The 72,089-nt window shown below is 36.3% G+C and overlaps 1 protein-coding gene and 1 non-coding gene across 2 annotated transcripts; one reads left to right on the top strand and one right to left on the bottom strand.

Moving 5' to 3' along the window:
* Positions 1-7,046: 7,046 nt before the first annotated feature.
* LOC108462144 (uncharacterized) lies at positions 7,047-11,682 on the top strand. The gene is made up of 4 exons (XM_017762128.1): positions 7,047-7,116; positions 7,391-7,452; positions 10,813-11,176; positions 11,297-11,682. Exons 1-4 carry the CDS (start codon positions 7,047-7,049, stop codon positions 11,680-11,682), a joined length of 882 nt encoding a protein of 293 aa, XP_017617617.1.
* Positions 11,683-30,743: 19,061 nt separating this feature from the next.
* On the bottom strand, positions 30,744-30,850 carry LOC128282183 (small nucleolar RNA R71). Its single transcript, XR_008272414.1, has one exon. It is a non-coding gene; the product is annotated as a small nucleolar RNA R71 (small nucleolar RNA).
* Between the last annotated feature and the right edge of the window lie 41,239 nt (positions 30,851-72,089).

A 72,089-nucleotide genomic window follows, 5' to 3' on the forward strand; every position in this document is an offset into this window, starting at 1 on the left:
AAAATACATACCTGACCAACTTAACGCATTGAATGTATTTATTACCAATTGTTACTGTGAAGTCGTATAATCTTACGCTTTACTTGAATCTTCAAAAAACCTTTAGTTCGGGCTTACGGACAAAATCTCCACACGTAGTCATCGGGTCTTTAGAGCTCGGATATAGTACGAGCACGAAGCCTACGGACATTAATCAGTGATAATATTCTCGTATAAAGCCTACGGGGTTTTAACCCGGATATAGTACTGACACAAATGCCTTTCGGGACTTATCACATTTATACACTTTCACATCCATCACGTTGGCCACTCAGCCCTATCACATATATACACTTTCACATTCATCACATCGGCCATTAGGTCGTATCACATATATACACTTTCACATTCATCACATCGGCCATTAGGCCTTATCACATATATATACACTTTCACATTCATCACATCGGCCATTAGGCCTTATCACATGTATATACACTTTCACATTCATCACATCGGCCATTAGGCCTTATCACATATATATACACTTTCACATTCATCACATCGGCCATTAGGCCTTATCATATGTATATACACTTTCACATTCATCACATCGGCCATTAGGCCTTATCACATATACTATCATGTACAGACTTGGTCTTGGCCGAATCTACATCAATCATTTTCCAATGAATAATTCAATTTCACGCCATACTATCATTTCATATTCTAATACTCATAAACTTACAATTTCACAAATTTTAATATCAAAGATCCATCTAACACTCATATATCATTTTACAATATCACGATTTAGAATTCAAGTATGGGTTTAATCAATAGCTTATGAGCAACTAAAACAAGTTTTATCCATGTTTACAACAAAATCACATATTCACTACGAGCTGTTTTCCTGAGCAATGGTCACTAAATTATTTATAACCGGAGCTAAAATACTCCAAATCACTTGCCGTTAATTTTCTCTGAATATAGACTCATATATGTTCCATCCATAAAATTTTCAGAATTTTTGGTTAGGCCAATCAATACCAGATTTCTCTTAAAGTCTCCCCTGTTTCACTGTTTGACTAATCTGACCACTCCTCACTACGAATCAAATTTTTAATTGTACAGAATTCATAATGTGTTCTATTTGATTTCATTTGAAACTAGACTCATTAAGGAGTCTAAGCATATAAATATTATCTTATAACCATTTTTGTACAAATTATAATGATTTTCCAAATACAGAACAGGGGATTTCGGAGTCATTCTGACACTGTCCCACCAAACTGTAAATATCTCTTTATAGGAAATTTCTTTGCTTCCACGGTCTCTTTTATAAGAAACTAGACTAACTAAGCTTTGATTACATATTTTATTCAGCCTATACTTCTATACCAACAATTTATAGTGATTTTCTAAAATCACGTTACTGCTGCTGTCCAAAGCAAATTATTACAATTTGCTCTTAAATTTCCAAGTCCAAACACTTATGAACTTACCATTTGAGTTTAAGACATATCATGGCCACATCATATCTTATTAAATCAACTCATTATGTCCTATTATGATTGAATTTACTCAACGTTTAATCACTTAAAACTTACCTCGGATGTGGTCGAACGATTTCGGCGGCTATTCGATCACTTTTTCCCTTCCCTTATCCAACTTTGGTCCTCTGAGCTCTTGAGCTAATTCAAACAAATTTAACTTATTAAAGTCTCATTATGCTAGCTTATGGCCGAATATGACAAGGAGTTTGATAGGTCATATGGCCACCTTTAGCTCAAACACAAAATGGTCATACGCATTTTTAATCACATTGAGCAATTTAATACAGTTAATCTAACATTTCCTCATGTGCACCTTTATGACCGAATACATGCAACACCAAGCTATCTATTCATTCATGTGTGCATCTTATTTAAGCATGTATATCTACAATCGAATTCATCATATAAATATCTATGATTTCACTCAAATAATCTCATTACAACACATGGTGCTCCAACCATTATTTAAATTCAAAGCTCGGCTAGTACACATATATACACTAGCAATCAATTACTAACATTTGCACTTCATCTTAATAGCTAGCTTAGCAAACCTTAATTTAACACATAATTCATACATATCACATTCCAAGCATTTACTCAATTCTACCACTTAAAACACACACATTACTCAATAACTTCATAGTTCAAATTCGGCAACTACACCACTAATATTCAAAATCATATTCGGCCTTTGTACTCCCTTGTTAGCCGATTTTTTTTTCTTCATTTAGCAACTAAAATAATAAACCATAACATTTAAATTCATCTCATTCTTCTCCCATTTGACCGAATGAACATTTATCAAATGAAAATTCAACTAAACAACATCTTTCTTTCTAAAATGTATATACACCACACCATCAATTGAAGGTTAATTCATGGTAACATTAGTATTGAAAGGTTGCGTTGTGGGCAGCCTAAGAGGACTCGCAACACTTGGCTTAATTGCTGTAACATATCACATTCGGAGGCTGATTCGGACAGCATCAATAATACAATAGTTAGACAGTTTAAACAGGGCAGCAATTAACAATACCAACAAGGTAAAATTCGGACAGCAATTTGACAGTTTCAACAATTTTCAAATAAAAGTTCAAGGAAAACTCACCAAGGTTCCCAACACCGATTCTACCTATTCAATTTGCTCCTCCCCTTTTTAGCCTTCTACTTGAAAATTTCAACTTATAAGCAAACAAATTTCATGGTTTTCCACTACATGCAGCCGGCCTCTCCTCTCTAGCTTCATTTGAAAGAGACAAGGAAGCAAGATAGAAAAATAAAAGTTGAAGTCTTTCTTTCTTCCATTCACGGCAATGGAGGGGGGGCAACCACACACATTTTTTTGTCATCATTTACCTTCCCATTATTATTTTATCCTTTCTCACATAAACCATTAGCACAACATGTTTTATGACATGTTTTGCCCATCACCCTTTGTCATGGCCGGCCACTAGTAATTAAATGGGGGAAATTGACATGCAAGTCCACCCCTTTGATTACATGCACTAATAGATCCTTATAGATTAACCTATCACATTTCAAAAGTGTCACACATAAGTCCTATTGACTAAATTCACATGCAATTTACTAAATCGAAGCTTAAAACTTTCACACATTCATAATCACATATTTTAGACAATAAATATCATATTCAAATAATTTGGTGACTCGGTTTAGCGGTCCCGAAACCGCTTTCTGACTAGGGTCACTTTAGGGCTGTCACATAGGGACTAAAATTTAATTTATAAAAATTATTTTTTTAATGTTCAAATATATTAGTGATTAGCCAAAATCACATTGGCACCAAATGTAATATTCCTATATCAGGTTCCTTGGGTCGAACAGGGTATAGGGGTGTTAAATACAATATTGGAATCATATATAATAAATATTAAGCCCAAAACCTGAACCCAATATGATTTATACTCGAATTAAAAGTCCAAAACTCGTAATTCCCATCATAATCCCGTCCAGAAATTCTACTCGCACAGTCAAAATAATTATAACTTAACCTCTTGACTTCAAAATGGAGTGATTCAAAGTGCGTTTCGAAACTAAGACATAGATCTTTTAATGACATGAGACATCTCAACCCAGAAATGACTGGATCCCATCCAAAAAAATCATCGCAATTTTATTGATTTCCTAAACTCAAAAATTGACAGCTTCAGTGAATGGAATTTAATAAATTTCACCCCATTTGTGCATGTATGAACTAATTATCTATCTTAAAAATGAGAAGTGAAATTATGTACAAGAATTGGTTTTGACATTTTTTTACGGAAATGATGCCCGAGTGAACTTAGTAAAATGTTAGGATACGTATGACATGGTATGCCATTAGGGTTATACGAGCGATTAATCAGAGATTTTACATGTTATTACGAGATTTAACATTTTTTATTCTCGAATTATATGTATCGCAAGTTTTAGTGACCACCGCTACATGTGCGAATGTCTGGAATGGAAATATTGCAGCAAAATAAATAAATAATTAAACAATGGTGTCTGCAAGGATACAGGTCAAATTATAATATAAAAGAATGTTACAACGAAACACTCCAGGAAGTATTCTGAGGATCGTACCCAAGGGAGGTTGATTTAAATCGATATTAATTCTCTACATTAATAAGTCTAAATAGTAATGATTTAAAATTATATTACAAAAAATCAAATAAACATTAATTAATCTAATTTACCTAAAAATTATTTAAACTAAAAACCAACCATTTTAACAATCGAAAATAAAGGCCAAGCAAATCAAACCAAGATTTGATCAAAGGCAATATGTGAGAATGAATCTTTTTGAGAAAACGAGGAATGATACATTCACCAAAGCTGCCAGTTTTTAAGTTCGGGGAATCAGCAAACTTGTGATGACTTTTTGGATGAGATCTAGACTTTTTTTGGTTAAGATGCATTCGTGACGTTGGAATATATATCTCTTAGCTTCGAAACACACTATGAATCACTCAATTTTGAGTTCGGGAACTCAGGTTATGACAATTTTAGTGAAGACTACGCGAGCAAAATTTCTGGATGGGATTATGATAGGACTTACAATTTTTGGGCTTTTAATTTGAGTTTAAATCATATTGGGTTCAGGTGTTAGGCTTAATTTTTATTTTATATGAGCCCAATATTGTATTTATCAGTTATTATTTTATTATTTTTATTCTAAATTTTTATAATTATTAAGTATTTTAAGTTATTTAGGAGTTTTATGTCAACAAGAAAGTTTAGTTTTGAACTACTTCTTGTTTAGGTTATTTAGAATTCTAGTATACTTAATATTTTTATTTAGATTTATTTAGCTAGCCTATATAAAGTCCTTTACATTGTACACAAAGCAAATTGATTATTATTCAACAACTTTTTTTTTGAGTCAATTAATTCTCTTTGAGTTTTTTTTTAAGAATTTCTCTTCAGTTTTCTTTTAGAAGAGTTTTAACAATCTTTTCATATTGTGGGGATCATCTTTAAACTTTTTCTAGCTAAGTTTTCTTTCTTTAAGGGGAAATTAGAGCCGTTTGAAAGGGGTTGTGGATTCTTCTTGTTTCCAAGGCTTCTTAAGACTTTTACACGTGACGTTCTATCTTTTCCATCTATCTTCTTTATTTTCTTATTTATTGTTCTAATATTTGATTTATTGTAATATTTTATTTATCTTAGTTATTTATTTTAATTGTTTATCTAACTTGGATTCGATCGCATTTCAAGTTGTTTCGAAATCTAAGTTTCTTTTCGAACGTCTAGAGCTCTAAGTCAAATCTGCGAGTTGGACAAAATTTACGATCTTGTTTTCACCATCATTCGTATCAGTAAGTATAAAATAAGTATTCGCCAAAAGTATAATACATCTGGTTTGTATGGAATTTTGTGATAGCTAGACTTTAAGTAACTTGGTTAGAAACCAACTGTATAGCTTAGCCTGAAAAGTATGATGACATAAACTTATTTATAATTTTCTCGAAAATTGTAGGCTAATAAGAAGGCAAGTTCTGATATATATGACACTTGTTAAATTCCACTAAGCAAGTTAAGTTAAATATATATGTGAGAGTGTGTTCTGAAAGGGATTCTTCTTTCTTCTTCCTCTTCTTCCTCTTCCTTAAGTGGTATTTACTGATACCTTCCTTAAGTCTAGATGTATATCTATATCGATAATCTAGATGCTATGTTTATGTTATGATTCATTCAAGGGTAAGTACTACTATTCTGCATGCTAAATTCTTAATGGTGTTTTTATGTTTTGAAAGTATTGGTTGCTACTAGTTCAAGATGGATATCCAAATTTGGAGTTTTGAATTTTTGTTAGTAGGAATCAAGTGAGTCTTTACTCTAACTCTTGCATGTATATTGTTCATACTAAAGTATATCTATATGAAAGTGAGCAATCTGAAATATGGAAATCATGGATAGTATAGTATGAAAATCATACTTATACAATTATAGGAGTAAAGTTATGATTAGATTAAGATATAAGTCAGTCTACTTGAAAATACATTTTATGGGATGTATTAAGAGTGCCATGAACTTATGAAATCTTAGGTCTGGGATGTATCTGGTTCGTAAAGGTTGTAAGGTGAGTCGAGTCACCGTGATGGTAAATAAGGAAGTCTGTTGGGACTGTAAATACGAACTCTATTATGGAACTCTGAAGGAAAAAGTCAATGGCCATAGCATACTTTGAAATAGAACTGATGAATTACAATTTATCTAATGGGGTTCTCTATGTGTCCTAGGGTGATGATGGGAAAACCTCACTCAATATGAGTTCAGGCAAATCCATATTACAAACACGATAGTTTTGGGATGCCTATATGGCATTCTGACAATGTTTGTGAAGTACTTTGATGAATTGCCTTTGCGGCATACTCTGTATTTATATAGCCTTTGTGACGTACACTGGATGGTTCGCCTTTGTGCTATATTCTGTAATAATGACTTATTGCATGTATGATATATTGTTTGTTTGCCTCCGATGTGCTACGTGAAGTCCGCTGGGATAGTAAAAACGAGGCTCTATGTGATTGCTTGTATGTCGTGTTCTATTAGGCCTATGTGGTGTGAATTGTTAGCACTGTCTTGTAAGATATGGATCTAAACATCTATCTCTATTATAAGATATGATGAAATTCTCTTAGTTTTGTATTAAGTAAGGCTAAGACGAGGCATAGATATGTTTTACGTTAAGAGTGAATAAATCTTTAGGGTTTCCTCGAAAAAGAGATGTGTATCTGTATGTTAAGAAGGGTATTTGTTATGAGGATCTGAGAATATGAAAAGTGAGGGTATTGTATCTTCTTCTAGCTGAATCTGAGTTAATATTGTCTTAAATTATGGGATTCTGATATAACACAACTTGGAATACCTCAGAGTGGTCTATGCAGTGATTTATCCGTAGGTATATGTGTGGTACCAAATCAGGGTATGTCTAAGTATGAATTAATGGTATTATATTCTGCGTAAGTATTCGCCAAACATATATGTATCCGCCTGTGATAAATGTCAATGAGCAACTGTTTGAGACAAGAGTATGAGTTAAGGCAAGGATTATCAGAAGTGGTTTCTGAAGGTATGTATTGTTAAGAGATTATTATGAGAGAAGAGATTTATGAAACATTTGGAAGGATTCTTTAGTTAGTTAGATAAGGAAGATAGAGTATGACAAGAGTAAGATAGCTGGTGCTTAAGAGTATGGTAAACTGTGGTGGTATCTGCCGAAATAAATAATGTAGAATTAATTGGCTTTCAGTGGTTCACACGAGATTGTAAACTATCCATCAAGGTACTGCTATAATGAGCTACTAAGTACTTTTGTACTTATAAGGTTTGTTATTGCTTTTCAGGTATCTGTGAGGAGACTTCGCCTGGAGGGATGAGGCCAGAAGTACGTCAAGTTCGTGGTGAGGTAGGCTATTATGTATATAGTAGAGTTGTAGCGTAGTCTAGGAATACACCCTTAGAATCTATCTTAAATGAACTCCTACCTTATTAAGATATGTACCTAGAAAATGTAATCAAATATATTTTAAATATTTCACTTGTTTTCTTGTAATAAGAATTTAAAGAAAATGCCACAGAATATGTTTAAAGAAATAGGTAATTGTAAATTGTTTTTATTAATGATTGAGTTTTGTGTAGTAACATTTGAATCTGGACCCATGAATTGGGTTGGGTTTGGGCGTTACACAAGGTTCTCCTATAATTTACCTTAGCTTCGATGATGGTTGGTCTCGAGACAGGTTTCTTTGAAGCATTTTTAGCTTCGATGTTGGTTTATGTAATGCCCTAAAAAAATGTATTTATGTTTCTGTAAATATTCAACACAAATATCTATCTGCTTCAGTGGTGAAGTGTTATGGGAGTGTTTGAGAGGTCTTGGGTTCAAGCCTAACCTTTACCAAAATTTGTTATTTTGGGATCTAAGACTTATCTTTGGTCAGTGGGCTGATATTGATTTTTATGCTAATCCATATCAGAATGAGCCTACTAGTTCGAGTGGTAAGGGAGTTAGTGTGGTGGAGGTCTTGTGTTCGAATCCTTGCTCTAGCGTAGGCATTAATTTTTACTTAGTTGCTTGAGAGAGTTTCGGTATAGATGATATTCTGAGTAGTGGTTATTAGTGGGATAGTGGGGAGGAATTTGGGTGATTTTGATAATATCTGTTTATTTTTCTTTTTTCTTTTTCGAATTTTCATCTCTCTTCCAAAATTCCCAAAATTATTGACGTAAAATTTCTCTCCTTTCTGCTCTCTACCGTTTGCCTTCTCTGTCTTGTCGTCAACTTAATTTTTGATTTGCTATTTTCTATCGAATCTCTGCGTCTCCTTATTTTGGTGCTTTTCATGCGATATCGGTAAGTTTGATGGGTACGATTTTTGTTTTGGCTAATAAATCATTGGTTAATGCAGTTCGTTTCATGTCTAGGGGAAGGTGGCGAGGCAGGAAATCGCGGTTCAATGATTTAATTCGAGTTGGGGATCATTTTCATTAGTGGTAAGTCAGTTTTGTATGTTTGGGTATCGTTTTGTCTCTTGGTATGGTTATTAATAGGTCGGAGTACGCTGTTGTTAGGTTATGGAGGGCTTGTGTTTGCAGTAGTATCAAAATGATACCAGGTGTGTAGCCGAAATGCAGGAAACGAGGCTTTGACAAAAGTTGAAAAATTGCACTGTCGACACCACATTGACGTGTGGTTGCCCGTATGGATGGCAGTGTGCGAGACACGACCGTGTGAACTACGTATTCATGGCCGTGCACAAGACATGGCCGTGTGGTGGCTCGATTGTGGCAGTGGGGGCTATATAGGCATGTGAATTTTAGGCTAGGCCATGTGGGCCATACGGGCAAGGCTAATTTGGGCGTGTGGTCCACACGGGCGTGTGGGCCCGTAATTCTGAAACCATCCCTAAGGTCTCACGGGTCACTCCGATTTCCTACTGTAGGGTCTGTAAGGGCTATTTAAACCCTATTTTGGATGTTATGATATTATGATAGAATGATTTAAGTAGGATACTAAATGTATGCTTGACTGTACTACCACATGTATATCTGTTATTTGTTTAAAAGCATGACGATCATGTTTAATATAATAATTCTGTATCTGATTTGGGATGGGATTTGTATTTGAGGAGGAAGTATTCTGATCGGTGTTAATCACCTATACTCTGGCATCATGGTTGCATATAATCTGATACGTGTCTTAGTGGCACAAGTTGGTATGTAGGGATAGGTGGGTGTTTTTAGCCCCACATGGTGTGATGGGATGGTCGGAGATGGTGTGTAGAGGATGGGGGTAGGATTTATCCATGTTTGCTTCTTGATCTGATTCTGAATCTGAAATTGTATCTGCTATTGACTGTGTTTTTAAATCTGTGTGTTTGCATGCTTAATTCTGTTGGGTTACACACTGAGTTTACGTAGACTCACTTCTGTTTGTCTGTTTTGTCAGGTAATCCACAGACTTAGGTGGATTGGTGCAGTAGAGACTCAACGGTGACCACTCTTCCGTAAAATCACTTAAAGTTATTATTTATGGTTTTTATTGACAACTTTAGCTTTATTTGGAGAGTTTGTAAATTTTGGGACTTTCTGGACTTTATGATTTTTGACTATTGGTTTTTGGTTTGTTAATATTTTGATGCCATGATACACTATTTTATGAAATCGACTTTTTTTTACGCAAATCAAAGTTTTCTGAAAATATGAACCGAGTTTTTGAAGTTAAATGGTTTTCGCAAGCTTTCACTGCAAATCACGTTTTAAGGCAAATTAACTAAGTAAATAACATTTTAACAATAGATATAAGCAAATTGAGATTGAAAATTAAAAAGGCTTGGTCGTGATATTACGTTTCAAAACCCATTCCTTGTGACACCTACGAATTCAGCCATAACGTCAAGGTGGGATTTGGGGTGTTACATTTAGTGGCATCAGAGCCAGGTTGCAAAACTCGGCTATGAATTTTGGGTTCCAAAATTTTATTTTAAAAAGTATTGGATTTAAAATTATTTGAATAATTGAGAAGGTATGTGGTTTACTGAGTCTTCGGCGCCGATCTTTTAAGTATCTTTGTACTTAGATAGTTTACTGAAACTGTACTAAAATAGTTAGAAACTGAAACTCCTGAAAATAATTTTGAACTTCTGATAATTATGCATAAAATATCTGTTAATAAATAACTGGAACTGATGCATAAAACTTTTTAATGTAGATAAAATTCAAATTACACTATGAGCGCTCGTGGAACTCGCGGACGTGGTATTAGAGGTCGTAGTAGAGGCCATAGGGGACTCGAGCTGAGTCTTCCTTCCTAGGCAGTATGTCGAATTTGGGTACAAGTGAGACACTAGTATTGCCTGTTGCTAAGACTAGGTCTCAAAGTCACGCTGTCCCAAGCCATGCTGAGGATCTTGGAGAGGGTCACTGACCCCATTCTAGAGCTGTGGCCGAGGGTCGGTAACTGAATGAATCTAGTCTAATGGTGTTGAGTTGTTTAGAAGCGTCACGGGAGTCGCCCCTAATGTGGCCGAATATTGGTTGGAAGCCACTGAGAGATCATGAATAATCTAGACTGCAGCCCTGAACAGAAATTGAAAGGTGCAGTCTCTTTGCTTCGTATGAGGCTTATCAGTTATGGTTGAAAGTTGAGGAGGGTACCCAGCCTGACCGTCTGAGTTGGGATTTCTTTAAGACTACCTTTTAGAGCAAGTATGTTGGTGCTAGTTATGTGGATGCTCGTAGGCGTGAGTTCATGAATCTCACGTAGGGCTATAGATCTGTGGTCGAGTATGATGCTGATTTTTTAAGGTTGAGCCACTACACTCGAGGTATGGTGGCGACAGAGCATGGGAGGTGCATCCACTTTGAGGATGGTTTGAGGGATAACCTGAGAGTTCTGAGTACTCTACAGAGGGAGCAAAAGTTCACGGATTTGGTTGAGAATGTGAAGATTACCGAGGATGTTAAGCATGTGGGGTGCCAAAATAGGGATCGAGAGAGGGGTAAGAATAAGAGGGATTTAAAGCCTTCAAGTTCAGTACAGAGGCCTAAGAAAAAGGCTAAGTCTGAAGGACTAGTTAGAGTAGGGGCCCCTGTTGCTCTTATTGGGTTGCAGTCGTGCAGTGATTGTGGTAAGCGCCATCCGGACGAGTGTTAGAGGAGGATTGGGGCTTGTCTGAGGTGTGGGTCTCTGGAGCACTGTATTAGGGAGTGTCCATAGAGGGCTGATCATATGCAAGCTTCGGTACCAGGTTCTACGAAGCCTCAGAGGGTTGTTCAGCAGCCACCTAGGGGCTGTGGACAAGCTAGAGGTGGTAATGGTATGGGCCATAGGCAGAGAGCATCGGGTAGAAGTGTTGGTCAGATTGAGGCGAGGCAGCCTGCACTAGTTTATGCTGTACGATGTCGAGAGGATAGGGATGCTCATGATGTCATCACGGGTACGTTCCTTATATTTGATGTACCTTATACTGCTCTGATAGACATAGGTTTCATACACTCCTACGTAGCTAGTACTATATCTGAAACTTTGAGGATTTCTGTTGAGAGCACCTCTAGTAAGGCTACTGTACTGAGCCCGTTGGGGCAGTCTGTTCGGGTTAGTAAACTTTATAGGGATATTCCTCTAATGGCGTAAGGCGCTATTTTTCTGGAAAACCTGATAGAGCTTCAGTTTGGGAAGTTTGATTTAATTTTGGGTATGGACTGGTTGGTTGAGCACCGAGTCAGCTTGGACTGCGCATCTAAGAGGGTTGTTTTGAGGACTAAGGACGATATGGAGGTGGTTGTGATTGGGGAACGCCGAAATTACTTGTCTAATATGATCTTTGCTCTTGTGGCTGAGAAATTGGTTCGGAAAGGATGTGAAGTGTACTTGGTTTACGTTATGTTTCTGATTCTGAGGGTTTTTCTGTTGGGGATATTAGAATAGTGAGGGACTTTCCAAATGTCTTTCTTGAGGAGTTACCGGGTTTACCTCTGAATTGGGAAGTCAAGTTCGAAATTTAGCTTTTAAGGGTATAGCTCCGGTGTCTATTGCCCCATACCGTATGGCACTGGAGGAGCTTACTAAGCTTACGGCTTAACTACAAGAGCTCCTGGATCTTGGTTTCATCTGTCCTAGTGTGTCTCTGTGGGGAGCACCAGTTCTATTTGTTAAGAAGAAGAATGAGACCATGAGGGGTAGATGAACAAGTTAACTGTGAAGAATAAATATCCACTTCTAAGGATCAATGACTTGTTTGATAAGTTTCGGGGAGCTTTAGTGTTCTCTAAGATAGATATTCGTTTCGGGTATCATCAATTGAGGGTTAAGGAAGCTGATTTTCATAAGACTGCATTTAGGACTCGTTATGGACATTATGAGCTCCTAATTATGCCGTTTGGTCTGACGAATGCTCTGGCTACATTCATGGATTTGATGAATCGAGTCTTTCAGCATTATCTGGATCAATTTTTCGTGGTCTTTATCGACGACATTCTGTTTTACTCTAAGAGTGAGGATGAACACGATGAGCATATTAGAGTGGTACTTTATATTCTTCGTGAAAAGTAGCTCTACGCTAAGTTGAGTAAGTGTGAGTTCTGGTTACGAGAGGTAACTTTCTTGGGGCATATGGAGTTTGCTAAAGGGATTCGTGTAGATCCGAGAAAGATTGAGGCTATACTGAATTGGAAACAACCTAAGAATGTGTCTGAGATCTGCAATTTTTTGGGTTTGGTGGGTTATTATCAGCGGCTTGTTGAGGGATTCTCTCTAATTGCAGCTCCCTTAACTAAGCTTTTATGAAAGGGTGTTCTATTTGTCTGGACTGATGCGCAACAATCGAGCTTTGAAAAGCTCAAGTCTGTTCTGACTTAGGCTCCTATTCTGATACAGCCTGAATTTGGAAAAGAGTTTGTGGTATACAGTGATGTGTTGTACATTGGTTTGGGTTGCATTCTGATGTAAGATGGTAAGGTTGTGGCTTATGTGTCCCATAAGCTTAAGACACACGAAAGGAATTATCCGACGCATGATCTTGAGTTGGCTGCTGTGGTCTTTGCGTTGAAAATCTGGAGGCATTATCTGTATGGTGAGAGGTGTATAATCTACACTGACCATAAGAGCCTCAAGTACCTCCTTACTCAAAAGGAGTTGTATCTTAGGCAATGTTGATGGATTGAATTGCGCAAGGCTTATGACTGTACGATAGAGTATCATCCCGGTAAGGCTAATATGGTGGCTGATGCTTTAAATCGTAGAGCGATGACTGATTTGATGGCGATGTTTGCTTGCCTTAGTTTGTTTGATGATGGGAGTCTATTAGCCGAGTTGCAAGTTAAGCCAACTTGAATTGATCGAATTTGAGATAAATAGATGGGGGATGAGTCTCTAGGTTTGCAGTTTCGTCAGGTTGAGAGTGGCAACACTTTGGATTTTGGGTTGAATAATGATGGTGTTCTATGTTTCTGAGGACGGATTTGTGTACTGAATGATTCAGATTTGAGACAGTCGATTCTGAGGGAGGCACATTGTAGCCCTTATGCTATGCATGCTGGTGGTAATAAGATGTACTGCGATCTCCGTGAGTTGTACTGGTGGCCGGGTTTAAAGCGTGAGGTTACGAATTTTGTAACAGCCCGTTTTTAGTCGAATCAGAATAGTGGTTTCAGAACCACAAATCTGAAGTCAAAATATTTATTTTATTATTTTATTAAAGTTTACAACATGATAGAATTATTTTGTGAAAGTTTCGTAAAGAAATTTTAGTGTTTGAATGCTTAATTCGGTAAAAAGGACTAAATCACTTAAAGCGCAAAACTTGAGTTCTAATAGCTACATGTGTCAAATAGCTTTATTTTTTAAATATAGTGGCCTTAAATGGTAATTAAACCATTTGAAAGGTGAGTGGACAATTTTGGACAACCATTAAATGATTTTTAAGTTATATAATTAAGGTTAAAAATGTAATTTACTAAAGAAAGGTTATTATAATAAAACAAAGTCAAAAATTTGTTTCATCTTTATGCTTGCTGCCGATTTTAAAGAAGAAAAGAAGCTAAATTTTTGGGGTTTAATATTCGGTCACTTTGAAGGCTAGATTAAGGTATGATTTTAGCTCGATTTTTAATGATTTTTATGTTTTTGAGATCGTTACTTTGTATTCTAGCAAGCCCATACCTTAAATTTTGAAAATGTTAAAGATTTATCATGTTGCCATTGTTGAATGCTTAAGTAATTTGATGTTGATGATATATTATGAAAGTTTATTGATAGATTTACTAGTTTTGTAAAGTGATTTTTGACAAAAATGTCAAAAAGGGATTAATTTGTGAAATTGTAAAATTATATGGGTAAAAGTGTGAATAAATAAAAGATATTGGCTGTTATGGACTCCATTAAAATTCGGCTAAGCATGGGTTTGTACTAAATTGTATGAATTTGCAATTTTATGTAATAAGGACTAAATTGTAACAGTGTGAAACATTAGGGGAAAATGTGTAAAATTTGCCAAAATATGAATTAATGGTTAAATTGAATAGACCGAATATTGAATGTGTTAATTTTGATCATATATAGATCAAGATAAGCTGAGATCGGGATTAGATCGGGGAAAAGGAAAAGTGGACGAATAGTCGATAATTTTCATTCGAGCAACTCGAGGTAAGTTCGTATAATTAGAATCGAACTTTTAAATGCTTGTAATTATTTGAAATAAATGTATGTAATTGAGTAAATGATCTACTTGAAATTCAAATGCCTTATTGATATGGTTTGATGGTTACCGAGCCCCGTTTGAACCATAAGAATTCGTAGGATACGAGTGACATGTCACTAGGGTTACCATTTAGGTTGAGATCCTGCATGTGTTACGGACTCACCGCAGCTCGTATGAGCTTACTGATATATCAGCTCATAAAAGCTTACTGTTTTTAGCTCGTTAGAGCTTACCGTTTCAGCTCAATAGAGCTTACTGTCCATCAGCTCATGAGGAGATTACTAATCATAGCTCGAAAGAGAAAAAATGATAATGAATTGACAGATTACTGATTTATATGTTATGTATATCACCTGAATATCCCTTGATGTTTTAATAGGTTCAACGGGCGTAAATACTGTTATTGGTTATGTGAAAAAGCTTACTTGTGTGTTCTTTTCTTTTTTATAGATTATCGAAGCTAGCTCGGACATCGGGATCATCAGGAACATCGTCACACTATCGATCAACTTGTTGGTACTTTTGGTGCTTTGTAAATATGGTATATGGCTTGTATAGGTTAGTGTTAAGATGATATGTTTTGAGATAAGATATAGCCATGTGATTTGGCTTGTTTTTTATGTAAATGTTGGTGTGCATTTGGCCATTTAAGTTGGCTTATGTTATAAGTTAATATATGATATGTGATGTATTATGATGCCTTATGTTTTAGTAGGCATGATATAGTCATTTTGATGGGTTGATGGATAAGTATTTAGCAAATAGTTAATGATGTGTTATGGTTTAAGAAATGGTAAGATTTGGTATATTGATGATGAAATGGTATGTTATAAGGCATAAATAGTTAGTACGATGGTGAGAAAATGCATATAGAAGTTAAGGTTATGACTTGTTGTTTTGGCATATGAAATCAATATGATTGGAGTAGTAAATGTGTATTGAATTGGCTAGTGTTATTATGGTATGAATGTGCATGAGTTGATGATGTTTTGGATGCCTATAAATGTATTGAAATGGTATAAAATGTCTTGTTGTAGGAAGGCATGAGGAGGGTGAGAAATGTGGCTTGAACCAAGCCTATTTTCACTCCACATGGCTGAGCACACGGGTGTGTGGCTTGACCGTGTGTTTGACACATGGCCTTGGTACACGGCCGGTGTCCCCTGAGGTACCCTTTCAAATTAAGTCAGTATACCCTATAGGTTTGGCATGGCTTAGACACATGGGTGTGTCTACTGGCCGTGTGTGGCACACGTGCTGGCACATGGGAGTGTGACCAGCTGTGTGACCCAAGTCAGTAACCCCTCTAGTTTTCCCACAGCCATGGCACACGGGCGTGTCTCTAGCCATGTGGTGCAAGTCAGTATGTATGCCCTATTTTCATACGGCCTGTGACACAGGCATGTCTGGTGGCTGTGTGAGGCACACGGCCTGTTCACACGGGCGTGTGACCCTTGAAAGTTTCAAATTTTTATGTGTTTCCTAAAGTTTACAAATGTTATTGGTTTAGTCCCGAACCTCTTCCAAGCATGTTTTAAGGTCTCGTAGAGCCTTATAAGGGATATTGTGATTATATTTGATTGATGTTTATGTGAAAATGTATGATTTATGTTGTAATTGATCGGTAATGCCTCATAACCCTATTCCGGCTATGGATAGGGGTTAGGGGTGTTACAGAAAAGGCCTGTATCAATTATTATGATTTTACATATGGACAATTCCTCAATATCTTGTTCATTCACAACAACATATTTTCTTTGTGCAGTGGTAAAAAAAATGCTTTTTTAGGGAGGGATACTATTTCACCTTCACCAATCGAGTCGTAGGTATCTAACATATTCATATCTAATGATTTTACACAAAGTGGTGACGAAAGGTATAACTTGTACAAATATTTCCAGTTTGCAATTCGATCTAATCCATTAGTTCGTAGAGCTATTTACTCGATTGCAGACATTTCTGGAACACCTATAGCAGAGCAACAACTAGTCAATTTTGAAAGAACTTATTATCAACCTCTTTCAAATATGAATCCATCTAATTCAGAAGAGAAGAACTTGCATTAGCATCTCAATTTCAATTCAAACATGGGTTTGATTCACACTCCTGTTTTGAGAAATATTTACCATCCGAAAAATGGAAAAAATAAAGTATTTTCCTAAAGAAATGCGTTGAGAAAGATAGATGTATAGAATGATTGGGCCATAATTTGATAAGTTTGTTCTTGAATTTTAAACTTGGGCCTTAGTCCATTTCATGTGTAATTAAAAAGAAAGAAAAAGGTGGAAAACCCTCATTTTATTTCCCTTGATCGGCAAAAGCAATAGAGGAGGAAGAATGTAACACCTGTAACACCCATAACCCAATTTTGTCTTCGGATTTAAGGTTACAGCGTATTACCGTACTTTACAGAACAATAAAAAATAGATAGCATCAAGTTGTCAAATTAATTAACAGAACTTCATAATAATTCAAATCGAAGAAATACATATATTTACAACACTAAATAGAGCTTATGAGGCCTTAAAATTGATTTAGAAACAATTAGGGACCAATTTAAAACAAATTAGAATGTTCAGGGAAAAATTAAAAATTTTCAAAACAGGGATCACACGGTCATGTGTTAGACCGTGTATCTTACGAAAAAAATCCACATGGCCATGTGCTAGCTCGTGTAGCAATCGAAATACCTTCACACAGCCGTGTCGTAGACCGTGTGTCAGGCCTTGTGAAAATTGCACCTAACACATTTAGGGAACACACCCGTGTGTGACACACGGCTGTGTGATAGCCCGTGTCCCAGGCCGTGTGTACCATAAAATGATCCAAAACATACTTAATTCACATCCAAATGCTTAGGTACCTAAACCAATTCTCAACACATAATTTTAAGACTTTTAAATACATTTCAATGACACCTAAAACATGCCAAAACAATCATCCTAAAGTCTAACAAATGTGTCATCAATGACACCACATTTCAAGTACTTACACAATTTATTTTCTTAACTAAGTTTACAAGCTACAAGCACATTCAAAAAACTTATTTTCTATCCCAAAATGCTATGCTGAAATTCAAGCCAAACTTGCTATCTCATGCCTAACCTTTTATGCTTTACCATAGAATTAAGTATGCACATCTCACTTAATTACTTATATCACATCATCATATGCATATTAACAACAACACCAGCAAGTACTTATGAATCTTTACAAACATAATCAATTTCTCCTATTACATGCCATAGAAGCCAAATAGAAACCAAAATCTACCAAAAGATCCCCTGATAATGTGATTCTTCAAGTTTATCCGATCGTTCGATTATCCACAAGACGTTATCTACAAGGAAGTAAGACAAATACACGAGTAAGCTTTTATAAAGCTTAGTAAGTTCGTCGATAAAACGATAAATCATTTCAAATTTAAACACAACAAATCAAACAACAAGATTAAATAGTAGAGTTCCTGTCATAAGGTTAATATCATAATTTTTGTTGATCACAGCTTACAATAGGTGAGTATTGCACAGTACAATAATTCAAATCATATTCCAAGTTATCATTTAGTAAGATCTCCAATCACCAATATCCAGTACAAATTGTTACACCGACCCGAAGCCTACTAGCCACTAAGCCCAATAATCACATCAGGACGAAGCTTGCTAGGCATTAACCCCAATAGATACATCTGCACAAAGTCTGCTAGGCACAAAGCTTTATACATTACAGTACATCAGCATAAAGCCTACTAGGCACAAAGCCCAATACATTACACTCAATACATTTCAATTTCACTATTGACCTCCGTTAAATCAAACATTCAATAATCATGAAACACTACAATTACTAAAGTAAAATAAGTGTTAAGGAAATTATCTGTAACATACTTATATAAACAAACTTACATGATTGATTTGCAGTAACAGTTCAAAGTATCTCAATCAGTAATCGACGTTATATCAATTCATTATTTCAATTTTCAATTACACACATCAATATAATTCAACACTATGCAAATAGGTTCATGTAATACATTTTAAAAAAAATGTACTAAAATTAAACCGAACAAACTTACTTGACTAAACTGCAGCAATGACAAAGGTACATGGACTATTCAATAACTTCTTGATGCCTCGATTTACAACTCATTCTTGATCTAGAATAAAAATTTCATTTTAATAAAATTAAATCTTTTATGTAATTAAGTCCTTTTTGAAAATTTTACAAAATTACCCCCAATATTTTACTTTTTTTCAATTAGTCCCTAAGCCCAAAACATGCAATTTAACAATTTTTACTCAAATCCCAACTTGGCTGAATATTCATGGCCTCATAACAGCCCATAATTGCAATTGTTTTATATCAAGTCCTTGTAATTTTATCACTTTAATATTTTAGTCCTTTAACATTAAAATTTCTAAAATTACTTTACAAAATAGCCTTACTTAATAATCAAGCTTAATAAATTATCATAAAACTTCAAGAATATCCAAAATTCATCAATGTCACAATCCATAATCTTGAAATGTCTTGAAAATAGAGATACGATTTAACTGGACCTCGTTGTAACGATCTTAAAAATATAAAAAATATAAAAAATATAAGAAACTGGTTAAAATCGGCTTACCAAATTGAAGCTTGGCCAAAGGTCAAAACCCCTAACCATGGCTTTTTGGTGCTTCCTCAAGAAGAAAATATGAAAGTGGTGACTCATTCTTTTATTTTATGCTATTATTTACTTAGTATTCACAATTTACTACTTTACCTATTGAAAACAAACGAAAATTCATGAATTTTTAACACTTATACTGTCCACTTAATACATATATGGTATATTTACCATTAAAGTCCTCTCCATTTAATAATTTAGATCTTTTAACCAATTTTAATAAACTTTTACAGCTTTTATGATCTAGTCCTTTTAATTAATTAGGATCTAAATGCAGTTTACCACAACGCAGAGAATTCCACATCATTTCTCTTATTAGGGCATTTTAAGAAGGTCCAATTACACAATTGGTCCTTCAATTATATTGAATTCCAATTAAACAAACTTCATTTCAATTTAACCCGAAACTAATTAGGACTAAATGGGCAAATATTCCAAAAGTTAGCGGATTTAATCATGTCACCATCGCTTGGACTTTTTGACCATGGTCTAATCACCATTTTGGTCCCTTTAGTATTGTAAATCTATAGTGATTGATTTTTACCTCTTATACAAATTAGTCCTTTTACCTAAATTAAGCAATCAATCATCAAAATTATCGGACCAAACTTCAATTCACCTATAAAACAACTCTGTAATTATTTAATAAAAATATTTATGACTTTAAATTACAGAAACGAGGTCCTAATACCTCGTTTTCAATTACCACATGACTTTTGAACCGAACCACTTATACTAACTTTTAATTCAATTGGTTAAAATTCCTCAAATCAAAATTCATTATAAAATTACTATTGACTTGTATAATTTAAACACTAATTATACGAATTTACTTGTCAGATTTTGGTCTTGAAACCATTGTTTCTGACACCACTGAAAAACAAGTTGTTACAAAGAAAACCTATATCAACCTCTTTTTTTTGTCTTCATTTCTCGTTTCCAAGCTAAGTTCTAACACCCACTTTGATTTTCCTGCCAAAATCACCATGGAAACAACCTCCACACTAGTTTTCCTCCATCATCTTCATCATTTTCAACCTAAGGCCTATATGGTTATAGTGTGAAATATCATGGCTAGTAAGAGAAAGCTCCATGGAAGTAAGATATAGTGTTTTCCATCCTCCTTCACTTGATATATGTTATAGATTAGCTTGAAAAAGTGTAGAAAGATTATTTATTAATTTTGATTATATTTTTATGTATATGGAAAATAGGAAATGATAGGAAATGGGGTTTCCAAGCTTGATGAGCTTGGATTAAAATTTATGGAAGCATAGTTGTGTTGTTAAGCATCCGAAAAGGTAAGTACTTTGGAACTTCTTAAGTTCCTTTAATAAGTTAATTATGAAATTGTTAAAATGGTGAAATAATATTATCTTGATGGCTGTGTATTCTTAAAATATGGTTAAGAACACTTAGACACCAAAAGAATGGTTCTATGAGAGTTGGTAATTGAAGGAAATATAATAATAAAAAAAGGGATTTGGCTCAGGTGCATTAAATTAAGCTAAGTGAATTGAGGACTTAAATGTCATAAAATGAATTTGTATGCTGGAGTGAACTTATTTGATAATTGGTTTAGAAAGTGAAATGGTCAATATGTCATTGAAACATGATTAAAAGAAAATATGGTATAAAATGACGAGAAGAAATTATGAAAAATAGGCAAGCATGTATTATGAAAATGAAGAGATAATAAGTTTCTTAACAAACATTTAAATATGATTGATTGACTATTAAAGCATGTAACAATGTGACTTAGTCAGCTAGAAAATGTATGAATTATGTTATAATGAATGGTTGCTTAAAAAGCTACAAGTATATGATTTGTACATATATTTTATATTATAAAACATGATTTATTTTTATGTGCAAGTGTTAATGTGAGTTTGATATGAAATGCACTAGTAAACTTAATGTTTAATAATGATACAATTGACATGCCATAGGGATTAATTAGTGCGCATGTGTTAGAAGACTGTGGTTAGAAGATACCTTCGAGCGTAACATTTATGTGTCTTATGGATCCATTTCTAGGGTGTTCGGGTGGAATCCTACATATCCAAATTTCAATATACTAAGGTTTACTAAGGGTGAAATGATTGAAACATTTCTAATAATATTTGAACGTAAATGTAAATTACTTTAAGTTAAATTGAGTAATATGAACTGAGGGAAAAGTATTAACAATGTAAGCATCATAAGGTGAATAAAAAACCTAGTTATTGAGAAAATTGTATTGAACTTATAAGTGGGACATATTAAGGAGGAAATGTGTCATGAGTTCTCCTTTAACTATTAAGTGGTAATTCCCATGTCATAAGCACCTAACTAGTGTAATGAACTTATTTCTAAATGACTGCGTCTCAAGACAAATTCAAGAATGAAGAAACTCACACCTCTGCATAAGTGTCTAATTAAACATAAAGCTTGTAAGTGTAAAAGACTCAATAATAATATGAAAGTAAGAAATTCCTTATAACACACCTCACCCAATCCGGTTGCCAGACTCAAGCAAAAGAATGTTACAAACAAATATCACATAATTCCAAACAATTTATAAATCATGACCACAAATACAAATAAATACAATTACATACATGCATCATAAAATGCGCTAATCAATCCATTTTAGGTAAATATTGACTATACGGAAGCTTTTAAACAAATCAAAATTGAACAGGGATCAATTTGAATTAAAAAATAAATGAAAAAAATTTGACAACAAAGGTCACACGGCTGTAGGACAGAGTGCAAACGGTGTGCCTCCAGACATGGCCGTGTGGCTATCCCACATGCTCGTGTTCTCAGACCATGTAACTCTATGATTTGGTACACACAACCATGTTGCATGCCATGTGAAACATGTACCTAAAATATTAGACCACATGGCCGTGTGTCCAAATTGTGTGTCAGCTCATGTACACCTGAAGAAACTTAAAATTCAAGCCATTTTATCTATCCAAACTTAAGCTATGACAGCCCTAATTTGACCCTAGTCGGAAAGTGGTTTCGGGACCACGAAACCGAGTCATAAAAATAATTAACAGTCATATTTGATGCTTATTATATATGAATATGCATGTGTGAAAAATTCATGCTTAAATTTTGTATATAGTATGTGAAATTTATTAAATAGGACTTGTATGAGAAAATTTAGAAATGTGCTAGGCAAAATGCTAAAGTGGCCTATTAATATATGTTGGAAAGTGCTTGTACTTGCATGTCAAATTAGCCAAACTATAGGTAGTGGCCGGCCATGCTACAAATTATATAATCAAATATGAATTTTCTATTAACTTTAATTAGCTAGATGCCATATTATCATGGATGAATGTAATAAAATAGTAGGTGGGTGAAAACAAAAAAAAAAGTACTCACCTTGTTTCTTTCCAAAAATCGAAAGAGAAGAAGAGTTGGGGAGAAAGGAGACTTTCAGTCATTGAAGGAGAAGAAAGGTTAGTGAAAGGTATTGGATTTTTGAAATTTAAGCTTGTTGTAGGTTAATCATCTTGTTTCTTACTTAGCCCATGCCAAAAAAAAAAAATTGAATCTTGATGGATGAATGGCACAGTCGGTTATGGTTAATGAGGAAATAATTTGATTTTAGCCTTTAAACTTTGAGGAAGAAATTGTTGTTGCAAGAAGTTGAGCTTATTGATAGTATAAATTTTTATTGCACTTATGGTAATAGCCGAACATGTAGTTGTTTAAGGTTTTGAACAAGTGCCGTTTAGGTGCTCTAGATTGTCTAAATTAGATGTTCAATCATCTAAGGGTTCGACATTGTGCATTCTTGTTAAGAGTTTGATTTGAAATCATGAGATTTTGTTGACTTGTGTTTAGATGACATTCGGTCATGGTCTATGGGTGTTTGTTAATCCGGTTTAAGTGCATAGGTGCTAAATACTTTGTATTAGAAATTTTGATGTATAAGTAGAAATTAATTAAGATGATATTGGGTAAATTCTTAGCTTAGTTGTGTTAAGTATTCGGCAATAATTATAATAATGAATATGGGAGTGTATATAAATACGTGATTGTGCATAACTTAAGTAATCGACTAAAATATGAAAATTTCATAAGTATATATATACTTATATGTATGTTAGTGCCTTATGTATACATCTTGTGTCATGGGGACATTCGAAAATAAATATGTATTAAAGTTATATTTGTAGTTGTTTAATGTGACTTACCAAGTACACAAATTTGAAAGCGAAATGGTGATAGACTTAAGTGGTAAATTGATTCAAATGAATTGGTTCTAAACTGTATATGGATGCCGTATGATTGTGTTTGATTGGGAAGTAAATTGTTTGATTTAGCTCAAGAGCTTAGAGGATCAAAGTTGGATAAGGGAAAGGAAAAAGAAATCGAATAGCCGTTGAAATCGTTCGACAACATCCGAGGTAAGTCTTTAAGTAATGGAACTTAGCTTATGATTTGATAAAGCAATTATATATATATGCATATATGTGTGAATGTTAATCGGGGTTTAAATCCGAGCTTGGTCTCGAAGGGCTTTTGAGCCAGTGTCATAATCCGAGCTTGGTCTCGAAGGGCTTTTAAGCCAGTGTCATAACCGAACCTAGTTTCGAAGGGCCTTCGGGCCAATGTCATAATCTGAGCTTGGTCTCGAAGGGCTTTTTGAGTTAGCGCTAAGAATCGGGCTTGGTTCCGAAGGGCGTCTGTGACGGCATAATATTGAGTTGAAGACTCGTAAATATTCGTACGAGAAATCATATAATACATGTTGAAACAATTTTAAACAAATGTGCTACTTACAGTAAGATAACTAGGTAAGTAATTTACTCTCGTTGAGAATATGATTATGATAAATTATGACTTTGAAATTGGTAGGGATGCTTAGACCATTGTTTAAAATCATTCGAACGTTTATGATATGATTATGATGTATGAGTTCCGAATTAGAGAGTTCAACTTCACAAATGTGAGATGTAGGTGTATATGCATGAGATTGACATAGAAATGTGAGAGGAACGTATTCGGCTATAGAATGAATTTAGTTGGATATATATATTGCTTCCACCTTTGTGATATGAATGATAAAAGTAGTACCTTAGTTATTTTCTATTCGGCCAAAGGATGAAACAAACAAACTTAGATATTATTATGCCATCCTTTTAAATGATTTCATTATTTAAAACTTACTAAGCATCGAAATGCTTATTCTTTTGCTTTAATTCTCTGTTTTATAGATTTTGTTCGTCAGCTATCGGACTCGGAAGCGTCAAAGTCGAAGTCATCCACACTATCTAAGCCCCTTTTTGGTACTCTTCAGTTGAACTTGATAATGGCATGTATAGGGCTGACCCTTGTTGTTGATTAAGTATCTTTTGGTAATGTATATTCGTATAGCCATGCGAAAATGGCTTGTATATTTTGAGTATAACATTATGATCATTTTGTATATATGGTCTTATGATATGGTTATTAAGTGGTGTGGAAGTGTCTGGTAATGATTAGCCATTGGAATGGCCAATCATGGTCCTATTGGTGCTACGTATGTCATGGCTAATCGTGATTATACTTGGAAATAATGTATGTCAAATTACTAGTTGATTCATGGAAAACTATGAAATAGGTAAAAAAAAAATGACCTTAAAATAGATGCTGACAGCAGCAGTGATGTGAATTTGAAAATTCACTAAAAATAGTAGAAATGGAATTAATAATGAATAAATTATGTAATCGAATCTTGATGAGTCTAATTTCATATGAAAGAAACAAAACGACCATATGAGCCGTATCTTATGAGACGTTTAAGTTTTCGTGAAACAGGGCCAGAGCAATTTCTGGATCCCCTGTTCTGACTTTGGAAATTCCCCATAAATTAACCAGAGATAATTAGAAGTCATTATTTATATGTACAGATTCATTTTTGAGCCTAGTTTCATTAGAAACAAACGGCATAAGTATTGAAGCCCTGTACAGGGAGATATCTAAGTCGTAATGCATGAAGGTCAGAGTAGTCAAACCCTGAAACAGGGGAGACTTTAACTAATAAACTGTACTAATTGGCCCAATCAAAAATTCTAGAAAAAAATTAGTAAATATATGCATGAGTCTAGTTTCAGGAAAAATTTACGGAATTGGATTTCAAGTTTTGGAACTCGAGATATGATTTTTAGAGTGACTGTGATGTAGTTAGCCAGCTCGTCTGGAAATTTAAAAAAAAAAGAATTGTATGAGCTGTTTAAGTAAGGAATTAAGTCCGTTAGCAACTCGTGTTCGACTCCGGAAACGGTCTCGGGTACGGGGTGTTACATAAGCATCAAGCCATACCATTTGCATAAATTAACACTCTTATCAAAACACATCAAATTAGGCCAAATCATGTCAAATACCAATCAACCTAAGTCCCTAACCAATATGCCCACAATGGCACCTCTATATTCAAATCCAAGCAACCATAAGGATTTGAACGAACATGCCAAATGTGAACTCCTAAACATATAACCATATTGCTTTGCATAATGACCTTACCATCTATACACAAATTACCAAAGCTAAAAAGGTAGTAGCATAGTTATAACTTAACTACTATCCATTCCATACTAACATAACCAAAGCATAATATGTATCAACCAACTCAAGCAACCATTAACCATCAAACCAAGCATGTAACGAACTCATACAAGACGACATTAGACAATTACCAAGCAATACAAGTTTCAAGCTATTAACTATTTGATCATTACCAAAATACCTTACATATATACGTAGCTATAAAGACGTCAAAATTTAACTAACCATCAAATATAAAAACCAACATTCTAAACCCAATAATCTCTAGGTATACCGACATCAAAATAAGGACTTCACCAATGATTGAGTTCGGGATTATCTCTGGATGCTAAGTGCGTACAATCCCAATAGTACCTAACCTGTGCACTGAAAATAAAACAGTACGCTGAGTAACTCAGTGGTATTTCTATAATCGAACAATAATACATTTTATAAAGGTTATAATGCATTTTAACATGTCAGTATACAAGTCCTATTACATCACCTAATTATTCAATCTATTTACATATCTTAAATCGAGCTTATAAACTAATATCCATTATCTACCTTTGTTTCAATTTCATTATACTCAAATTCTTAGTTCTACAATATAATTTCATCAACCAATCATTAAATCACGTATGTGACAACATAATTCATTACTAATTGAACTCAATTTCACAATTATAACAATATATCATATTTTTAAATCTATTCAATTTAATCCTTATCACAAATAAGTAATTCGAATAAGTTCAATTCAGCTCATTCTAACATTTCCAGCTTTTCGTATGTCATTACAATGCAACGTAGTTTGTGAAGGCAACAATTGAAAAGGTCCAGGTTATAGAAATACAAAACGTAAGCTCCAAGCTATTTGTCGATGATCTTGTCTTTTCCTTTTCTTTTTGGAGAATCCAAGTCGATGTTAGCTACGGATTAAAACAACATAATACTTTATCAATATACAACCAATTTCACATTCAATTATTGAATATTGCAACTTTACATTTTATTAAATTTTAGTCCCTAAAACCGGGACTAACAACATTTCCACAATTAACTTCCAAAGTAATAGAGCTAAATATCCTAGGGTCCCTATAAGACTTCTCATTTCTCAATCACACCCTTAATTTTGAATTTTGCACTATTTAGTCCTTATTGTACAAATTCATCAATTATCTTTGCGATATAGTCATTTATCAATTCTATACTTAGTATCTATCAAAATAACACCTTAAAAACCAAAATTCCATCAATGGTAACATTCTAATTCCTTAATAGTATTTAGAATTACAACATGGGTCGAGTCGTTATAGATATCGGGATTCCAAAAACTTAAAAATTACAAGAAAATGAACTAAATTAACTAAACAAATAAAGCTTGAAAACTAAAACCCCTTGACTGTTCGTCCTCTTCTTCTCTTTACGGGTTTCGAATTTTCATGAAAAAAAATGAGAAAGAAAACTCTCTCTTACCATCCACTATTTCAATGAGAAAGAAAACTCTCTCTTACCATCCACTATTTCAATATCTTTCTTTCCAATTTCTATTTTGTTTTCATTTTATTATTTTAACTTTATTATAACCAAAATTATAACATAAATATATACATATTTACTAATGTTTAACCGTCACACGTGATTACATATATATCTATATAATTATGGGTTATTTATTTAATAAGTCCCTTAAAACAATAATTAATTAGTGATTCCACTATAATTCAACTTTTTGCACTTACATGATTTAGTCCCATTACTTATTTTTAAGCACTAAATCAACATAAATACCAAGCCAAATTTTAATTCACATATAAAATAACTCCGTAAATATTTAATAAAAATATTTACAAATATGGTTTACAGAAACGAGGTCCTGATACCTCAATTTTCAAAATCCTCAATTTTCAAAATCATCGACTTTAGAACCGATACACTTGTACCTTATCTAACTTTCCAAATAACCAAAATTAATAAACCAAACTTCAATATAATACTGTAATGCTTTCGTAAATATTAACAAATAATATTGACTGATTCTATTATCAAAAAATAACATTCCGAAACCATCATTTCTGACTCCACTGACTTTTGAATCGTTACAATTCTCCACTCTTTAAAGAAATTTCGTCCCCAAAATTTAATTGGAAAGAGGTGGAGTACTAAAATTTCATTTAACCTATTCATATGTTATAACTTTATTGATCTTGGTCGTACTCAAGTCAAATACATAGATTAACTAACTTGTATCCAATCTAGCATTGTAATGGCATCATCGGATAAAACCGAAATAATTATACTGATACATTAGTGTATCATCGAATGAACCGACGTAATTATTGGAAAGACAAAAATATATATACTTTTTCAGCATCTTTTGAGCTCTAATTCATATAGTTTCAGAGTAATTTTGTCAAAATTCGTACTTTAATTATAAAATAATTAATTTGCACTCAAATTAATAATATATTGAACTTTCCTTATTTTTATAATAAATATAAAAAAATTTGATTTATTTTTTACAGTTTTAAAAAAAAATGGCGAAAGTTGGCTCGGCAACCACCTCGAGAGGCTTGAACCGTTGAGGAAATTTTTGCATCAAGTGAATCAAGAGTATGGTTAATTAATTTTCCAGCCTTAGATGATCCAAGATTATGTATTAAACATACTTTATATTTAATTTTGATCCAACATTAATTGAGTTAAAAATTAATATAAAGTCTGAAGAAGAAAAGGGGCCCAAATTGTGTTAAAAAGAGGACTGATCCACCAAGGGATTTGGAGGCCTAAACCATCCATATATCAGCTTATTTAGCTAATTTTATTAATTGCAAAATAGACCTTGAATTTCCCCTTAATTTCGTTCAAAGCCCATCATCTTTTCGTGCCTTCCATTTTTAGCCCCAAGCTAAAAATAGCAAGTTTGAATCACTTAAACTTGCACCAAGTATGGCTGGCCAAGGGAGAGGGAGTGGCTGATATTTCTTTGCTAATTTTAGCAGCCATTCATACCATTCATTCCCATACATCTTTCTCTCTTTCTCTTTCTTTCCCTTCTTTGTTTTCCCTTTTTCTTGTTCATTCCCTTGCCCGTTTCCCCCTTGAAAAAGAGCTTTCAGCTGCCATGGAATAGCAACATTCAATTGTTCGTGGAGGTCTTAGTTTAACAGAATAAGCAGAGAAGAAGAGGAGCGCACTAGTCTGGCTTCAGACAAATCCTGGATTTGCTTCCTAGTTCACTTCTCTTCAAGTTTCTTGTTTATGTTATGATTATGAATATGAATAATTATTTTCTTGTTGTCCTTGTTATAATTAAAATGAATTAAATTAATTCGTGTTATATTGATTGCATTCTGTCCACTTAAATTATTAAAATCATGTTTGTGTTGTTATAAGCCTTGGCAAGTTTTCAATTAAATAAAATCATGTTGATGTTATACTTGCATAATAAAATGTAAGGTAACGAATGAATTAATTATTAAATATTTTGAAATTGTAATTAATTAACACAATATTTAATTTGTGCATGTTTAATTTTCTAAGGTAGTTGAAGGTTAAATTAGCGACGATATTAAACGATACATTAGCCTTGCATAACTTGCAACATTATTGTGATTAAATTGTTTCAATATAGAAATATATTGTCACCTCACTTAATCTTATATGTGCTTATGAAGATTGATTAATTTTTTAAATTGGAATTGAAAATTGTTCAAGAGATTGGTTAATTTAGTAATTATGTATGTGCAATAGTTAACAAATTGCCATGTTGCCATGAAAATATTCATAACAACATGAACATGGGTTTATTAATTCTAAGTTAAGGAATCTAATTGATCTAACACAATTATGTTATATTGATTAAAACTCTTTTTTTTTGAAATTGTACATTGGAATTTTTACTTTTTATTTTTTTACTTAGTTACTTTTTAGTTTTTAAATCACTTTTTCAAAACAACATATTTTTCCCATCAATAAAGTGTTTGATTTACATTTCATAAATATTTTTCTTTCACAGTCCCTATGGGAACGATAACTCGAAATTTACTTGTCACTTTATTACTTGTTGCGATTGTGTACACTTGCACAATTTCATTGTTCCAAGTTTTTGGCACTATTACCAAAGAACTATTTTAAAATACATTATTTGTGAAATTGTTAATTTTGCATTTTGGTCTTTTTTTTTCTGTTAAATTTTAATTCCAATAATTTTATTTTTTTGTGTTTCTTTCAGGTGTTTATGAGTATTGATCAAATCATTGACTTACTCCCTGTAGACCTTGAAATTGAAAGGGTTTTCAGACAAGGAGAAGACAAGCAAACCAAGGAAGGACCGAAGAGATGAATTTTGAAAATCAAAACCAAAATCTAGGAGGAGCACTCACTTATAATACTCACAATCTGATCATTGTTGCCGATGATAGAAACTGCGCCATTCGATAATATGCCATTTCTCTATTCAATGAACTAAGTCCGAGTATCATGAGACCCGAAATTGAGGCATCATAATTCGAACTAAAGCTAGTCATGTTCCAAATGTTGCAAAATATGGGTCAATTTAGTGGGATGCCTACTGAAGATCCAAATCTTCATCTTCGACTATTCATGGAAGTGAGTGACTCATTCAAACTAGTCGGGGTGGCTGAGGATGCCTTGAGACTGAGATTATTTCCATATTCTTTAAGAGATAGAGCACGACCATGGTTAAACTCCCTACCATCCCATTCTATAATTACATGGCAAGAGTTGGTTAAATGTTTCTTAATGAAATACTTTCCTCCATATCTGATCACCAAGATCCAAAATGAAATCACTTAATTTAAGCAACTTGATGAAGAATCTTTATATGAGGCATTGGAGCAGTTCAAGGAGTTATTGTGAAAGTGCCCACCTTACTGCGTTCAAATGGAGACTTCCTATATTGGTCTCAATATCTATACTAGAATGGTGGTAGATGTTTCGAAAAATGGAACCGTACTTTTTAAGTCCTATAATGATGCTTACAAGATTATTGAAAGAATTGCCAGCAATAACTATCAGTGGCTAACCAATTGAGCAGCCTCAGAAAGACGAGCAGCAAGAGTATATGAAATGGACAAATTTGTTTCTCTAGTAGCGCAAGTATCCTTTATGTCTTCTATGCTTAAGAACATAATTGTTAATGGTTTCAATGGTAATTTGACAGGTCAATATGTGAATACTGTGGAGATGACCATTTCTTTAAAAATTATCCATCAAATTAAGAGTTAAAATATTACATAGGAAATCAAAATTGGAATGGTCCGCAATCAAATTCTTACAACTCTTTATGGAAGAATCATCCAATTTCTCCATAGAGAAATCAATAGGAGGACCATAGTGACTCTTCTATGTCATCTTGACCAAATTATCCACCAGAATAGTCTCAACAAGTGTAAAACCCCCCACTAATTGAATCTTCAAGTAATCTTGAAAATTTGCTGAAGGCGTACAGAGTGAAGAATGATGAACTAATCCAAAACCAAGCAACAACATTGAAGAATTTAGGAAACCAAGTGGGACAACTAGCCAATGAGCTCAGAAGTAGACCCCCAAGGTATTTGGTCGAGCGACACAGAAAATCCAAGAATTTCGAGCAAAGAACACTGCAAAGCAGTCACTTTGCCAAGTGGAAAGACATTGGAGCCCAATGTGGTTGAGGTTCAAGGTGAGCCTATTGTAGCTTAAGACAAAAAGGAAGTTCAACTAAGTGCTAAAACTATTATTTCACAAAAGTCAGATTCAGTGATCCTTAATGAGGTAAACTCTAAACTAGTTAGTTCTGATTATCTAACACCCTTGTCAGATGCTAAAGAAAAAAATTCCACAAAAAATTTGTTCAATTAAAGCTAAGATTCCATCATTGCATTTCCTCAACGATTCCAGAAGTAGCAACAGGATACTCAGTTGAAAGAAATTTTTGATGACAAGGTGGATTTTAATGACTTCGATGATGCTAAATCCCCAGATGTAGTTGAATACTACTTTGCTATTTCCAAGATGGAATCACTGGCTTCTACAAAATTGGAGGTCAATTCTTTATAAGATCTGTTAGAACATATTCTACTGGCAGATTCACCAAGTGATGATGAAAACAAGGAATGTTTGGCTTTGTTAGAAGCTAATTTGAAGGTATTCACTGAAGAAGTTCCACTCGAATCATTAGAGTTATCATATTAGGAGTATATGCAACCAAAGTCATTGACTGAAGAGCCAACTGAATTGGAACTGAAGATTTTGTCTCCTCATTTGAAATATGACTATTTGGTCTGTCTTCGATTTTACCTGTCATTATTTTAGTTGAATTCATAAAAGATCAAGAACAAGAGGCACTTGTGGTTTTGGAACTGGATGGATTATTTCATATATTCGAGTCAAGGGTTGGAAGATTTGAAGGAATTACAGGAAGTTAAACAAGGCCACCAGGAAAGATCATTTCGGGTTTTCTTTCCCTAATAAGATGTTGGACAGATTTGATGGGAAAGAATATGATTACTTCTTAGATGGGTATGGTTGGTATGACAAATAGCCATTTGGCACCACTATGGTCAATAACGATCCTGAATAAAATGGAGGGAGTTCTCTTCACTTTCTCTATTGTTATTTTTTTTAAGTTTTTCTCATTTGAATAAAATGGTTGTAACACCCCGTACCCGAGTCCATTACCGGAGTCGAACACAAGGTGCACACAGACTTAACTTAATTATTTTTCACAAATCCATTTAAAAATTTCCAGACAAGTCGGTTCTTTGCGTCCACTGTCGCCTTAAAAATCATATCTTGAGTTTCAAAGCTCGGAAATCAGTTTCGTAATTTTTACCTGAAACTAGACTCATATGTCCATCTACATATTGTTTTCTAGAATTTTTGGTCGGGCCAATTAGTACAGTTTATTAGTTAAAGTCTCCCTGTTACAGGGATCGACTACACTAACCTTCGCGCATTACGACTTGGATATCTCCCTGTACAGGGCTTCAATACTGATGCCGTTTGTTTCTATAGGAACTAGACTCAAAGAGGAATCTATAAATATATGGCATGACTCCTAATTATCTCTGGTTAATTTATAGTGAATTTCCAAATTCGGAACAGGGATCCGAAGCCGTTACGCCCTGCTTTTCACGAGAACTTTAATATCTCTTAACATATAACTCATATGACCATTTCGTTTCTTCCATATGAAAGTAGATTCATCAAGGTTCATTTAAATAATTTATTCACCATTTAATTCTATTCCTACAAATATCCACATCACTGCTGCTGTCAGCATCTGTTTTCAAGGTAAACTTTACCTATTTCGTGGTTTCCATGGACCAACTAGAGTTTTGTCATACATAGGTCCACATATAATCATATTTAGCCATTCCAATGGCTGATCATTTGCCCAACACTTCCATTCCAGTCCATAGTCACATCATGAAACCATACATATATACATAAACACAAATGGTCTAATGCCATACTCCACTTCTACGAGCCATTTTCGCATGGCTGTACACACATACATCACAAAACGTACTTGAAAAACAACAAAGGGTAGTCCTATACATGCCATATCCAGAGTTCAACTAAAAGAGTACCAAAAGGGCTTTGATAGTGTGGATGACTTCGACTTCGATGATCCCGAATCCGATAGCTAACGAACAAAATCTAGAGGACAAAGAGCCAAAGCAAACGGGGTAAGCATTTTAATGCTTAGTAAGTTTCAAGTAATGAAATCAGCTTTGACTAAAGTATTACATTCACATAGCTAAATGAATCACTTTATTAATACACATTCTCATAATCATACTTACTTCACACTTCATCAACATATACACACACGAGGTATCAACCTATCTAAGAGCCGAAAGTTCGTTAGTCGATTGAACGAATACTATTTCAAAGGAATCGACTTTTCCGATGCACATGCAAACATACCTTATCGTTTGGGTTTTTCGAGCGTATTAATTGAATTTATTACAGCACAAAACGCCCACCTTCAAACCAAGTTTCTTCGGAATTTAGCCGGATACAACCACAAGCACAATTGCCTTCGGGTCTTAACCCGGGTATAGCAACTCGCACAAATGCCTTCGGGTCTTAGCCCAGATATAATCACTAGCATAAATGCCTTCGGGTCTTAGCTCGGATATAATCACTAGCATAAATGCCTTCGGGTCTTAGCTCGGATATAATCACTAGCATAAATGCCTTCGGGTCTTAGCCCGGATATAATCACTAGCATAAATGCCTTCGGGTCTTAGCCCGGATATAATCACTAGCACAAATGCCTTCGGGGCTTAGCCCGGGTATCATTCAAATGCTCATGCACACATATATCAATAATCACGACACATCCATATTTCATTTTCGTTACTAAGGCTCAAACACAAAACATTTATCAACCTTTCCAATTTCGGCTCAATAGCTACACACAAAGAGCATGATTTCAATTGACTTTACAACGTAGTCCCTACGCACATTCGGCTATCCGCCATAATATGACAAATCATTTCAATATAATTCAAGTAGGGTCATTACTCAAGACTTACCTCGGATGTGGTCGAGCAATTTCGACTGACTATTCGACCACTTTTTCCTTCCCTTATCCAACTGTGGTCCTCTAAGCTCTTGAGCTAATTCACACAAATTTAACTTATTAAAATCTCATTATGCTAGCTTATGGCCGAATATGACAAGGAGTTTAAATGGTCATATGGCCACCCTTTAGCTCAAATACACAATGGTCATGCACATTTTTAATTACATCAAGCAATTCAACACAATTCATTCAAGCATCAAAGAGAAGCTCAAGGTACTTAGCCCATATACATTAGACATTAGAGTCACATGTGTACGAAATCACGAATCGAATTCAACATACTAGCTAATATTTCCCCTTAGCCGAATTTTTTTAAGTCAAGCTAAAGCCATCAATAGGCTACCTAAGGCCGAACATACACATCAACATATGTACTCATTCATGTCAGAACATACATGTCTATGTTGAGGCCGATTGCAACACTTGATACATTCTACAAGTATGGTCACTTGTATCGACTAAACACCATTTTGTTTCAAGTTCAAAACTAGGCTAATACACACATATACACTAGTAAATCAAACACTAACATTTGTACTTCACCTTACTACCATTTCTCATCCAAATAACATGAACAACGACCATAGTTTTCTTTTACTTCCTACCATGGCCGAATGCCTTACAACACCATACCATTTCAACTTTGGTCATGGTTGAACAAGGAACATAATGCCTCACTCAAAAATGCTAAAAAGAAGATTTAAGAGTCATCAATCCACCATCCCATGCATCATTACAAGCTTTACTTTTAGCATGCAAATGACATCCACAACTCCACCTTAGCCGAACATTATCACCATGACATAGTAAAGATTTGAACCATGAGCTAGTTAGAACTCAAGCTAACTACTAAGACATGCTTGAATCTCATGGCACAACATCAAACTTACCTTAATAGTGACCTAGGGTAGCCGAATGCTTCACTCCTTCTTCCCTTTTCCTTCAATTTTTCAGCCAAAGATGTTCAAAGATGAACACTTTTTTTGTTTTCTTTCTTACCTTCACGGCAATGGGGAGGGGGAGAAGCCTTCACACACATTTTTTCATTTTTTTATTACCCATACACCTTATTTTATTTATTCCAACATAAAACACTTACACAACATGTTTCATGACATGTTTTGCCCATCCCCCTTTGTCATGGCCGGCCACTAGTTCTTAAATGGGGAAATTGACATGCAAGTCCACCCCTTTGATTACATGCAATAATAGGTCCTCATAGATTAACCTATCACATTTCAAACGTGTCACACCTAAGTCCTATTGACTAAATTCACATGCAATCGACTAAATCGAACTTGAGATTTTCACACATTCATAATTACATATTCTAGACAATAAATATTACATTCAAACATTTCGGTGACTCGGTTTAGCGGTCCCGAAACCACTTCCCGACTAGGGTCAATTTTGGGCTGTCACAATGGTAGACTTAGATAAAATTTTCTTTGGGTCATTACATAAATTAAAATTATGTTTAGGAGACTGGAACTCAAACGGGACCATCTGTGACCCCTCCGGTCTTTCCTGGGAGTTTAATTTAATGTAATTTTTTGAAAAATAATTTTCTAAGTAGCCCAAAGAATTTAAGTATTTGTTTTGTTAAATAAGGGGTCAACCTTTGGGCTTAAGTAGCTCTATAGTTCATCTCCCTTAAGCCTTAATGCTGTAGCCTTTAACCCCCTAAATCACCACCCTGAACACCTTCATTTGAAGCCACTAACCACTGCACCTAAACTATCCTTAAAACCACCACCCCTTCTATCTCTAAATCTTACCGTCGGCTACTCATCTACCTATCCAAAACTAAAACCACCTTTACCATGTTTTCTAACTCTGACGCTAAAAGTCCCTTTATCGAGCACCATTCCACGAAGTGAACAGTCTACTATAATGTATACGCTACAACATATGCAGTGGTAACAACAAGTTTATTGGAGATACTCAAAAATACGGGATGACTTAATTGGAGATGCTTTTAAGAAAATATTTCATGACCCGTTTGTCTTTGTGCCTAAATTTCCAGAATTTATATTTGAACTATGGACTTCAATGTCAAGGAAGGAACGAGGCGAGTCGAGGAAAAACAAGGACGAAGAAGCAAAAGATGGGTTAGATTCAGAAGGGTCTACAAATAAATAAAAATAGGGGATCTTTACTTTATTTTATTTTATTTTTTTAAGATATTTTAAGTTTTTAGAATTAGGTTCTTTTAGGAATTTTTTTCTCGCATAATAAGATAAGATGTGGAAATCATCAATAAAATTGAACAAATTGATAAATAAGAAGTGTGGCAATAGATATGTACATGTCTTGGATTGAATTTGCTTTAGAAAAGCTTGGTATTTAAGTAGTCAAACTTGACTCACCCTATTTTCCTTAGGTCCTACCTGGTGTACAGTATCTATTCACTTCTATATTTTCATTCTCTGTATTGTTTTTAATAATAGGGACATTGTTAATCTTAAGTAGGGGGACCAAAAATTGAAATTGTTTTTCTTTTTCAAAATACATTTTTCTCATAATTATGATTAAGTTATATTTTGTTCAAAAATTTGAATTTTTGTTAATTATGCTAAACTGTAGTATAAATAAAGTTCTATTATCTCAATAATTGCAAAGTTAGCTGGATTATGACATAAATCTTACTCTTAATAAAGTATGTAAATCATACCATAAATTTTTAATTCCTTAGGAGAGCTAAGCATGCATGAAAGTTTAAGTCTCTCAAATTGACTTTGTAATTTCTTGAGGCAGATTCCTAGGAAGCATGGAATTTTGAAAATGATTTAGGCAAACTTTGTTTGGACCGTTTGAGCCTTTCAAGCCAACCTTAACAAATATTTATCCCTTGAAACCCAACTCTTAGACTATATAGTTTGATTTTATTTAAACCATTGCAATATTAAGCCATCACTTCTCTCATAATTATCTCTAACTTGTCTCAAATACTAGACTCAATCTATCCAGAATATTCTCTGAAAATTAGGTTTGGGGGAGTTGAAAATAAGTATCAAATGCTCCAAAAAAATTTAGTGCATATAGTAATATGCTCGTGTTAAAAAAAAAGAAGAAGAAGAAAGAAAGAAAGAACATGTGTACTCAAATGCAAAATGGTGAATTTGAAGGTATTTATTCCAAAGGTCCGATGCAAGTTGAGTCTAGGGTTTTTAGCTTAAAATTTTCTATCATTTATCGACCTCTAGCCTAGCCATGTTACAACCTATTTAAAAGACCTTTCGATTCAGATTTTTGCGCTGCTACATTAGTGGAGAGAAATTGCTAAGTTCAACATATGAAGGAATAAATTAAACTTAGTGATTGCAGTTTAGTCTTAAATAAGGGAATAAAAATAAATTAGTAAGAATTAGCATATCTTTATTAAGAAAGAATTTAGTCTATTCTTGCTATCATGATCATGATTGAGAATAATTCAAACAATATGTATACTTGAGTTGCATAATGTAACACCCTAGTTTCTTGATTTTATTTTTGTAAACTCTGTCATAAACCTTTATTTGCTTTAATTGTTAGGGGCCTCAAGTTGGGTCTGAGGTCTTGGGTTCAAGTCTTGACGTGAGCAACAAGGGAGTTATTTTTGCAATTTTGGATTAAGTGTGTTTGGGATGGAATTGGATTTAAAATCAAGTTCTGGGTAGTTATCTAAGAGTGGGATAGAGTGGTTAGTTATTTGGGGGTATCTATTATTATTTTATTTTTATTCTTTTCTCTTAAAAATCAGCTACTACTTTTCACGTTTTTCCTTTTTTGTTATTCTTTCTTTTTACTTCTTGGTCCTTCACATTCTGTTCCTATTATCCTTTCTAGTTCTAACAAAAATTCAAGCTTTATTTTGGAATCTTTATTGTTCAAGTTCGATTGCTGTCATTTGGTAAGTGTGTGGTTTGGTTTAAGTTTCATTATGGAATTGATGACTGGTTGGGGGTTTTGATGGTGATGAAATGTTGTTAAGGGTTTTTCTTTTTAATTGTTTTATTTGGTCTGTGTTTCTTGAATAACTAGGAGAGAATTGTGTGTCAGTGGGTGCTTTTCTGGTGGAGTTACTGTATGGATTGTTTTCTCGAAGGTAAGTGATTCTATTGATTTAGCATAGTTACGGTTGTTGGGTTTTAGATATGTTGGGAATCCCAAAGTCTTTTTTTTTCAAAATAGGAGAGTTCGTGAGGATTAATTCGTTGAAATTTGTTGACACACAAGATAAGCCATTTTGGGTCGTGTGAGCCACACGAGCAAGGCCATTTTGGGTGTGTAGGCCACATGGGCATGTGGGCCCAAATTTCAAAATTTTTCCCTAGGGATGTTCATGTCATTTTGATCGACAGTGGGTCTTCCGTAAGGTCGCTATGTATGGTATAAGCCTTAAAGCATGAAATCTACTACTTTGTTAGGTTGAGATAGAAGTAAATGACATTTATGTGAGTATTATGAAATACGATATGTATGGTCTATTCTGTTATGTATAAGCATGTTTAATATCTGTTATACGAGCGTGCATGGTATGTTAGTTCTGGTATCTGTTATTCTGTTTCATCTTATATTTATCTGTACCTAATTATGAGGCGAGTTATGTATTATGAAAAGGAAGTATTCTTTGTGAGGTGATTTCTCGCCAACACTGCAATTAAATATGAAAAGTGTTTTATAGACACTATGCGGTGTATAGTACTAGGTGGGGGTTTTATACCATAGGTGGTGTATTGGTATGGACGGAGTTGGTGTGTAGAGGATGGGGTAGGATTACGCATATCTGTATCTGTATATTTTGATAATACTAATTCTAGAGAAGGTTTACATCTATGTTTGTTCTGCATGAGATTGAATCTGAATTTCTGTTTATATTGCAAAACTCACTCTCTATTTGTTTGATCTATTCAGGTAACCCTTAGACTTAGGCAGGTCAGTGTGACGGAACCTCAATTGTAACCACATTTTGTAAAATTTCATTATTTTAAAATTAGTTTGAACTTTTATGGTTTTTGAGAGTTTTGTAATTTTGGGGCTCTCCACACTTTTTGGCACTGTTTTCGGTTTTGGATTTAATTTTGGTTTTTTAAGCGTAACAATTGATAAAACGGTTTTTCTAGAAACATCAACTTTTCTGACGTAACGGTTTTCAAGAAATAATTTGATTTTCCAAAATATGACATTTTAAAGAAACTCCGCTGCAACACATTCGGTTTAATAGAAAGGCATAATTGAGCAACGCTTTTAAATCAAATAAGTTTTTCAATAAATTTTCCAAACAAATCGAACATACTAAGTAACAACAGTTGCAATGATTTGCTGTTAATAAGGAAGTTGTTTTTATAAATTTCCTCGTAACACTTCTGGGTTCAGCCTTAAATCCAAGCCGAGTTTAGGGCGTTACATTTAGTGGTATCAGAGCCAGGTTACAAAACTCGGGATGTGAAATTGTTGGATTCAAAATTTTAGTTGTAGAAACTGGTTTTTAAGTGAAGTTTAATTTTTCAATTTGAAAAGTAAGTATATGGTACATCGAGTCTCTGACGCCGATCCTCTAAGTACTTTTAAATTAGAAGTATTGTAGTTAAAAAACTCTGAATTGTCTAAAACTGCATATAGTTAGTTAGAGACTGAAATTTTTGAACTTTTTGGAACTACTTCTGATAATTATTTGAAGCAAAAAATATTGCGAATAAATATTAAAAATGATTCATAAAACTTTATAATATAGATAAAATGTTGAATATGATGAGTGCTTGTGGAACGCATGGCCGTCGTACTCGTGGACACGGTGGGCACTGTAGAAGGACTCGAGCTGAGTTGTCTTCAATGGGCAGTAAGCCCAATTTGGATACGAGTGAGACACTAGCTACACCTATAGTTGGGATTGGGACTCAAAGCCGCTCGGTTAGGGACGATGCATTGTCCCAAGCCAAGCTGAGAGTGTTGGATAGGGTCCCTGGGCCCTATTCTAGTTTGGGAGCTGTGAGTCGATAACTGAACGGATTCGATCTAATGGTGCTGAGCTATTTAGGGGCGCAACTAGAGTTGCCCTTACTATGGCCAAATACTGGTTGGATGTAACGCCCCCACGCCCGAAACCGTCGCCGGAGTCGAGCTTGAGGAGTTACCGAACATAATTTATCAAAATAAGAACTTCAAATCTTTTGTTTCTACATTCACAGCTTTCTAGCTACTCGCATCACAGTTACAAGAAAAATCATATCTCGAGTTACGAAACTCAAAATCAAGATCCATAAATTTTCCATAAATCTAGACTCGTATATCTATTTACTAATTTTTTTCTAGAATTTTTAGTTGGGCCAATTAGTATAGTTTATTAGTTAAAGTCTCCCCTGTTTCAGGGTTCGACTGCTCTGACATCTGTGTATTACGAATCAGATATCTCTCTATACAGAATTTCAATGACTACGAGGTTTGTTTCTATTAAAACTATACTCAATAAGGAATCTGTCATATAAATAATGACTTCTAATTATTTTTTTACAATTTATTATGAATTTTTAAAGTCAGAACAGAGGATCCAGAAATCACTCTGGCCCTGTTTCACAAGGTTTCAAATATCTCATAAAGTATAATTTATATGCCTGTTTTTTTATCCATATGAAAATAGACTCATTAAGCTTAAATTTCATAACTTTCTCATCATTTAATTCCATTTATACTATTTTTAGTGTTTTTTCAAATTCATGTCATTGCTGCAGCAATATTTTGTTTTAAGGCAAATTTCATCTTTTCATGAGTTGTTATGAACTAGATAACCTATTAAACTTCCATGATATCAAACATGATCTAAATTTAACCATCACCATGACTTATCAATATCAAACATTTTCTCAACCAATCATGGCCATATCATAAAATTATTTACACAAAATAAATATATTGCTATACATGCCATACTTAAGTTTTACAAGCCATTTACCCAGATGAAAGTCCTTTGGATAGTGTGATTGAACCTTCGACCCGTCCCGATTCCTGAGCTGGCTTGTTCAAAACTACAGTAAATAAAGAGGAGGGAGTAAGCATAAATGCTTAGTAAGTTCATATGTAAACAACAAGTAACATAACAATACAAATATACCAAACAACTTTAGCATGGTATCACCAAAACATATATCATATTTCTAAACATCATCCATCATCTTACTACCTTATCGTTGTTGTATCTATTATCAACCCGAGGGTTAAGAACATACCTGTCCAAAGTGTCCATTTCACAACACTTACCAAAACGTAGCTTGCATCTTAAGTGTTCTTTCATTTCACTAGAAATTTCACCCCGTTGAACACATCGAAATACAACTCGGATACACGGATAATTTGCACATAAGTGCCTCATATGTAATCAAGAAATCATGTAACCCGCCCCTAAGTGAACTCAGACTCAACTCAACGAGCTCGGGCGTTCGCATCCATAAGTGAACTCGGACTTAACTCAACGAGTTCGGATGCCTAGTTACATTTCACGAACTCGGACTCAACTCAACGAGTTCGGACATTCGCATCCATAAGTGAACTCGGACTCAACTCAACGAATTCGGATGCTCAACCATCCTAGTGACATGTCACTTGTATCCTAATCTATTCCTAAGGTTCAAACGGGCTTTTTTCCTCGATCTCACATTGCCGTCTTCCATAGAATATCGGAACCGATACTCGGTAGCAATTCATATTTATCAAGTAGTAAACATAATTTGCATATTACTCAACATTAACCACAGAGCATAATATTTCACGATAAAAAAATCAGCATATCATATAATTAACATCAATAACTTAAAAATAACAATTATGCTACATTATTTACACATGAACTTACCTCGTATGCGAAAATGGCTACTTTTACCATTTCGTCCACAACTTGGTATTTTTCCATTTTAGCCCGAATTTCAGTTTTCCTTGCTCTATCATTTAAAATATAGTCTAATTAGGACTCACAATATTCAAATTGACCCAAAATCATATTTTGGCAAAATTACAGTTTTGCCCCTAAACTTTTGCATATTTACACTTTTGCCCCAAAGCTCGTAAATTAAACTTCAGCCTATTTTCTTATGTTTTATGACATGCTGATCATTTTCCCTTCTATGGAAACATCAAATTCTCACTCTAACATGTACTTATGACTATTAGGTATTTTTATCGATTAAGCCCTTTTGCTCGTTTTCACTTAAAACCGAGTAGTACAAGTTGTCTAACATAATTTAAAACCTCATATTCTATCATAAAACACCAAAATACACAAATTTCACCTATGGGTATTTTTCCAAATATGAACCCTAGGTTGAATTATTGCTAGCATAAGCTTAATCGAGCTAGGGACTCCAAAAGCGTAAAAATCATTAAAATGAGGCTAGAACGGACTTACAATCGAGCTTGGAAGCTTGAAAACCCTAGCCATGGTTTCTCCTTGCTATATTCGGCCATGGGGTTGAAGATGAGCAAAATTGGCTTTTAATTTTGTATTTTAATTCATTTTACCCTAAATGACCAAAATGCCCTTAGTACTAAACTTTCCAAAATTCCATCCATGTCCAATTTTTGTCCATAGACTTAGAAATTGGTAAAATTTCTATTTAAGACCTCCTAATTAATATTTCAAAACAATTTCATACTAGAAACTTCTAGAATGCAAGTTTTACAAATTATTCGATTTAGTCCCTAATTTCAATTTAAGCACTTTATGCATAAAATTTCTTCATGAAATTTTCACACAATCATGCAATCATATCATAGACCTCAAAATAATCATAAAATAATTATTTCTATCTCAGATTTTTTGGTCACGAAACCGCTATTCCGACTAGGCCCAAAATCAGGATATTACAACTCTCCCCCCCTATAGGGATTTTCGTCCCCGAAAATCTTACCAGAAAAGTGGTCTTCACTTAGATTCCTCAATTTCATATTCGGTGCTGAAGAACTTTCACTCGGTGTGCCTCCAATATATCTCATTAATTTCTCATATATTCTGAAAGTTTAAGAACTCATCTCTTAATTGTTCTTAAATTTTCAACCCTTCTCCGTTTCCCTTGTCATCTTGACATAAAACCAGATCTCAATTTGGTTAATGCTAGAATTCCAAGAAATTAAACAATCAAAAAGACCTGAAATTCCATGAATCTGATGAGTAGGAATTCATTCAATACCGATATGATTTATAGATCTCGCCAAACATTTAACAATAGGATACATCACATTTTCCTCTTTCCGCCATGGAAATAATTCTGATATGGCCTCAAGAATAATCCTTCTCATTTCCATCCCAATATCAACACTGGCAAGGATAATTTTGATAGATCCCAATGCTCGGCTTTAACCTCTTTAACAACTCAGATTTTATGTAACATCGAATGCTCTAAACTATCACATTACCTCACTGTCTTGAAACACATCACAATTCATACAACGGTACATTACTGAAAGTCAGGAAGTCTTTACTCAATGTAGACTAGTCTAGTTCAGACGCTTCGGTTACCAATATTCTCATCTATCCAAACTTTGTCAACATGTAATAAACTTTTCAGCTTTCACAAGACGAAAACCTTATCATTCGTAGTGACTTTAACTAATATCCAACTTTTTCTAATAAATATACACTTCTCGTTCAGACTATTTACTCTTTTATCTGTACAAAATGAAATTCTATTATCAGACTTGAGAAAAATAATCCTGACATAATTGTCACATGAAATCTTTCAAATAAATAATTCACCATACCGACTGAAACTCGCGCTTTTATCACCTATGCCTTTACTGATGTCAAATCCTTACGTAAATTAGAAAAAATCCCAATACTAAAATCACCACATTACCAAGATCAAATTAGAAGTATAGTCATATTTGACATGATTAGCACGACCTGAAGAACGCACTTCGAACACGAGTCATAATTGACAAATTATGGAACAAAGATAACAAGGAACCGAATAAAGAAATCCAAGATACGATACTATGCCGAGAATCGAAAACCAAACTCATAGAGAAAATACGAATACCCGATAATTCTTCAAAGAAAGAAAGTCCAAAAGAAAACATCATTTAATCCCATCGGAATCAAATATAACAAGAACAATATATCTTCCCATACATATATATCGATGAAGCATCAAGTAGAAGAAACAGAATCATAATATTCTTATCGATTTAAATGGAATAGAATACCCGATGAAATAGAGCAATATAAATTATAAACCGATCGACTACCAATGCTTTCATCCAACACCGTGATTAAAAGACATTCCCATATAATAAGAATTTCTTCAAGATCAATAGCCATAGAAATATTTCGAGAACGGGTAAACACGTAGAACATCTCAAAAGAGATCGCTAAATCTATCCACCATAATCATCACACTCAGATAGTTCACATTTCAATTATCATTTCCCCAACTAGTTCTGCGTCACAGATTTCATATTAAACCATTCACTAAAGAAGGCCGATTCGAATAAATTTCGATTTACACTTTTCTCGACCTTGCACCTGAGTAATTCGGTTTACCAAGGAGAATTCCTTTTCTAATCGGGACAAGATGCATAACTCCAATAATCTTTACGTCAATCCGATACTTTATCGGCTCGACTTTACTTATCAGCTCATTTTCAATCTCGATCATACTTATAATTATTCTATCACTTTGAACTCTTTGGGTTCTCAACCAAAACTTATTCAATACAAATCTCATGAAATTCCATTATAAGTACCACTTTGGTAAGGGGAGGGTTGTAGGACCTCGACTCGACTTTCTCATACATACACATATGACACAACTCCCATCATCATAGCAACATCATCAAAATCATGTCATTCATTCATGTTGGCTTACACCAATTTTCCTATTGTCCCATTTAGACAATATACTTATGCATACATTCTATGTTTTCTAGATAGCTTTACTTATCCATTCATTTAATTAAATTAATTCATGCTCATGACATCATATAAGGCCAAACAAACATAGATATTTGCATCACAATCACAACTTTCATTTCGTGCATCATCATGTACATATCATTACAATCATATAATTCAGTTCAACAATTTAACATAGATAAGTTCATTTCATTATAATCCTTTATCTCATAAAAATTGTATATCATTAACATTCATCAACATTCAACGTCCAATCAAGACAAGGACATTTTCATTCAGTATCATGATATTATGACCTTTATTCATACCTCTACTACTTTCTATTTATTCCGTTCATCTTATCAAGTAAGCCACATACACTACATCGTATGAGCATTAAGCAAATATGGATATTTATCACAACATGAACTTTCATCTCACATATTATCACATATGTATCATAAACTTTTATTCATACTTTTCTGAACCGAGACTTATCATAATCATAACTTTACTCAAATACCTTCGCATAACATTGAACATGGTCAGTGCAGCTCGGTTGGAGAGTACCCTGTCTAAATAAGACGGTGCTCATACGCGTCGGAAGACATCACACTATCACAGATCAGTGGCATGTATAGCTAAACTTTTACACATGCTAGGTTAGTCCGAGAACCGACTAAACCTGGCTCTGATACCACTAAATGTAACGCCCCCAAGCCTGAAACCGTCGCTGGAGTTGAGCTTGAGGAGTTACCGAACATAATTTATCAAAATAAGAACTTCAAATCTTTTGTTTCTACATTCACAGCTTTCTAGCTACTCGCATCACAGTTACAAGAAAAATCATATCTTGAGTTACGAAACTCGAAATCAAGATCCATAAATTTTCCATAAATCTAGACTCATATATCTATTTACTAATTTTTTTCTAGAATTTTTGGTTGGGCAAATTAGTACAGTTTATTAGTTAAAGTCTCCCCTGTTTCAGGGTTCAACTGCTCTGACATCTGTGTATTACGAATCAGATATCTCTCTATAAAGAATTTCAATGACTACAAAGTTTGTTTCTATTAAAACTAGACTCAATAAGGAATCTGTACATATAAAGAATGACTTATAATTATTTTTTTACAATTTATTATGAATTTTTAAAGTCAGAACAGAGGATCCAGAAATCACTCTGGCCCTGTTTCACAAGGTTTCAAATATCTCATAAAGTATAATTTATATGCCTGTTTTTTTTATCCATATGAAAATAGACTCATTAAGCTTAAATTTCATAACTTTCTCATCATTTAATTCCATTTATACTATTTTTAGTGATTTTTCAAATTCATGTCATTGCTGCAGCAATATTCTGTTTTAAGGCAAATTTCATCTTTTCATGAGTTGTTATGAACTAGATAACCTATTAAACTTCCATGATATCAAACATGATCTAAATTTAACCATCACCATGACTTATCAATATCAAACATTTTCTCAACCAATCATGGCCATATCATAAAATTATTTACACAAAATAAATATATTGCTATACATGCCATACTTAAGTTTTACAAGCCATTTACCCAGATGAAAGTCCTTTGGATAGTGTGATCGAACCTTCGACCCGTCCCGATTCCCGAGATGGCTTGTTCAAAACTACAATAAATAAAGAGGAGGGAGTAAGCATAAATGCTTAGTAAGTTCATATGTAAATAACAAGTAACATAACAATACAAATATACCAAACAACTTTAGCATGGTATCACCAAAACATATATCATATTTCTAAACATCATTCATCATCTTACTACCTTATCGTTGTTGTATCTATTATCAACATGAGGGTTAAGAACATACCTGTCCAAAGTGTCCATTTCACAACACTTACCAAAACGTCGCTTGCATCTTAAGTGTTCTTTCATTTCACTAGAAATTTCACCCGTTGAACACATCGAATACAACTCGAGATACGGATAATTTGCACATAAGTGCCTCATATGTAATCAAGAAATCATGTAACCCGCCCCTAAGTGAACTCGGACTCAACTCAACAAGTTCGGATGCCTAGTTACATTTCACGAACTCGGACTCAACTCAACGAGTTCAGACATTCGCATCCATAAGTGAACTCGGACTCAACTCAACGAATTCGGATGCTCAACCATCCTAGTGACATGTCACTTGTATCCTAATCTATTCCTAAGGTTCAAACGGGCTTTTTTCCTCGATCTCACATTGCCGTCTTCCATAGAATATCGGAACCGATACTCGGTAGCAATTCATATTTATCAAGTAGTAAACATAATTTGCATATTACTCAATATTAACCACAGAGCATAATATTTCACGATAAAAAAATCAGCATATCATATAATTAACATCAATAACTTAAAAATAACAATTATGCTACATTATTTACACATGAACTTACCTCGTATGCGAAAATGGCTACTTTTACCATTTCGTCCACAACTTGGTATTTTTCCATTTTAGCTCGAATTTCAGTTTTCCTTGCTCTATCATTTAAAATATAGTCTAATTAGGACTCACATTATTCAAATTGACCCAAAATCATATTTTGGCAAAATTACAATTTTGCCCCTAAACTTTTGCATATTTACACTTTTGCCCCAAAGCTCGTAAATTAAACTTCAGCCTATTTTCTTATGTTTTATGACATGCTGATCATTTTTCCCTTCTATGGAAACATCAAATTCTCACTCTAACATGTATTTATGACTATTAGGTATTTTTACCGATTAAGCCCTTTTGCTCGTTTTCACTTAAAACCGAGTAGTACAAGTTGTCTAACATAATTTAAAACCTCATATTCTATCATAAAACACCAAAATACACAAATTTCACCTATGGGTATTTTTCCAAATATGAACCCTAGGTTGAATTATTGCTAGCATAAGCTTAATCGAGCTAGGACTCCAAAACGTAAAAATCATTAAAAACGAGGCTAGAACGGACTTACAATTGAGCTTGGAAGCTTGAAAAACCCTAGCCATGGTTTCTACTTGCTATATTCGGCCATGGGGTTGAAGATGAGCAAAATTGGCTTTTAATTTTGTATTTTAATTCATTTTACCCCCAAATGACCAAAATGCCCTTAGTACTAAACTTTCCAAAAATTCCATCCATGTCCAATTTTTGTCCATAGACTTAGAAATTGGTAAAATTTCTATTTAAGATCTCCTAATTAATATTTCAAAACAATTTCATACTAGAAACTTCTAGAATGCAAGTTTTACAAATTATTCGATTTAGTCCCTAATTTCAATTTAAGCACTTTATGCATAAAATTTCTTCATGAAATTTTCACACAATCATGCAATCATATCATAGACCTCAAAATAATCATAAAATAATTATTTCTATCTCGGATTTTGTGGTCACGAAACAGCTATTCCGACTAGGCCCAAAATCAGGATATTACATTAGAGGTTACTGAAAGGATAATGAATGAAATTGACTACACCCCTGAGCAGAAATTGAGGGGAGCAATATCTCTACTTCGCGATGAGGCGTAACAATGGTGGTTATAGGTTGAGGAGGGTACTTAGTCATATTGGATTACTTAAGAGTATTTTAAAACTGCTTTCCAGAGAAAATATGTGGAGGCGAGTTATATGGATGCTCGTACGAGCTAGTTCATGAACTTTACTGAAGGGGATAGGACTGTGGCTGTGTATGAGGTCAAATTTTTGAGATTGAGCCGTTACGCTCAAGGGATGGTGGCATCTAAACATGAAAAATGTTTTCGCATTGAGGATGGTCTAAGAGACAGTTTGAGAGTCCTGATAGCTTCACAGAGGGAGCGAGAGTTCGCCATTTTGGTGGACAATGTGAAGATCGCCGAAGAGGTTAAACGCGTTAAGCGCCAGAATAGGGACTGAGAGAGGGGTAAGAATAAGAAGGATTCAGAGCACTCTAGTTCTGTTCAGAGGCCTAAGAAATGGGCCAGACCTGATGGGCATTCTAGATTTTAGGTTCCAGTTATTCCTATTGTGTCCCAGCCTTGTGGTGATTATGGTAAACGTCATTCAGGTGAGTGCTGGAGGAGGCTGGGAGCATGTCTGTGATTTGGGTCAATGAAGCATCATATTAGAGATTGCCCGTAATGTTTTGATTAGATGCAAGCTTCAGTTATAGGTTTTTTACAGCCTTAGAGGGCAGTTCAGCAACCACCTAGAGGCCATGGTTCGGTCAGGGATGGTAATGGTATGGATAGAGGACAAAGAGCACTGGGTAGAATCGTGAAGACAAGGACGTAACTGATGTTATTATGGGTACGTTTTTTATTTTTTATGTTCCTTATTTTGCACTGATAGACAGGTTCAACACACTTCTACGTAGCTAGTTCTGTCTCTGAAAACTTGAGGATTTCTATTGAGAGTACTTCTGGTGAGATTTCTATACTAAGCCCATTGGGTCAATTTGTTTGGGTAAGTAGACTATATAGGAATGTACCGTTAGAAGTATAATGCGTTGTGTTTTTGGCTAATCTGATGGAACTACCATTCAGAGAATTTGATTTGATTCTAGGTATGAACTGGCTTGTGGAGCATCGAGTCAGTTTGGATTGTGCTAGTAAGAGGGTAGTTTTGAGATCTGAGAATGATGTAGAGGTGGTTGTGATCGGTGAGCATCAAGATTACTTATCCGATGTGACCTCTACTGTTGTGGCAAAAAAACTGGTTCGAAAAGGGTGTGAAGCGTATTTGGCTTATATAAGTGATTCAGCTTTTGTGGACTCTTCTGTTGGGAATATTTGAACAGTAAAGGAATTTTTGGATGTTTTTCTAGAGGAGTTATTGGGTTTACCTCCAAATTGGGAAGTTGAGGTCGGTATTGAGCTTTTGCTGGGTACAGTTCCAGCACCCATCACTCCTTATCATATGGCATTGGATGAGCTTATGGAGTTAAAGGTTTAGCTTCAGGAGCTTTTGGATCGTGCATTCATCTGTCCTAGTGTGTCTCTGTAGGGGACACTAGTTTTGTTCACGAAGAAAATGGATGGGACCATGAGAATATGTATCCACTATAAACAGTTAAATAAGCTAACTATAAAGAATAAGTATCCACTTCCGAAGATCAACGACCTGTTTGATCAATTTTGTAAGGCTTTGGTATTCTCCAAAATAGATCTCCGTTCTTGGTATCATCAACTTAAGGTTAAGGAAGTTGATGTTCATAAGATAGTTTTTAGGACTCGTTATGGGCATTATGAGTTTCTAGTCATGCCTTTTGGTTTGACAAATGCTCCAGCTGAATTCATAGATCTTTTGAACTGGGTTTTCCAGCCTTATTTAGATAAGTTTGTTGTAGTTTTCATCAATAACATTCTGGTGTACTCTAAGATCGAAGATGACCACGATGAGCATCTTAGAATAGTTCTTCAGATACTACGGGAGAAACAACTCTATGCTAAGTTGAGCAAGTGTGAATTTTGATTGAGGGAGGTAACATTTTTGGGGCATGTGGTTTTTGTAGAGGGGATTAGAGTTTATCCCAAAAATATTGAGGTTGTACTTGATTGGAAATAGCCAGGAACATTTCTGAGATTCGCAATTTTCTGGGTCTTGCATGCTATTACCGAAGGTTTGTCGAGGGGTTCTTGTTAATTGCATCTCCTCAGACTAAGATTTTACGAAAGAATGCCCCTTTTTTCTAGATTGATAAGCAGCAATCGAGCTTTGAGAAGCTTAAATCTGTTTTGACTCGAGCTCCTGTTCTGATACAGCTTGAATCTGGTAAGGAGTTCATGGTTTACAGTAATGCATCGCATGCGGGTTTGGGATGCGTTCTGATGCAAGATGGTAAGGTTGTGGCTTATGCATCCTAACATCTTAAGGCATACGAGGGAAATTATTCGACGCACGCTACTGTGGTTTTTGTCTTAAAGATTTGGAGGCACTATCTGTATGGTGAGAGGTGTATAATCTACATCGATCACAAGAGCCTTAAGTACCTCATTACCCAAAAAAACTTGAACCTTAGGCAGTGTAGATGGATTGAACTGCTCAAGGATTACGACTGCACTATAGAGTATCATTCTGGTAAGGCCAATGTTGTGGCCGACGCTCTTAGAAGTAGAACAATGTCTAATTTGAGGGTGATGTTTGCTTGCATAAGTTTGTTTGATGATAGGAGTCTGCTAGCCTTTTTGCAAGTTAAGCCAACTTAGATTAATGAAATTTGGGGTAAATAGTTAAGAGATGACTTTTTGGTTCTCGTTTACATCAGGTAGAGGATGGTAGTAGATCTGACTTTAAGATGAATAGTGACGGGGTTCTGTGTTTTCAAAGATAGGTTTGTATACTGAATGACTCTGATTTGAGATAGTCAATTCTAATGGAAGCACATTGTAGCCCTTATGTTATGCATCTCGGTGGAAATAAGATGTATCAGGATCTTCGTGAACTGTATTGGCGGCATGGGTTGAAACGAGAGGTAACAAATTTTATTTCTCGTTGTTTGACGTGCCAGCAAGTTAAGGCTGAGCATCAGTTGCCTTCGGGTTTGCTCCAACCCACTAGGATTTTCTTATGGAAATGAGAACATGTAACTATGGACTTCGTCAGTGGGTTGCCCTTAACACCTACTAAAAGTATTCTGTATGGGCCATCATAGATTGGTTGACCAAGTTTGCCTACTTCATACCTATTCAGACATATTATTCTCTTCAAAAGCTGGCCAAGCTATACATTTATAAGATTGTGAGACTTCATGGGTATTCGATTTCGATTATGTTGGATAAAGATCCTCGTTTTACTTCTTGATTTTGGAGAAAGCTTCATGAGGCTCTAGGTTCGAGATTGGATTCAGTACTGCGTACCATTCTCAGACCGATGGTCAATCTGGGAGGGTGATTAAGATACTGAAGGATATGCTTTGGAGTTGTGTAACTGATTTCTGAGGGAGTTGGAAGGATTTTTTAACATTAGCCGAGTTTGCCTACAATAACAGTTTTCAGTCTAGCATTCAGATGGCAACTTACGAGGCTCTGTATGGTCGTAAGTGTCGTACCCTGCTGTGTTGGACTGAGTTGGGTGAACATCAAGTTTTGGGTACTGAGTTGGTTTCTGATACTGAAGACAAAGTTAGAATAATTTAGGATCATCTTAAAGCGGCTTCTGATAGACAAAAATCCTATGCTGATTTGAAAAGGAGGGATATTGAGTACTCCGTGGGTGATTATGTATTCCTTAAGGTATCTCTGTGGAAGAAGGTTCTACGATTTGGATGTAAGGGCAAGTTGAGCCCTAGGTTCATTGGGTCTGTAACACCCCTAACTCGTGACCGACGCCGGTGTCGGACACGAGGGGTTAACGAGACAAATCCTCTTAAAGTACCGACCAATTTGGCATTTCTGGACAGGCTGGAAAACTGCATCACCGTCGCCTTAAAAATCATATCTCGAGTTCCAAAACTCGGAAACTGGTTTCGTAAATTTTCCCTGAATTTAGACTCATATACCCATCCATGGATTTATTTTTATAATTTTTGGTTGGGCCAATTGGTACAGTTTATTAATTAAAGTCACCCATGTTACAGGGATCGACTGCTCTGACCTCCGCGCGTTACAACTTGAATATCTTTCTGTACAGGGCTTTAATACTGGTGCCGTTTGTTTCTAATGAAACTAGACTCAAAATGGAATCTGTACATATAAGTAATGACTCCTAATTCTTTCTGGATAATTTATGGTAAATTTTAAAAGTCTCGACAGGGGACCCAGAAATCGTTCTGGCCCTGTCTCACGAGAACTTTAATATTTCCCAGTATACTGCTCATATGGTCGTTTCGTTTCGTCCATATAAAAATAGATTCATCAAGGTTCAGTTCCATAATTTACTCACTATTTAATTCTACTTCTACTATTTTTAGTGATTTTTCAATCTCATCTCACTGCTGCTGTCCGCAACAGTTACTGCAGTAGACTATGCCAATTTCATGAATTTTTCCTTGGCCTTAATCATCCATCATACATGACACAAATTATGGCCACCTTAACAAAATTTGAGTTTCTAAGACTCGTGGCTATAGGTTCTAGCATCCCACTCGACGACCACATAGGCCATTTTCACATGGCTTAAAGTTTACAACCCACAATTCGACAAAATATAATAGCCTATACATGCCAAATGTTCTTCAACAACAAAAAACAATACCACAAGATTTCAGCCGGTGTGATGACTTCAACGACGGTTCCGAAACACGCAACAATACGAGTCCAAGAGACCTAAAATGGGTGACAAGAAAACACCGAGTGAGTTTACAACTCAGTAAGTCATAAGCATTCGTCAATCCACCGATAAAGTTACTACTACATGTACAACAAATGAGGCTAGGTACTCGTCCATATCGAATCTATACCATAATACCTCGGACCTTTCGGTCCAATCTGCACTAATTCATACATCCACATTTCATATTCTACACAACAAGATAATCAAGCATTTTACACATTAACTCAATTTCCAGCACAACCATACAATTTCAATCATCACATAGATTTAAGGCTTACCAAATTCAACCCCGAGCATGAACATATTTTCTATTCGTCAAGAGCTCGAGGTACTTACCCGATCCGCTGTCCGGGATTAGCTCGATAATGTCGCACACTCAGTGCCAATTGTAATGCAAGAACATATAGTGAATCCGCACACTTAGTGCTATATGTATTCAACTCGCACACTTAGTGCTATATAATCAAACTCGCACACTTAGTGCTGTACAATTTTAAACCCGCACACTTAGTGCCAATCTTGTCACCGTGTCCATTTATACCCGCACACTTAGTGCCGAGACCAATACCTTATGTATTTTGCTGCCTTTATACATTCAACAATGGCATCATTCCATACACATACATTTCCATTTACACACCAACTCATTTAAACACATTTGCATATATATATTGATCATTTAAATCAACACCAAATATACGCTTAATGACTTACCTTGTGTTGGGTAAAAGCAGTCCAAGTCGGCTACTCGATGACCTTCGTCTTTCCTTGCTTGATTCTCCTTCTTTAACTCCTTGAGCTTAATCAATAAATCAACTAGTTTAACCCTCTTGCTAAACATTCATAATTCAATTACACATGCATATGTATGTTTGTATATTCGCAACCATCCTCACTTATTACCCATTTGGTCAACAATCTAAGCCAAGATAAGGCTTCAATATGGTTGCCTCTAACCGAATACATGCACACCAATCTACTTCCTTTGGCCGAATATGCATGTCTATGTGGAGGCTAATTTTACACTTAATACTACACAAAAAAACAGCATACATTTTCCTAATTAACGCATTACATATTGTAGTTCTATACACATCTCTCATTTATTTCATAACCGAAACAACATCACAAGCAAATAGACACCTTAAAATAGTATACATGTCATACCAATTCATCATGTATAAACATATATTCATGTAGGTGCAATGGCGAATTCTCAAGTGGCTTATATCCAAATATACACACATATCCAAAGCTTAAATCTTACTTACCATGCAACATGCATGAATCATACTTATGGATACAACATGGCGAATACCACAACACCATACCGCTTTCAATTTGGTCATGGTTAAATAAAGAACTTAGTATCTCATTCAAAATGCTAAAAGAAAATCTAAGAATCCTCAATCTACCATCACATGAATCATTATCAAGCTTGATATTTAGCATGCAATGGCATTAACACCATATTCACTTTGGCGAATTTCATTCCCATGACATAACAAAGATTTGAACCATGGGCTAACAAGAACATCAAGCTAGCAACTAAAATATACATGAATCTCATGGCAAAACATCAAACTTACCTTAATCTAGGTACAAGTATGGCCAAACCTCCTCCTAAACCTCTTCCAAGCCAACATGAAACAAGAATTCCTTCCTTCCTCCTTAGAATTTTCAGCCCAAAGGAAATGAAAATGATGAACAAAAATTCTTCTTTCTTTCTCCACACTCACGGCAACAAGGGCATCCAAGCTCATCTTTCTCTTTTTTTTTCATTTTTTTATGCTTATTTTTATTATAATACTTCCTACATAACTCACTAGCCAAACATGTTGGAAACATGTTTTCCCTTGCCCATCATGCCCACCTTGGCCGGCCACTATAGTCAAATTTGGGGGAATTTGACATGCAAGGACAACATTTCTAGTGTGCATCAATAGACCACTTCCACATTTGCCTATCTCAATTCTAAATTTTCTCACACAAGTCCTTTCTAGTGAAATTCACCTTTATAACACTAAATCAATCATCATAAAATATCATACATGAGCACACACATATTATAGGCATCAAAATAAATTTTAATTATTTTTATGCCTCGGTTTTGTGGTCCCAAACCACATTCCGACTAGGGTCAATTTTGGGTGTTACAACTCTCCCCACTTAAGAAATTTTCGTCCCGAAAATCTTACCGTAAATAGGTTTGGATATCGTTCTTTCATAGAGTTCTCGGTCTCCCAAGTAGCTTCTTCTATCCCGTGCTTGAGCCATAACACTTTCACTAGCGGAACCCGCTTGTTTCGCAACTCTTTCACTTCTCGTGATAGGATACGAATCGGTTCTTCCTCATAACTCATATTAGCTTGAATTTCAATTTCTGATGGACTAATCACGTGCGATGGATCGGATCTATAGCGTCGAAGCATCGAAACATGGAAGACGTTGTGAATCCTTTCAAGTTCGAGGGGCAAAATCAAACGATACGCGATGGACCGACTCGTTCAGATATTTCATATGGCCCGATGAACCTCGGGCTCAATTTTCCTTACGGCCAAATCTAAGCACCTTCTTCCAAGGTGAAACTTTGAGAAAGACCTTGTCTCCAACCCGATATTCAATATCTTTTCTTTTCAAATCCGCATACGACTTTTGGCGATCCGAGCGACTTTCAAACTTCCACGAATTACTCGAACTCTTTGCTCGGCATCCTTAACCAAATCAACCTCAAGAATTTACCTTCACTAAGTTCACCGAATAATGGGGTACGGCATTTACGAATCGTATAAAGCCTCGTAAGGCGCCATCTTAATACTTGATTGAAAGCTATTGTTGTGGCGAATTCAATCAAAGGCGATACTGCTCCCATGAACCACTAAACTCAAGGATACAACATCTCAACATATCCTCGAGTATTTGAATTATCCGTTCGGATTGACCATCGGTTTGGGGTGAAAGGCGGTCTGAAATGCAACTTGGTACCCAAAGCTTCTTGCAACTTTTTCCAAAATCGCGAGGTAAATCTCGGATCTCTATCCGACACGATAGAAATAGGCACCCGTGTAATCTCACAATCGAGAAACGTACAATTCCGCTAATTTGTCCATTGAAAAATCCGTGCGTCGGGGACAAAGTGGGCCGACTTAGTCAATCGATCTACCACGACCCAAACCGCATCCTTCTTACTTGCGACAATGGCGGTCCGGATACAAAGTCCATTGTGACTCGATCCCATTTCCACTCGGGTATCGTGATTGGTGAAGTAATCTCAAGGCACCGATGTTCCGCTTTCACTTGTTGACATATTAGACATCTCGAAACAAAGTCGGAGATGTTTCGCTTCATACCATGCCACCAAAACCGACGTTTCAATTCATTGTACATCTTCGTACTCCGGGTGGATTGCCATTCGGCTACAATGGGCTTCATTCGAATTATCGAAATGAGTTCAATTCTTTGGGACACACGACGACTTTTGAACCTCAAACAATCGTCATCGTCGATTTGAAACTCGAGTCCTTGTTCGAACACATGCAGCCCGTTTTGCAACCAACTCGTCGTCGACTTTCTGAGCTTCTCGAATTTGGTGTGTCAATAATGGTTTGGCTTTCAATTCAGCCACTAACACACTGTCGGATCGGACAGACAAGTGCACATTCATCGCTCGTAAAGTGAATAACGATTTACGACTCAAGGCATCCGCAACCACATTCGCCTTTCCCGGTGATAGTCAATGATCACTCATAATCCTTTAACAGCTCGAGCCAACGTCTTTGTCGCAGATTTAAGTCTCTTTGGGTCATCAAATATTTGAGACTTTTGTGATCCGAGTATACATGGCACCTTTCACCAAATAAGTAATGTCGCCAAATCTTTAAGGCGAATACGATGGCGGCCAATTCGAGATCATGAGTCGGATAATTTTTCTCATGTGGCTTTAATTGCCTCGATGCATAGGCCACAACTCGACCTTCTTGCATTAATACGCAACCTAACCCAAGTAGAGATGCGTCACTATAAATGACAAACTCTTTGCCCGATTCGGGTTGCACTAGAATTGGGGCTTCAGTCAAATAAGCTTTCAGTTGATCGAAACTTTTCTGACATTTCTCCGTCCATTCGAACTTAACACCCTTTTGGAGTAAGCCGTCATTGGCGTGGCTATCGTCGAGAAACCTTTACAAATCGTCGGTAATAACCGCAAGCCCCAAAAGCTCCTAACTTCGGTAACATTCCTTGGTGGTTTCCAATCGACTATGGCGAATTTTGTTCGGGTCCACCACGACACCGATCGCATACACCACGTGCCCCAAAAGCTAACCTCTTTCAACCAAAATTCACATTCTTGAACTTTGCGTATAATCTGCTTATCTCGTAAGATTTGCAACACTAGCCTCGGTGTTCAAGATGCTCGGTTTCATCTCTCGAATAGACCAAAATGTCATCGATAAATACAACTACGAACCGATCCAAGTATGGCCTGGAAATTCTATTCATTAAATCCATAAACACCGCAGGGCATTAGTGAGCCCAAACGGCATCACCAAGAATTCGTAGAGACCGTACCTCGTTCTAAAAGCGGTTTTGGGTATGTCCGATTCTCGGACCCTCAACCGATAGTACCCGACCTCAAATCTATCTTTGAAAACACCGAGGCTCCCTTTAATTGATCAAACAAATCGTCAATTCGTGGCAATGGATATTTATTCTTTATCGTCACTTTATTGAGTTGACGATAGTCGATGCACAACCTCATGGTTCCGTCCTTCTTCTTCACAAACAATACAAAGTCGCCCATGGAGAAAAACTTCGGTCGGCGAAACCTCTATCCGTCAATTCTTGCAATTGAACCTTCAATTCCTTTAATTCCGTTAATGCCATACGATACGGGGCTATTGAAATCGGCGTAGTACCGGTACAACTTCGATGCGAATTCCACTTCTCGAACCGGTGGCAATCCGGTAACTCTTCGGAAAAACATCTGAATACTCACAAACCACTGTACCGATTCGAGTTTCCTTTCCGTCTCTTTACTTCCAAACACATACGCAAGGTATGTTTCACACCCTTTTCACATACCTCCGGCGGTCATAGAAGATATTATCGTGGCGCTCCTTTTAAATTAGTAGACTCGACTCGGACTACCTCATTATTTGCACTCCTCAAATCAATGGTTTTCCTTTTGCATCCACCATTGCATCATGTACTGATCACCAATCCATACCAAGAATAACATCGAATTCATTAAATGGTAGAAGCATCGGATCGGTAGGAAAGCGAGTTCTCGAATTGTTAGGGGCATCTCTTGCACACTTTATCAACGAGCACGTATTGACCCAAAGGGTTTGACACTCGAATTACGAACTCGAGAGACTCAACGGTAGAGTCTTCTTTGGATGCTAAGGTTTCACATACATATGAGTGAGTAGAGCGGGGTCAATCAATGCAATCACAATAGTATCAAAGAGAGTAAAAGTACCGGTGATAACGTCGGGGAGGATGCCTCCTCTCGTGCGCGGATGGCATATGCTCTAGCAGAGTACGGTCTCGGATCGGACAGCCGTATTAGAGGCTCCTCTCGATTACCACCCCTACCTCCAGAGATTCTCGGGGCCTACCTCCACCGTCGTTCCACTAGGTCTTGCACCTTGCGTCTTATTCCTCTCATCTAGCTCCGTGCAATCTCTAATGAAGTGGTCCTTGAACCGCATCCATAACAGCCCTATTAATGACTTACCCCAACATTCACCTAGGTGTCGTCTTCCACATTGGGGGCATTCAGTCTCTCTTGACGATTATTGCCTACACTAGCTACTGAAGTAGCTCGGAGTCCGTCAATGGTCGGGCTCTAATGGAAATTCCGCATCGTCCTCGACTTCTTGGTGTCCTCCACGAACCTCTTTACAGTAGAACGGAGCTTTAATCGTCGATCTTTTACGGTAATCTCTTGCTTCAAATTCAGCCTTCTTCTTCTCCTTCCCAAGTTCTTCCGCCTTGCGAGCTCGTTCGACTAGTGTCACGAACTCTTTTATCTCCAAAATTCCCACTAGTAACTTTAACTCTTCATTCAATCCTTCTTCAAATCTTTTGCACATCGCAACCTCATCAGCCACACACTCCCGAGCATACCGACTAAGTCTTACGAACTCATGTTCGTATTCAGATATCTGATCATCCGGCCTTGCTTGAGTTCCAAGAATTCCTTACGCTTCGATCGATGAACCGTTGACTAATGTATTTCTTTGAAATTGGATTGGAAGAAATCCCAAGTAACTCGTTCATTTGGGACTATGGAAATTAAAGTCCTCCACCAATAGTAAGTGAGTCTCGCAACAAGGATATAGCACACTTAAGACATTCGTCGGGTGTGCATGATATTCATCTAACACTCTAATGGTGTTATCGAGCGAACTTCGGCCTTTTAAGCATCATCGAGAACTATGGCCTTGAACTCCTCGCCCCACGCTTCCTAATCAAGTCCACGGTGGTTTACTCAGCCTCACAGGATCGATGATCGGAGGCATTGCGGGCTCTTGGGTGGAGTATTTAAATTCGGGAATGGTTGGACAGCCGGGTTGGTTCGGGCATATTGCGCCCCCACTCATTCATCATGGTGAAGAAGGCTTGTTTCGCCCCTTCATTTTGATTACTCGCGGATGACTGAGGCTCAACGGGCGGTGTCCCTTGCGCAGGAGCAGCCGCTACACTTTCAACGTCATCCGCCAAGGGTCTCTCTACCCCAGGTTCCATTGCTAATCAAAACAAAAATTCCAACCGTCAGAAGTCATCACATTATTAAGCGCTAACAATTTGGCATGTATAGCTAGACTCACACGCGCTATGGTAGTCCTAGAACCGACTAAACCATAGCTCTGATACCAATAAAATTGTAACACCCCTAACTCGTGACCGGCGCCGTGTCGGGACACGAGGGTTAACGAGACAAATCCTCTTAAAGTACCGACCAATTTGGCATTTCTGGACAGGCTGGAAAACTGCGTCACCGTCGCCTTAAAAATCATATCTCGAGTTCCAAAACTCGGAAACTGGTTTTGTAAATTTTCCCTGAATTTAGACTCATATACCCATCCATGGATTTATTTTTAGAATTTTTGGTTGGGCCAATTGGTACAGTTTATTAGTTAAAGTCACCCATGTTACAGGGATCGACTGCTCTGACCTCTGCGCGTTACAACTTGAATATCTTTCTGTACAGGGCTTTAATACTGGTGTCGTTTGTTTCTAATGAAACTAGACTCAAAATGGAATCTGTAAATATAAGGCATCACTCCTAATTCTTTCTGGATAATTTATGGTAAATTTTCAAAGTCGCGACAGGGGACCCAGAAATCGTTCTGGCCCTGTCTCACGAGAACTTTAATATTTCCCAGTATACTGCTCATATGGTCGTTTCGTTTCGTCCATATAAAATAGATTCATCAAGGTTCAGTTCCATAATTTACTCACTATTTAATTCTACTTCTACTATTTTTAGTGATTTTTCAATCTCATCTCACTGCTGCTGTCCGCAACAGTTACTGCAGTAGACTATGCCAATTTCATGAATTTTTCCTTGGCCTTAATCATCCATCATACATGACACAAATTATGGCCACCTTAACAAAATTTGAGTTTCTAAGACTCGTGGCTATAGGTTCTAGCATCCCACTCGACGACCACATAGGCCATTTTCACATGGCTTAAAGTTTACAACCCACAATTCGACAAAATATAATAGCCTATACATGCCAAATGTTCTTCAACAACAAAAAACAATACCACAAGATTTCAGCCGGTGTGATGACTTCAACGACGGTTCGAGCACGCAACAATACGAGTCCAAGAGACCTAAAATGGGTGACAAGAAAACACCGAGTGAGTTTACAACTCAGAAGTCATAAGCATTCGTCAATCCACTGATAAAGTTACTACTACATGTACAACAAATGAGGCTAGGTACTCGTCCATATCGAATCTATACCATAATACCTCGGACCTTTCGGTCCAATCTCGTACCAATTCATACATCCACATTTCATATTCTACACAACAAGATAATCGAAGCATTTTTACACATTAACTCAATTTCCAGCACAACCATACAATTTCCAGCACAACCGTTCTGGCCCTGTCTTGCGAGAACTTTAATATCTCTCGGTATACTGATCATATGATCGTTTCGTTACTTTCATATGAAAATAGACTCGTCAAGGTTCGATCAAATAATTTATTCACTATTTAACACCATTCCTACAAATTTTGGTGATTTTTCACATCCACGTCACTGCAGCTAGAAGCCTCTGTTTTTAAGGTAGGCTTTACCTATATTGTAGTTCCCATGGACCAACTATAGTCTAGTCATACTTAGGTCCACATATGATCATATTTAGCCATTCCAATGGCTGATCATGTGACCAACTCTCTCATTCAAACCATAATCACATCATGAAACCAAATATAATTACAAACCACATATGGTCAAATTCCATGCTCCACTTTTACGTACCATTTTCGCATGGCCGTACACATATACATCACAAGTACTTAAAAATAACCGAGGGTAGTCCTATACATGCCATATCCAAAACTCAACTAAAGGAGTACCAAAAAGGGCTTTAATAGTGTGGTTGACTTCAACTTCAATGATCCCGAATCCGATCGCTAACGAGCAAAATCTATAAACAGAGAAACAAAGAAACGGAGTAAGCAATTTATGCTTAGTAAGTTTCGAGCCATAATATACACACAACCAAAGCATAGCATTCAAGTAGCTAAACAATAATTCATATGCACAATTTCTCAAAGACATGCTTACTTCACAATCCCAACTCTTATATTCATACACAAATAACGGCCTAGTTAATGCCGATAGCTCATTTATCATTAGAGCGAATATTCAGACGCATTTACTCATAGTGTGCAAAGCACACAAAACATACCTTGTTGTTGGGAATTTCACAAGTGCAATAACTGAAAATTTTCCAGCAGCTTATAAATTTCAATTCACATACCTTGAGTTTATCCGGATATAGCTACTCGTTCAAAACACCTTCGGGACATAGCCCGTTATGGTAACCCGCACAAATGCCTTCGGACTTAACCCGGATTTCACAACTTGCACAATTGCCTTCGGCTTAGCCGGTATCATAGCTCGCACAATTGCCTTGGGCTTAGCCGGATATCATAGCTCGCACAATTGCCTTGGGCTTAGCCCGATATCACTCGAACATTCATACACATCTTTGTTTCATTTTCACAACAAAACTTTTATGCACAATTCACTTAACAAAATATCATTTCGGCTCAATGGCCATATACAAGGGCGAATTTCGATTGCTTATTACTTCATTCAATCGAATCAAAATCTAAGTTTCGATACTCAAAACTTACCTCGGATGTTGTCGAACGATTCGATGGCTATTCGACTACTTTTTCCTTCCCTTTATCGGATTTGGTCCCCTTTGCTCTTGAGCTTAATTTAACAAATAATTTGATTCAATCATTTGAGTATCGAAAAGAAGAACTCAAGGCACTTAGCCCACATATATTCACTAGACATTAAAGTCACATAAGTATGGAATTCATGAATCGACTTAACACACAAAGCCTTCAACATGCTTACTCATGGCGAACAACACAACCTCTTAGGCACTCATTCATGGCCGATTATACTTAGCCATACTTGCACCAAATCAACAATAAATTCCAAGATTTTCACATCATATGTGTACTAGGCCGAATGTACTTGCAATTTCACAAACATTCTTCAACAATTTCTTCTCTAAACAAACATATTTATCATTTACTTCATAACCAAATCATCATGTGCAAACATACATACACATATAGGTGCATGGCGAACCTCAAGGTGTTCATAACCATCTAAAACACAAATTTTACCAATCAAGTAACAAGCATAAATCATGCTCATGAATGCATCATGGCGAATACATCACATTCATACCCCTTTCAACTTCGGTCATGGTTAAACAAAGAACTCAATGTCTTACTCAAGATTGCTACAAAGAAATTTCAAGAGTAGTCAATCCATCATTGCATGCATCATTATCAAGCTTCACATTTAGCATGCAATGGCTTTAACACAATATCAACCTTGGCCTAATACCATTTCCATGGCATAACAAGGATTTGAACCATGGCTAACATGAACATCAAGTTAGCAACTAAAACATGCATGAATCTCATGACACAACTTCATACATACCTTAATCTTGATGCAAGTATAGCCAAATCTCCTTCTAGATCTCTTCTAAACCAAAAATGGAGCAAAAATCCTATCTTCTTCCTTAGTATTTTCGGCCAAAAAGGAGAGAACAAGGATGAACAAAATTTTTTCTTTGCTTTTCTTTCACTCACGGCAACAATGGGGAGAATACCACACTCACACACATTTTTTTTTTGTTTCTCTTCCCACCACTAAATTTTTTTATCATTTCATCACATCATGCATTATCAAAACATGTCATAACATGTTTTTCCTTGCCCATAACTCCTTGTCATGGCCGGCCACTATGCCATCTTTGGGGAATTTGACATGCAAATCCCTTAATTTTGCATGCATTATCAACTAGTCATCACACATTTCCCCATCATACTTTCAAAGTTTACTACTAGGTCCTTTCTAGTGAAATTCACCTTTATAACACTAAATCGAATCATCAAAAATGCCACACACAAATTAACACATATCATAGGCATCAAAATAAAATTTTAAATTATTTTTATGCCTCGATTTTGTGGTCCCGAAACCACATCCCGACTAGGGTCAATTTTGGTGTCACAACTCTCCCCACTTAAGAAATTTTCGTCCCCGAAAATCTTACCGGTAAATAGGTTTGGGTAACGCTCTTTCATAGAGCTCTTGGGTTCCCAAGTAGCTTCTTCCATCCCGTGTTTGAGCCATAACACTTTTACTAACGGAACCCTTTTGTTTCGCAACTCCTTCACTTCACGAGCTAGGATACGAATCGGTTTTTCTTCATAACTCATATCGGATTGAATTTCAACCTCTGATGGACTAATTACGTGCGATGGATTAGATCTATAGCGTCGAAGCATCGAAACATGAAAGACATCGTGAATCTTTTCGAGTTCAGGGAGCAAAAATCAAACGATATGCAACTGGACCGACTCGCTCGGATATCTCATATGGCCCAATGAACCTCGGGCTTAACTTGCCCTTACGGTACCGAATCGAGTATCTTTTCCAAGGTGAAACCTTGAGAAACACTTTATCTCCCACGATGCTCGATGTCTTTACGCTTGGATCCGCGTCACGACTCGGCGATCGGAGGCTATCTTCGATTTTCACGGATCACTATCACTTTCATTCAGCATCTTTAATCAAGTCCACCGAAAATTTTGCTTTCACCGAGCTCCGTCCAACACAATGGTGTACGGCATTTACGCCCGCACAAGGCCTCGTAAGGTGCCATCTTAATACTTGATTGAAAACTATTGTTGTGCGAATTCAATCAAAGGCAAATACCGTTCCCATGAACCACTTGAACTCGAGGATGCAACATCTTAACATATCCTCAAGTATCTCAATTATCCGCTCGGATTGACCATCGGTTTGGGGTGAAAGGCGGTCTGAAATGCAACTTGGTACCCAAAGCTTCTTGCAACCTTTTCCAAAATCACGAGGTAAATCTCGGATCTCTATCCGACATGATGGAAATAGGCACCCCGTGTAATCTCACAATCTGAGAAACGTACAGTTCGGCTAGTTTGTCCATTGAAAAGTCCGTGCGTCACGGGGACAAAGTGAGCCGACTTAGTAAATCTATCTACAACGACCCAAATCGCATCTTTCTTACTCACGACAATGGCGATTCGGATACAAAGTCCATTGTGACTCATCCCATTTCCACTCGGGTATCGTGATCGGTGAAGTAATCCTCAAGGCACTTGATGTTCCGCTTTCACTTGTTGACATATTAAACACCTCGAAACGACGTCGAGATGTCTCGTTTCATACCATGCCACCAAAACCGACGGTTTCAAATCATTGTACATTTTCGTACTCCTCGGGTGGATTGCCATTCGGCTACAATGGGCTTCGTTCGAATTATCGAAATAAGTTCAATTCTTTGAAACACACGACGACTTCAACCTCAAACAATCGTCATCATCGATTTGAAATTCGAGTCCTTGTTCGAACACACTCACCTATTTTGCAGCCAACTCATTGTCGACTTTCTGAGCTTCACGAATTTGATGTATCAATAATGGTTTGGCTTTTAATTCAGCTACTAACACATTGTCAGATCGAACGGACAAGTGCACGTTCATCGCTCGTAAAGCTAATAATGATTTACGACTCAAGGCATCCGCAACCACATTCGCCTTTCCGGGTGATAGTCAAAGACCACTCATAATCCTTTAACATTTCGAGCCAACGTCTTTATCGTAGATTTAAGTCTCTTTGAGTCATCAAATATTTGAGACTTTTATGACCCGAATACACATGGCACTTCTCACCAAATAAGTAATGTCGCCATATCTTTAAGGCGAATACGATGGCGACCAATTCGAGACCATGGGTCGGATAATTTTTCTCATGTGGCTTTAATTGCCTCGACGCGCAGGCCACAACTCAACCTTCTTGCATCAATACGCAACCTAACCCAAGTAGGGAGGCGTCACTATAGATGGCAAACTCTTTGCCAGATTCGGGTTGCACTAGAATTGGGGCTTCAGTCAAATAAGTTTTCAGTTGATCGAAACTTTTCTGACATTTCTCCATCCATTCGAACTTAACATCCTTTTAGAGTAGCTTCGTCATTGGCGTGGCTATCGTTGAGAAACCTTTTTACAAATCGTCGGTAATAACCGGCAAGCCCCAAAAGCTCTGAACCTCGGTAATATTTCTCGGAGGCTTCCAATTAAGTATGGATGAAATTTTATTCGGGTTGACTCGAATACCCGATGCAGATATCACATGACCCAAGAAGCTAACCTCCCTCAACCAGAACTCACACTTGCTGAACTTAGCATATAACTGCTTATCCCGTAAAATTCGCAACACTATCCTCAGGTGTTCAGCGTGTTCGGTCTCATTTTGCGAATAGACCAAAATGTCATCAATGAAGACAACTACGAACCGATCCAGATATGGTCTGAAGATCCGATTCATCAAATCCATAAATACCGCAGGGGCATTAGTAAGCCCAAACGGCATCACTAGGAACTCGTAGTGACCATATCTCGCTCAAGGCGGTCTTGGGTACGTCCGAATCTCGAATTCAAGAATCGATAATAGCCCGATCTCGGATCTATTTTCGAGAACACCGAGGCTCCTTCGGTTGATCGAACAAATCATCGATCTGTGATAGCGGATATTTGTTCTTTATCGTCGCTTTATTAAGTCGACGATAGTCGATCACGACCTCATGGTTCCATCCTTCTTTTCACAAACAACACCGGCGCACCCAAGGCGAAAAACTCAAGCGAGCAAAACCTCTATCCACCAATTCTTGCAATCGAGCTTTCAACTCCTTTAATTCCGTTGGTGCCATACGATACGGAGCTATCGAAATTGGAATGGTACCGGTACCAATTTGATGCCAAACTCTATTTCCGAGCAGTGGTAAACCCGCAATTCTTCGTGGAAAACATCCGGTATTCACAAACCAGCGCACAGATTCGGGTTTCTTTTCTAACTCCTTGTCATCTAGAACATACGCAAGGTATGCTTCACACCCTTTCTTCGTATTTCGAGCCAACATTGCGATATTACGGTGGCAATCCTTTAAGTCCGTAGACTCAACCCGAATTATCTCGTTATTCGTGCACCTCGGATCAATAGTCTTGCTTTTGCAATTTACAACCGCATCGTGCATGGTCAACCAATCCAAACCAAGAATAACGTCGAATTCGTCGAATGGCAAAATCATCAAGTCCGCCGAAAAACAAGAACCTCAAAATACTAGGGGACTTTTCTTACACACTTTGTTGACGAGCACGTAATGACCCAAGGGGTTTGACACCCGAATTACAAACTCAGTAGACTCAATGGGAAAAGTCTTACTGGATGCTAAGGTTTCGCATAGATAAGAATGAGTAGAACCAGGGTCAATCAAAGCAATCACATTAGTATCGAAAAGAGTGAGGATACCGGTAATAACATCCGGTGAGGCAAAGATCCTCGCGTGCACGTATGGCATAAGTCCTAGCAGGAGCACGAGCCTCAGATCTGATGGTGGCATCTCTAGATCCTCTCTGACCGCCACTAGCATTGCCCGTGTTTCTAGACGGCCTACCTTGAGTTGTGGTCGCACTCGGGTTCCCACTTTGATTTACGTTTTGTCCAGATAAGCTCGGGCAATCCTTAATGAAATGATCGACTGATCCGCACTTGTAATAGGAGCGGTCACGGAATCTACAACTCCCGTAATGCCATTTGCCACAATATTGGCACTCCGCTTACGCTCTCGACGATCATTGCCAACACTGGCGATCAAGTGACTCAGCGTGTCCATAGGGGGTCGATCGCGGTCTCGTCTAGAAAAGCCCGAAATGTCTCTAGACCAGCCTAAGCCATCTCTAAATTTCTTTGATGATCGTGGGAAGGGCTTCCCAAGACCTCTTCTGAAACTCCCTTGCTCCCACTTCACTTTTCTTTTCTCCATCTCGAGCTCCTCGGCTTTGCACGCTTCGCTCGACAAGAGCCACAAACTCTTGGATTTCCAAAATGCCAACATACGACTTCATATCATCGTTCGGTCCATCTTGAGCGTTTACACATCACGACTTCAAAGAAATGCACTGCTGCAGCATCGGCTAAGCCTCGCAAATTTTCGTTCAGTAGTCGATGAATCGACATGGAACCTTGCTTAAGATCAAGGAATTCCTTTCGTTTTGGTCCATAAATCTCGATGATATACTTCTTTGAATTCAGTTTGGAAGAACTCCCAAGTTACTTGCTCTCTAGACACCACAAGTCGAGTACTCCTCCAATAGTAGGCGGAATCGCGTAGCAAGGAGATAGTACACTTTAAGCATTCATCGGTGTACATGATAACTCATCGAGCACCGGATAGTGTTGTCCAACCAAAATTCAGCTTGCTCGGCATCGTCGCTATCCGTAGCTTTAAATTCAGTAGCCCCATGTTTTCAATTCGTCGATTGGGGCTTACTTGACCTTACTTGGTCGATTCTGGGAGGTATTGTAGGTCTTGGGGTTGCATTAGTCGGGAATGGAGGTTGTGGAACAGTAGTGTTAGTTCGAATGTATTGGTTAAACCAATCATTCATCACGCTATAAAAGGCTTGCTTAGCCTCATCATTCGGATTGTTGGCAATAGGTTGAGAGTCCGCCGTTGCTGTCCCTTGCGCGAGCAGCGCCACACTCTCCACATCATCAGCTATTGCTCGGTTGGGATCGGGATCCATTGCTATAAACAAACACAAACTCAAATTGTCAGAAATCACCACACTATCAATTTGTCACTTAATGGCATGTATAGCTAGACCCCAAACATATCACGGTAGTCTTAGGATCGACTAAACCATGGCTCTGATACCAATAAAATTGTAACACCCCGAACCCGAGACCGTTGCCGGTGTCGGACACGAGGGGTTAACAAGCCAAAACCACTTATGGCACCGACCAATTTGACATTCCCAGGCAAGCTGGAAAACTGCGTCGCTGTCGCCTTAAAAAGCATATCTCGAGTTTCACAACTCGGAAACTGATTCCGTAAATTTTACCTGAATTTAGACTCATATATCCATCCATGTATTTATTTCTAGAATTTTTGGTCAGGCCAATTGGTACAGTTTATTAGTTAAAGTCGCCCATATTACAGGGGTCGACTACACTGACCTTCGCTCGTTACAACTTGAATATCTCTCTGTACAGGGTTTCAATACGGATACCGTTTGTTTCCAATGAAACTAGACTCAAAAAGGAATCTGCACATATAAGGAATGACTTCTCATTCATTCTGGATAATTTATGCCAAATTTTCAAAGTCGCGACAGGGGACCCAGAAACCGTTCTGGCCCTGTCTTGCGAGAACTTTAATATCTCTCGGTATACTGATCATATGATCGTTTCGTTACTTTCATATGAAAATAGACTCGTCAAGGTTCGATCAAATAATTTATTCACTATTTAACACCATTCCTACAAATTTTGGTGATTTTTCACATCCACGTCACTGCAGCTAGAAGCCTCTGTTTTAAGGTAGGCTTTACCTATATTGTAGTTCCCATGGACCAACTATAGTCTAGTCATACTTAGGTCCACATATGATCATATTTAGCCATTCCAATGGCTGATCATGTGACCAACTCTCTCATTCAAACCATAATCACATCATGAAACCAAATATAATTACAAACCACATATGGTCAAATTCCATGCTCCACTTTTACGTACCATTTTCGCATGGCCGTACACATATACATCACAAGTACTTAAAAATAACCGAGGGTAGTCCTATACATGCCATATCCAAAACTCAACTAAAGGAGTACCAAAAAGGGCTTTAATAGTGTGGTTGACTTCAACTTCAATGATCCCGAATCCGATCGCTAACGAGCAAAATCTATAAACAGAGAAACAAAGAAACGGAGTAAGCAATTTATGCTTAGTAAGTTTCGAGCCATAATATACACACAACCAAAGCATAGCATTCAAGTAGCTAAACAATAATTCATATGCACAATTTCTCAAAGACATGCTTACTTCACAATCCCAACTCTTATATTCATACACAAATAACGGCCTAGTTAATGCCGATAGCTCATTTATCATTAGAGCGAATATTCAATGCGCATTTACTCATAGTGTGCAAAGCACACACAAAACATACCTTGTTGTTGGGAATTTCACAAGTGCAATAACTGAAAATTTTCCAGCAGCTTATAAATTTCAATTCACATACCTTGAGTTTATCCGGATATAGCTACTGTTCAAAACACCTTCGGGACATAGCCCGGTTATGGTAACCCGCACAAATGCCTTCGGACTTAACCCGGATTTCACAACTTGCACAATTGCCTTCGGGCTTAGCCCGGGTATCATAGCTCGCACAATTGCCTTCGGGCTTAGCCCGGATATCATAGCTCGCACAATTGCCTTCGGGCTTAGCCCGGATATCACTCGAACATTCATACACATCTTTGTTTCATTTTCACAACAAAACTTTTATGCACAATTCACTTAACAAAAATATCATTTCGGCTCAATGGCCATATACAAGGGCAGAATTTCGATTGCTTATTACTTCATTCAATCGAATCAAAATCTAAGTTTCGATACTCGAAAACTTACCTCGGATGTTGTCGAATCGATTCGATGGCTATTCGACTACTTTTTCCTTCCCTTTATCGGATTTGGTCCCCCTTTGCTCTTGAGCTTAATTTAACAAATAATTTGATTCAATCATTTGAGTATCGAAAAGAAGAACTCAAGGCACTTAGCCCACATATATTCACTAGACATTAAAGTCACATAAGTATGGAATTCATGAATCGACTTAACACACAAAGCCTTCAACATGCTTACTCATGGCCGAACAACACAACCTCTTAGGCACTCATTCATGGCCGATTATACTTAGCCATACTTGCACCAAATCAACAATAAATTCCAAGATTTTCACATCATATGTGTACTAGGCCGAATGTACTTGCAATTTCACAAACATTCTTCAACAATTTCTTCTCTAAACAAACATATTTATCATTTACTTCATAACCAAATCATCATGTGCAAACATACATACACATATAGGTGCATGGCGAACCTCAAGGTGTTCATAACCATCTAAAACACAAATTTTTACCAATCAAGTAACAAGCATAAATCATGCTCATGAATGCATCATGGCGAATACATCACATTCATACCCCTTTCAACTTCGGTCATGGTTAAACAAAGAACTCAATGTCTTACTCAAGATTGCTACAAAGAAATTTCAAGAGTAGTCAATCCATCATTGCATGCATCATTATCAAGCTTCACATTTAGCATGCAATGGCTTTAACACAATATCAACCTTGGCCTAATACCATTTCCATGGCATAACAAGGATTTGAACCATGGCTAACATGAACATCAAGTTAGCAACTAAAACATGCATGAATCTCATGACACAACTTCATACATACCTTAATCTTGATGCAAGTATAGCCAAATCTCCTTCTAGATCTCTTCTAAACCAAAATGGAGCAAAAATCCTATCTTCTTCCTTAGTATTTTCGGCCAAAAAGGAGAGAACAAGGATGAACAAAATTTTTTTCTTTGCTTTTCTTTCACTCACGGCAACAATGGGGAGAATACCACACTCACACACATTTTTTTTGTTTCTCTTCCCACCACTAAATTTTTTTATCATTTCATCACATCATGCATTATCAAAACATGTCATAACATGTTTTTCCTTGCCCAT

Source organism: Gossypium arboreum, chromosome 1 (assembly GCF_025698485.1).
Source record: "Gossypium arboreum isolate Shixiya-1 chromosome 1, ASM2569848v2, whole genome shotgun sequence".
NCBI classification, from domain to species: Eukaryota; Viridiplantae; Streptophyta; class Magnoliopsida; order Malvales; family Malvaceae; genus Gossypium; species Gossypium arboreum.

What these genes read in the sequence shown, in the direction of transcription:
- LOC108462144 (XM_017762128.1), top strand. Translation starts at nt 7,047, where the DNA reads ATGTCAATGAGCAACTGTTTGAGACAAGAGTATGAGTTAAGGCAAGGA. An exon ending in ATCAGAAGTGGTTTCTGAAG is followed by an intron (nt 7,117 to 7,390) that starts GTATGTATTGTT and finishes ATTGCTTTTCAG; the next exon opens with GTATCTGTGAGGAGACTTCG. An exon ending in GCAGTCGTGCAGTGATTGTG is followed by an intron (nt 11,177 to 11,296) that starts GTAAGCGCCATC and finishes CTTCGGTACCAG; the next exon opens with GTTCTACGAAGCCTCAGAGG.